At 31.3% G+C, this 70,815-nt stretch overlaps 2 protein-coding genes and 2 pseudogenes across 2 annotated transcripts; 2 read left to right on the top strand and 2 right to left on the bottom strand.

Annotated features, from left to right (window-relative positions):
- Positions 1–29,953: 29,953 nt before the first annotated feature.
- LOC124823184 (trypsin inhibitor A-like) lies at positions 29,954–30,724 on the bottom strand. Its single transcript, XM_047295355.2, has one exon. The coding sequence runs from the start codon at positions 30,699–30,701 to the stop codon at positions 30,081–30,083; it is 621 nt and encodes a 206-aa protein (XP_047151311.1). The 5' UTR covers positions 30,702–30,724; the 3' UTR covers positions 29,954–30,080.
- A 9,002-nt stretch (positions 30,725–39,726) lies between these two features.
- On the top strand, positions 39,727–40,322 carry LOC124823185 (copper transporter 6 pseudogene; annotated as a pseudogene).
- Positions 40,323–45,911: 5,589 nt separating this feature from the next.
- On the top strand, positions 45,912–47,077 carry LOC148197666 (uncharacterized; annotated as a pseudogene).
- Positions 47,078–53,688: 6,611 nt separating this feature from the next.
- On the bottom strand, positions 53,689–55,180 carry LOC124823183 (transcription factor WER-like). Its single transcript, XM_047295354.2, has 3 exons — positions 54,916–55,180; positions 54,580–54,709; positions 53,689–54,302 (listed from the first exon to the last, which is right to left on the bottom strand). Exons 1-3 carry the CDS (start codon positions 55,013–55,015, stop codon positions 53,861–53,863), a joined length of 672 nt encoding a protein of 223 aa, XP_047151310.1. The 5' UTR covers positions 55,016–55,180; the 3' UTR covers positions 53,689–53,860.
- Between the last annotated feature and the right edge of the window lie 15,635 nt (positions 55,181–70,815).

Here is a 70,815-nt window from a genome sequence, read left to right as displayed (position 1 = left end):
ATTATAAATTACACACTACAATAATTATAAAACAGTAACTTTGTGACTCTTCTCTTCCAGTACACTATCGATGATTACTCAATAATTATCAAATAACACATAAATTAAGTTTATTTCCACAAAACTTTCTTATTAACTTAAATTTTGTCTTCTTTCATCTCAATCATCTTTCTATATTCACAAAACATTGTTGCAGGTCATGGTTTCGTAAACATATTACTTATATGCTCTTTGCTCCCTACATGTTCAAGCATAATAATTATCTAAAATTTCTACAAAACTCTCCCATAAACTTAGATTTTGCCTTTCATTCCAATCATCTTTCTATATTCATGAAACATGGCAGTGGTTTCGTGAACATATCAATTATTTGCTCTTTTTTCCCTACATGTTCAAGTTTCGTGCTTCTATCCTTTACCTTTCCCAAATAAAACAAAATTGGACGCTTATATGCATGCTCCTTTTGTGGTTGACCTGGTTTTTTGCCAACTCAATTATAGATTTATTATCTACTCGAATCACAACCTTCTCTTCTTGTTTTATCTTCATCTTATTCAACACGATTTTAAGCCAAACTACATGTCGTACACTCCAAGATGCTACCACATATTGAGCCTCACACGTCTACAATGTCACAATGAACTGCTTATTTGAGAGCCAAGTGAAGGTCCTATTCCCCATAAAGAAGACGTAATTTGTCGTACTCTTTGGGTCATCTATGTCTTCGCACCACTCACTATCTAAGTATCCATTAATCCGTTTCAACACTTTACAATGGGAATATCTTGACTCCTCCATAAAGCGGCTTGTGATTCCCACGCTTAGCATCAGGTCTGACCTTGTGTTTGTTAAGAACCTCAAACTTCCAATTAAGCTACGATATTTTTTGGTGTCGATTCGTCCCCATCTTCGTGCTTAGATAGTAGCTGGATTGTCTCTATTCTTGGCATGGGAGCAAAGACTTCATCATAATCAATACCTTTCTTCTGTTTATAACCTTTTACCACAAGCCAAGCTTTGTAGCGCTCCACCTCTCTTTTTGCATTGTTTGTCTTCTTATACGCCTACTTCACACCAATTGGTCCAACTCCTGTAGGTAAATTTTGTCAGTCCCCACATGTTAATCTCTTCATTTATAGATTTCTTCCATTTGTCATCGAGCACGACTTCCTCAAAGTTTATATCCTCTACACCTATTAAAAGACATATAACATGTACCTCGTCAATAGTATTGTATGTGTCTTGGAAAGTTCGAGTTCTAAGCCGCAAAGGTTCATCCTCATCAATATTTTCATCATCCTGGATTTCTTCCATGCCTCCATTTCCATCTATCGAGCTCTCATTCATGTTGGCCAAGCTCTTATTCATGTTTGTTGAGCTCCTAGTTTCTGTTGTTGGGTTCCTTTCTTCACATGTCGAGCTCCTTTATTCAACCATCGAGCTCTCGTTTCCTTGTTTTGTGTTTGAACCTAGTTTTTCCTTCATCTCATCCCAGTTCCGTTCATTTTCTTCATTAAATTGCATGTCTCGGCATACTAGCACTTTGTTTGTTATTAGGTTGTATAATTTATATGATTTGCTCTTTCCATCATAAACCAATAAACACGTATTCCTGCTCCTGTCTTCTAGTTTAGTTCTCAATTGTGCTAGAATATGACAATAGGCCATGCTGTCAAATACTTTGAGATGCTTCACACTTGGTTTCCTCTTGCTCTGAGCTTCCTAGGACATCTTTTCTTTTAGCTTCGCATACAAGCTCCTATTTTGGACATAAAAAACACATTACATTGTTTATGCCCATAATTTCTCTAACATATTTGTACTTATGAGCATAGCTTGAACCATGTTAAGAATGGTTTGATTCTTCCTTTCTGCTACATTGTTTTATTGCAGGGAGTATGGAGTTGTTAAGAAACGCTTTATTCGATGTTCCTCACAATATTTCATAAATTCTCCTTATATGAACTTACCTCCCCCTATCAAACTGAACAACTTATATTGGCTTTTCGGTTTCCTTCTCAACCATCGCTTTGAACTTGAACATCTCAAACACCTTGGATTTCTCTATAAGAAATAAACCCACATGAAAACTCGTCCACGAATGAGATAAAATATTTACAAAACTTTTTAAATTAAACCAAGTTGTGTCCCCGCTTGGTACTCAATAGTCTTCAAAAAAATTTCCCTCGGATGTTTTTCGAGTACACACTCTTTACAAAACTTCTTTTCAAACTCTATATTTGGTAGCCCCTGCATCAACTATGTCTTCGACAGCTCGGTTAATCCTCCAAAATTCAAGTGGCCAAAGCAAAAATGTCACATCACAACTTTATCTTTCATATCCATCTTCAAACATTTCTTATGTACTATTATGTTTAGCTCCATCTTGTACATTCTATTTTTCTTTTATTTCGACTTAGGCTATCAAGCAATTGAGTTTATCCTTCAAGTATAGTACTCAGTTCTTCATCAGAACTGAGTAACCCTTTTCCATCAACTAACCCATGCTTAGAATGTTATTTTTTAGATCGGGTACATAGTAAACATCTCTCATTTCACTAAACCAACCGTCTTCTTGTCGGTATCAGATTATACATTTTCCTTTCCCAACTATCTCTGAATTATCTCCAAAAGAAACATACTCGACATCTACTTTGACAAGCTCTCTAAACATGTTTTTGTCACATGTGGTTATTAGACCTAGTATCTAAATACCAGATTGAGGTGTTTGAACAACTTGGCTTGAACTTGGCATCTATTGTTTTGTTTGAATTCACCCGAGCTTTCACACTCCTCGATATCAAACAACTCGGATTAAGCTCGACACCCCAACTCGAACCAGACCATATAGCTTGGCAACTTAGCTTTGTAGCTTTGCAACCTGGCTTTACAACTTGGCAACCTGGCTTTGTAGCTTGGCAACCTGGCTTTGAAGCTTGGCAACCTAGCTTTACGACTTAGCAACACGGCCTTGCATCTGGGCAACCTGACCTTGGAGCTCAACAACTCATCATTGGGCTCTTCTAGGTTAGTAACACAGCATCTGGGCTCTTACTTGACATCCGAGATTGATAGCTCGACCTCCAAGCTTGGTAGCTCGGTCTTCAAGCTCGATAGTTTGGTCTCTAGGTCCTTGACATCATCAGGATCCCTATCTCTTCATCAGCTTCCTTAGTGAGGAAATTTGTTTCTTGTTTCTTTTTAACTCGATAGTATTTTTCTATATGGCTGGCCTTACCACAATTATAACACTTGGCCAATCGGCAGTCATTGGCATAATGGTCATGCTTGCCACATTTATTGCATTCCACTCTAGAATTATTAGACCGACCTCCATAGCCTCTTGCTCTTCCACGACCTCTCTAGTTTTGTTGTCCAATTTTCTTATATTAATCTTCATGATCACCTTGCCCACAAACTCCTCGTTCATGACCTCTTCCTCAAGGACCACCTTAACCTCGATTATTCCGAGCACCTTCCTTCATGTCAAGCTTGGCTTGAAGTACTTGATCGAGTGTCTCAAACATTGTCATCCTCCACTACTCATGTGCCTCCAAGGATCCAGCAAGTTATTCAACCGAGAGCGTGGTCAAGTCATTGGACTCCTCGATGGCACATACAATTTTTTGAAGTCCTTAGTCAACGACCTTAGGATTTTCTCCATGATCCAGCTGGTAGGAAACTCCTCTCCATTTCTTCTGAGTTGATTCATTAATTCTCCACCCGAGATATAAACTCTGTCACTCATTCTTTACTTTTCATTCTCAAACTTTCGAACTCAGCCTTGAGACTTTGAAGTCTGACTTGTTGTACACGGTTAGTGCCTTTGTATACTTTTTCCAGAATTTGTCACGCTTTTGTTGAAGATTTAGCATTCATTATCTTCTCAAAGCCAGATTCATTAGCAACTCAGTATAGTATGTACAGGGTTGATTGATCCTTCACACTTGATCTTCTCAACACAACAACTTAGGCCACTCTACTCTTTATCTTTTACTGGCTCTTTGTACTCATTTGCAATAACATCCCACACGTCTTAGGATCCCAAAAGAGCTCTCATGTGAATGCTTCAATTGTCATAATTAACTTTCTTTATCAAGTAAGGCAGGGACACACTGTTAGCTCAACCTTAGATCCAGACTTACTTAGCTCAACCTTTGGCCAAGCCGACTCATCTTGACCTTCGCCTAATATCAACTCATCTTAACCTTCGATCCATATGAACTCGTTCTGACCTTTGACCCTTCTCGACATTCAGTTGAACCTTGAACTTGAACCAAGTCAATCATGAGTAGAGTGAGAACAAAGTGAAAAAGAAAATTTTCAAATTACTTATTTAAAATTCTTCTATTATATTAATTTGAAATATCTTTGAAAATTTCTTAATTTTTAATTTATTTCTAAATACTTTATATTACAAAGAATTTTAAATTTTCCAAATAAAACAAATACCTTTCTAACTTATTCCATCCAAACGCAAGTTAAAAAAAATACTTAAATAAATATCATATTATACTCAATATTTTTAAAATGTTAAATACGTATGATTATTACATTTTTAATAAAATAATAATCATGCCACCTCTAATTTTTCTAACTTTTAATAGAATGATATTTGTCATCTTATATTTTAAATATAATGATTACTCATGCTTAATAAAGTGTCATTACTTTCTTTTATTTAAAAATAACATACATTAAATTTAATTAAAAATATATAAATTAAAAGTTATATTTTAAAAATGAATATTTGTACAAATCAAAGCCTTTCATGTTTTTATTTAAATTTTAACTAATATATATTTTATAAAATAAAACAAGAGAGGTAAGTGTTACTTTTTAGAAAATATTACAAAAATACGTATAGTTTTATTGGAAGTATAGAGATTAACATTGGTGCTTTTTAATAATTTGAAAAGATGTGGGTTTCTATTTAATAAAATTTGAAAAAAACAAATATTTAATTTAAAACTACTGTAACTATAACTCAATATGATTTGAGAAAGACATGTTTAATTTTTCTCATGAAATCTAAGGTACAAATAAAACTGAATTTATGAAATTAAATTAGTAGGATATTAAGAAGAAAAAAACACCGTAACACGAACACTTGCAAGCAAATAGACCAGCATGTACATCGAACATTCAAAGTCAACATAGACGACTGGGTTTTAGGGAAAGGGATAGTGCAGTTGGAATCAATTATCTGTGGTGCAAATTATAGTGACATTATATGATGGAAGAGTCCATACCATTTTTCTGCAAAATGTCAAAAACACAGCCATGGCAATTTCTCTGAAGTGAGCCATGCAGTTGATTTTGAGGGAATATGAAAACGATGCCTCTATCAATTTTCATCGTCTGGTCGTGGACGAAACAAAGGGTAGGTAAGCTATTTTCAAGGTGAATCAAAAATCAAACTTACTGATGTAATGGGTGGTTAGATTAAATCATCTTGGTTCCCACCTCTAAAAAGGATCAAGTACGTTCTTAATTTATTGTAAATGTATCTCAAACATATTTGTTAGCTTTAATTTTATTTTTAATATTTTTTAGTGTTAATATTAATTATACCTAGTTTAACATTAAAATAAAATATATCAATTAATATAATTCAGATCTATAAAAGATTTTAAATAACATAAATAAGCCATCAATATCGTTTATTTCATATAAATTTCTTTTAACTAAAAAAAATATCGTTCTAAACATTGTATTAATCTCTTTAACTAACAACATTATAAAACATCTTTTAATATATTATATATCTTTTAATATGTTAGTCCATATTTTCAATTAGAAATTAATTTAATATTTAACCATAACAAGTATTTCAAATCTGGATAACTAATATTAGAGAGCAATTTAATGCCTAATTTATATATTAATTATAAGTTTTTATTAAAAATAGAGATTATTTTAGACACAATAATTTCTAATGTGTAAAATAATGTCTAACTTAATCAATATAATAGAAATAGAAAGGCGTGAGAGTCTGAATTTAACTCCTCCTCTAACATAATATTAACTACCATTGTTAATAAAAAAATATATAATTATTTTAACTTTTAGTAGTTTATATTACTTTAATTATATTAATCATTTATTTTTACTTATATATAGCTAAACTAATCATAATTACTAATAAGGACTAAAATAGAATTATTAGAAAATACATATATTAGTTAAATGTCATTAGAGTCCTAATGCTAGGATAAAAATAAATTTAAATTATTTTATTACTTCCAATTTTATATATTCTATTATTTGGTTGTTATACTAACTATTTAAGAATTTTATACCACATTACATTTAATATATATAATTTAGTTTATGATTGATTTAGTTTTTCTAAAGATATTAAAATTCATTCTTCATATCTTCTTATAAAAATAGTGATAAAACTAATAAAATAATATATTTTATAATAATATTCAAATTTGGTAATTCACAGTATAGAGAATTGGTAATATAATTATTTCAAAGTGTAATCATAGTAACATGAAATACATAAATATAGTTTCAAGGAAATTATGTTACAATAGGAAAATTTAGAGTCTTTCTTAAGATTCTAGGGACAAAGAAAAATAACCTAACAACGACACAACAGTAACACATATCCCACTTGAGATATATTAATTCATGCTTTCTCATTTGATTACACCAAAGTGATTATTGTAAAAGAAGAAAATAAAAAAGACAGAAACACAGAAAAAGGGTAAGTTAATTTGCAAAAGACTTATCCTAAAACCAATAAATCATATTATATATACAAACTAAGAATGAATATAAATACAATGAATAAATATACACATGAAAAAAATAACTTTGAACTTTGAACTCAAGTATCCGAATATACATGCCCTTGATATCATAATTCACCGGAGGTGTACACTTATGGTGTACAAACAATGCTCATGTCCACTAACAAGCTCATCATTATTCACATGCATATTTATCCATAAATTTATCAAGCATTCACTACACAACACTTACACATCAATTATAATCACTATTAAAGTCATGAACACGAATATACCAATTAACAAAAACACCAATAACTAATTAAAAAGAAAACATAACTAACTATTAAATAAGTGCTTAGAGACACTTCTGGTGCTTATCATTAAACCTCTCGACAAAAGCAACATTTAGTAAAACTTCTGAAGCCCAACGCTATGGAGCTAAAATGCTCTAAACTTGCAGTACAAAACTGCCGCTTAATGGTACCATGTTGCCGCTTAGTGGTACCCTACTGCTGCTTAGCACTAAAGATTCACAAAAAGCTAGCGCTTAACGACACAGTTTGGAACTCAATAGCATAGTCTAGTTCAGCGTCTTGGAGCTAAAATGCTCTCAAAATTGTAGCATGAAGTTGGCGCTCAACAACAATTTACTATTGCTCAGTGATGTATCAACAAACCAAAAATTTCATGTTGCGATCAAGAAATTGGGACCTTTTCAATTGATCAAATTGGTAATCCTCTTTAGTCCCTTTGTTCAAAATCAGTTTTACATATAATAGAATTTGTATCAAATTGTTCAATTGCTCATATTTCACTCACATTCATAACCAAAAACAATCACAACACTCAAAACATATAGTTGTCATTCAAACCATACAAGACCATATAGCAAATACACCAAACCAAATTTATAATGAAAAATCAATTTCATCCTCAAATTCAATAAAGCAACAACTTGCAATTCATTCAATTTGACAAAAATCACACAACAGAGATCAAGACTAGACTAGCTTCCTTTACATTTGAGACATCTCAACTTTCTCTAAGATTATCAAACCCTCTTCAGACTCATAATATACTTTATATATACTTAGGAACAACACAAATACGATTAGAGCACATTCTTGGAATCATTGATAAATAGAGAATCATATTAATCACTTAAACAACACATGCAACCAAAAGAAGGACAAAATAGATTGGACCGAGAGAAAAGGGTAAAAAGTTAACTTAAATGAAAAGAGAAACTGGTTGATCCAAATTAAAAAGCTTGTCATGATGATCAATCATACAATTTCATTTATCAATCAAACAAGCAAAGAGGAAAAACTCTTAGGAAGTTAAAAAACTTTATAAAAGGAGGTTATAGAGAAATGATATATTTTAAAACAATAAGCTCATTTATAATAAACTATTTATACTAAAACCTTTTAATATTAAAATACTTAAGTATTACTATTTTTAAATAATTATTAATTTTAAAATATATTTTTTTGTTTTCTTTAAATAATATGTATAGTAACATAACTTCATTTGCACACTTTATAGAAATTCCACTTAATGATATTAAAGTATCTAATTCTACACTGATAATATTTTCTTTTAACGAAACATTCACACTCATTAAAGAAAATGTTGAGTCTTTAATAGAAAATAGATCATTTTTCAACTACTTTATTTTTCACGTTGCTACTTCCTTAAAACTTGTACAACAAAACAATATCTTGAATATCTTCTAATGTTAGACGAAGTTTCCGAGCAATTAAAGTTTGGAGAGACAAAATTGATAATAAAATAAAATTAAAATATAAACGTTTGTAACATGTTTATAACTTTTCAACAGTTTATTTATTCAAAATTTATTTTTCAATGTCCTACGACTAGAATTTTATTTTTAGTATAAAAGAAAATATACTATTAAAAGGCAATATATATATAAATGCAGTAAATGTTATTTGTAATATATAAAATCATCGTATAAGGAAACAAATGTTTACATATAAATTATATTTTAGATTAATGACACAATTTATATTACCATTTCAAGTTTTTCACTAGTAATAAATTAAAAATATAAAACTTCATAGATAAATAAAAAATAAAATGATGGATTAAAAAAAATATAAGATGTCAATTTTAAAATTCTTAATATTCTAGTTGAAGAATAGTTTCAACACGCACTTTCATTCAAAATAGTTATTCTAATTTGTGGATAAAAATAATCTACCCTGTGAATGTTGAATTATTTAAAATAATTGTTTGGAAACTTTGAAATTTTGTCATGCAATTACACTAGAAGTTTCTGCTTTCTAGTAACAACACTAACACCGTTTTATCATGTAAACGCGTTCAAGGCACCAAACTCTACTTGTGTTTAGTGTATATTCAATGTTTCCTATCCAATTTGCATTCATATTGTGAATTTACGACTTCTCTCATCCTAATTGATTTCAGATGTTAAATCATTTTAAATATTTAGCATAATCAATTTTAATATAATAAAACTTTAAACCCTTTTGCATAAGGGAATGCAAAGAACTATAATAATTTTTTTCTTCGAAAATTATATAGTGTGTTCTTGTGAAACTTTTTGTTCTCCTTTGATTTGTTTTAAGAGCAATATGAAGAAAATGCATAAAGATGATTTGCGAAATATGAAGTTTAAGGTATTTCATATTTATCATCAAAATGATTTTTATGTCTATAAATTTTTTGATGATTTGAAAATTGATAAGCGGTTTTTAGTTTCTCTTGTTTTTATTATAAGTTTATATTTTCTTTTTTCATAATAAATATCAAATTGTGTAGTTACTCTATAAAAAGTTTGTTTTGTATTTTTTAATGGATTAATTGTATTTTTTTATGGATTAATTATATTTTTAATAATTGAACTTTGATGTAAAGTTGGAATTCGTTCTTTAATATATTTTCATTTTTAAACTTTAAAATTGAATGAAAGTAATCATTTTAACCTAATTACTTTAAAACTTTTTTTAACATACAAAACACATTTTCCAATAGATATTGAATTCGGAAGGTGTCAAATGATATAAAAATTCAGATGCTAGTGTATTAAACACATCAACTTTTTTAATTTAGTTAAGTTAAAAGGATTATAATCATGTAATTTTTAAAATTAAGAACCAAAATAAATCAAAATTTTAGAGAAAGACCAATTTCAATTTTACATTCAAGTCTGGAGACTAATATAACTATTTTTCTATTATAAGTTTGATACCGTATTTTCATGATTTTATTTTAGTTTTATTTAATATAGTTCAGAATGACATATTAAAGATGAATTATTGAAGTTATCCTAATTGCTTAAGTTCATACATAATTTTATTTTAAAAAATTATAAACTTATTACAATATTTATGTTATTGAATGATAGCCATAATTATTTTTATAGATATTATGATAAAAAATTGTTATAACTAATATCACATAATTACAAAAAATAGTAGTTATAGCGAGTATTTAAAAATAAAAATAATAAATAGTTTGTTTAATGCTTTTCGAGGATAATTTGACATTATTTTTTATAGGTACGAAATCTTTGGAGCGTCAATTTTATTACTTTGATGTTTGGTAGTATTTGTGAAAGCTTTGACATTTTTAGGCAGGCTTTTAGGATTATATTCAAAATATAGAAGTCTTCTTAACCACACTTGTCTTCATTCGCAAACAGAATGTCCTAGCCAAACGTCATATTGAAAATAGAATTTAATTCTCTAAATAATAAAATTTATGAGGATAAAAAATATGCCGGTGTACAAAAACGTATGGATATTGAACTTGTGACACAAACCTCACCATCTCACTATGGATAGAATGAGGAAAAGGAAACATTCATGAACCAATTTTAGTGCTGATGAAGAACTCGCCGTTTTAGACTGGTTGAGTTGAGAGACATTAACCAATTAAAGGTGTGCCAAAATTAAAATAGAATCAAACATTAAAGGTTTGCCAAAATTTTCAAAAATCGCGTTTTTATTTATCTGTATATCTGGAAAGTATATATGGCTTCGGTTGAAAAAAAAAAAACTCGAAGCTATACACCAATTTTGACATCGGTTCATCAAAAGGTGTGTCAAAATTTTTAAGATTTTTCAAAAGTTTTACTCTTCTTTTTTCTGAACAAGAGATATGATTTCGGGTTTCACAAAATTGAAGCCATACATTTTCTACCTTGGTTATTAGTATAACCGAAACCAAAAACTCATTTTTTATTTTATTTTTGGTTTAGTGCTTATTTTTTTTACTGAAATAAAATATGAACTTTTTTTCTTCAGTTGGCAACTGATGTCAAAAACCCTCTCCTTTTAATCTTGTCTTAATATATTTTGGTTGTAGAATAGATATCCATTGTAAAAATCACTGTTGTATCTCTTCCTTGCACTAGTGATATGCAATTTCATATTAATGTTTAGCTAACTTACTGTGTTAATTGTTATCTCATTTCAAACTCTTTACATAATCTTTCATTCATTTCATACGTTACATCAAAACCAATTAATACACATTACACCACATAAATTCTATGAAATCTCTAAAAAAACAAGCTAGAATTAAGACAAGAAGCATATTACATCCATAACTCTAAGTCACATAATGAACAAACTATTATGATACCATTAAATATAACAACCCAAATCAGTTCACAGTTAAATAATAATATTCAGTACAAAAATATGAACCTATATATAATGTATTCACAGTCCTTCAAAATTTCAAGTAATTTTTTTTAAAATAAAAATATTTCTTATTAATAAGGAGCACTGTCGAATACACGATATACACGTGTTAGTTACTATTCACAACATCATAAGCTTGTTTTTTTATCTTTAAATATACTTGTGAAATATCTATTCTCGCATATATAAACATACATATACAATTATCGCAGGTAAAAATCGCAATCATAAAAATACAAGAATAAGTTCTTGACATTAAATCATAATACATATAATATTATTATTATCAACTTAATTTAAACAATTCATGTCAAACCAATATAACAAAAATTCTTTATAATTTACTAATTATTTTTTCTCTTAATAAATGTTGTAGTGGCTATTAAAGAAAAAAAGTTAATACTACTCTTTTAAATCTTTTACACCTCCAACTATAATAAACAAAATTGAGTATTGTATTTTATAATGGCTAATCAAGATAAATTAATTAATACTACACATTTAAATTTCAAAATTTACACCTTTAACTATAATTATTCAATCTTTATTTATAATATATGTATATATATATATATATATATATATATATTAATAATTATTTAAATTAAAATAAAATAATATAGATAAATAGTTAAAATCATATATTCAAAAATTGGGAATAGAATTATTCAAATAATAATTGATTAAATTAAATAATAGATAAAAATCATTTTACATAAATGAATTAAAAAAATTAAAATAATAAATAAATATGAGGTTATAAATATCTTACTAACTAAATAAATAGAATTATTTCATGAACATCTTATTAAATAAAAAATAATAAATATCTATTTTTCTTTATTTCAAAATAATTTGTCTAAGTAAACTTTACTTTTTTTTAGTTAATTGAATAATTTCTCTAAATTACTTTAAAATATTGTGAAATAACTTTTATTTTAGAAAACAAAATAAAAATGGAAAGAACAAGGAAGAAAGATATATGGATGCAAGTATCAATATTCTCTTTGTTTTACTTTTCCTCTTACCATTATATAAAAAAATTATATTATTATTATAATATTACATTAATATTATTTTTTCCTATAGATTCACAATCATGTAAAAATAAAGCAATCATTCACTATTTGAATACTTTAATATGTAAAAGTAAAGTCATAATTCACTATTTAAATATTTTAAAAATGTAATGATTAAGCCATCATTCGCTATTTAAATATTTTAATATTTATTTATGACATTTCACATTTTATCTCAAATGCGAAAATTATATTTCTTCCTACATATCTCTATATGTGAATATAAAAAGTAAGAGTGAAGAATATTATCTTAGCAACATCCTATAAAATTTTGAGCTTGACCCAACGTTTAACGAAGCAGAAATCAAATTATTAGTAAAATAACTTTAGATGATACTAGTTCAAACTACAAAAATTTTTCTTTAACCAGAGACTTCTAAAATAAAGTATTATGTCTTATTTACTCAAGATAAAAATTTCATCGCACTATTGGTTAACATAATAAAATTTTTACCAAGACAGCTCAAAACTAGATCGTATGTGGAGATCTAGTTTTTAAACTAAAATACACAAATTATTTTTCTTAGCATAAACCTCCAATTATAAATCCAACTAGTCATATAGTCTGAGAACAATATATCAATAGTACTCTATAAAAATTTGAGTCTAATCTAATGGTTTATGAGGTTGTGATCACAATTTTACTGAAATAACTCAGGAATACAAATTAGTTGGAACTTCAAAATCATCCTTTAAGTTTTTACAAAACCCTTTTACGTAATTTTTCAATTTACTTATAAAAACATATTTAAATACAAAACTGAAAAATAGTTAACACAAAAGAAAGAGGGTTACAATTATACATAGGTTATTATTTATATTGAAAAGATCTAAATGTTACAATTATAAATTATTTCCTTTATAAGATAGTAAACTATTTATATAATATAAGTTCATTAATTAAAAAAAATTAAAAAAAATTAATAAAATTATACTTTTATTCAAGTATTCCTTAAAAATTAAATTTATTTTATATTAAATTTTTAATTATGAAATTTAAATAGAATTAATAACTAATATCCTAGTTTAGAATTATGAAACACATGCAAAATCATTTGAATTAACTCCAGCAAGATACTTCTTCCTTTCCAAATCAGAACCTCCGACGTTAAACTATAATCTCCATTCTTCCCATCATTGTTAAGACGGTCTTAATAGAATTTCATCAAGGACTCATCCTTTTTTTAGGAGCAACTACTCTTTGCAGTCATGTATTAAGCAATGCTTCTGGATAAGGTATCAGCTAAAATATTCTCCTTTCCTAGCATATACTGAATTATCAAAGCCAATAAATTTGGGCAACCATAGCTGCTATTTTGGGGTTTGCAACTTTTGCTCAAACAGTTGTTTCAAACTCTTTTGATTTGCCTTAATAATAAACTTATGGCACAACAAATAACGTACGAATTTAGATAGTACGTCGATAATGACATAAAACTATCTCACATAAAGTTGATTGTTTTCGCATCCTTGATGACAACTTCTTTGAAAAATACACAATGGGATGCTTTCCTTGGCTCAATATCGCCACAATGCTTATCCTTGAGGCATTTGTTTCTAAAACAAAAGATTCTTGAAAGTTATGAATGACTAATACAGGAGCGATTGTAAGAGCTATTCTAAATCATCAAAAGCTTTTACTACTATTGAGAACCATTTAAAAGAGTGCTTCTTTAAAAGATTTGTTAGTGCTTCAATTTGTGCATACTGCTTTACAAAATGCCTATAGTACCCTGTTGAGCCTAAAAAGGCTCATAACTATTTTAGAGTTGTATAAGCTATCTCCACTTGGTCATGGCTTCCAATTTTTTTGTATCCATAGCCATTCCATCACAAGATAATGTGTGGCCTAAGTAACTAATTTGCTGCACTCCAAATGTACACTTAGAGAACTTCGCAAACAAATGATTATGCTATAAAATTGTTAACACAGTTTCAAGATGTTGCAAAATGAGCCTTTCCATATGTTGTAAACTAATTTGTCATAAAAAAAAACTAACACAAACATCCTTCACAATCCACTGAATCTTTGGTTCATTAAACATTGGAAGATTGTTGATGGCATACAACCCAGTCATGACCAAGCACATTCAAGAAGAGTTGGAGTCATCTGTGGAAGATAGACCTAGACTCTCTCTCTCTTAGGTCATCTTGAGTCATCATGAAGCTTCGAGTAGAGTAAGAATAATTTTGGATCTTGTATTTTGGACCAAGTAGTCTAATATTTATTTAGGCTTTGTATTATAGGCTTAGTCTAGGATTTATTTTGGGCCTTGTATTTTGGCCAAGTAGAATGAGATTTTGATCACTTAAGTCAACAAAGGATCAAGGCCCAATGTTGACTAAAATGGGACATGATTTTGGACTTATTGACTAAGGGGTCAAAGTTTCATCTAACTTGGTGGACAATGAGGGGTGAATCGTCCATGCCATGTGTCACCATCCCTTTGGAGAGTTTTTCCTCCTAGTTAGTGACCACATGTCACTCTAGGAATGGTGTGAATTCTCCATAGGTAGTAGCCACATGCCTCCCTCTCATTGGAGAGGATTTTTGACACTCGTCCTTCTCCTAATGGAGAGGACTTTCTCCTTGCTCTTCACATTAGCCAAGTTAGGGTTTTAAGATCTAGCTTCTACAAATTAGGAGACACTCTTAGCCTACAAATAAAGGTGTCACCCACTTTTGTATTCACCTTTGATTTAGATTATTATTATATTGCAAATCTTGTGTCATACTACTTTTATTAGGTCACTTTAGGCTAGAACAACCTAAGTAGCCTCCTTTAGCCATCTTTTTCCAAGAATTGGGCCAACCCCTCTTAAAGCATCACAAAAAGCACCTTCATCACCCACAAACAGTATCAAAACCGAGGCACTTAGTCTTTTCCTCCACCAACTTCCACAAACACTTCCATCAATGACCACCTCCTTGGCTTTCCTTCTAGTTTTGGCCCAATCAAGCTAGAAAATTGTCATCAGTTGCATGTGCATTAGGTAAACCAAATGGCGTCACTAGCCACTCTTATAACCCTTTATGGATTTTAAAAGTTGTTTTGTGGCGAAAACTTGCAAAATTTGGTGATAACCAGACCCTAAATCTAACTTCAAAACATAACAAGCTCCATACAATTGACCAATTAACTAATCAACAGTAGAAATTGGAAAACTATCTTTAATAGTAATCACATTTACTACTCTATAATTATTGCATACCCTCCATGTCCTATCTTTCTTTTTGTCCAAAATAATTGAGGTTGAGAATGGACTCTTGCTTGCCTAAATTAAGTCCTACATCAAAATTCCACATTTTCAATTTCTTCTTTCTAACTCTGAGGAGAGTGGTATGACCTTACTTTCATAGGATTTGATCCCTCCAACAAAGGAATTGAGTGACCCATAGATTTGGGTGGAGGTAGTTCATTACGAGTGCTGAAAATTGTACTGTAAGTACATGAGAGAAATGTTAATTTTGGCTCCATGGTATTTGGCAAATTCAGTAATGTAAAGGATTGAAGGTCACCCTAGATGATTTCCTTACTATAAATTCCAATAATAACATTAGTATGCACCATTCGTCTGATCTAGTGTAATTGAACCATATGAGGTAGTTTTTCCTTATCCCCTTGTAGTGTAGTTAATTATTTCTCGTATAAGAACTTGAGTTATAAAGACTCGTAATCGGTTAGATGAAAGCCAATTGTCTTAAGCCAACTTGCTCTTAATATTAAGTATGCACTTAATATAGGTGTCAACACCCAATTTTGTCCGAGATGAATAAATTTTTTTTCCAAAAATAGATGTTTAAGCAATTTTCTTCTTTTCTTTTTAAATTTTAATTAAGTTAATTAAAAAGTATTTTGGTGAAAACCTTGGAGAATCTCTTTTTAAAGAAAAAACAGAAAAAAAAGAAAAGAAAAGGAATAAAAAAAAGCCAATAAAAGAATGAGACTAGGTGTTTGGCCCAACTCTCTGAAAAAATAAATATAAATATTTGCTGTCTGCAACCCCTTTTTCTTACTATTTTGAAACCTTCATTCTTCAGTTTTCCATTCTTACCTTCTCTCACCACATCAAGCAACCAATCACCTACCTTTTTTTCCTTTTCCATTTCTCTACTGAACAATGGCAGAACCCATCATTTTATTTGAACCATTTCCCACAACATCATAATGACAATGATTTATGATCATTCTCAATACGCTTTGGTTCTTCCTATTTGTTAGCATTATCGTCCATAGAGTAAGAATATCATCCTCCTCCAATTGCAAAACAAATACCTGTTAGGGCACTTGTGATTAAACAAAAACTTCTCATCACAAAAATAGCACAAGCCTTTTTCTCTGCACAGTTGCATTTCTGTTGGGCTTATTTACTTGATGTTAGGATTCTTCAACTGTGGTCCTGGAGGATTAGGTAATAATATTGGTGGTAACGTAGCCTTTCATTTGTTGCTGTGATTTTTAGACTGTTTTTGAATGCCGCCGTACTGGGGGAACCGATTAGAGAAGAATGACTGAATTTAATATACTTTTCTTCATACATAGCTAACCACTACTCGTAACAAACTCGGGAGAGATTATGCAACCACATCTCAGTTAATATCCCCATTCAAACCACTGATAAAGCAGTTTAGCATAGCTTCTTCATTCAATCCTTCAGTTCAATTTGCTAGGGACACGAACTTGAGGTAATAATCTAATACTGATTCCTTCTGCTGTAATTTGAACAATTTGGTCAAAGGCAATCGAAAGGAGAAGGCCCAATGTTAGATTCCAATGCTCGGGTGAGAGTTGTCAAAGGAAATCCTTCAATTTAATCTTCACTCTCTTTGCATGAGAGTTCTGACACACCCCTTTTGTTTTCTCTTTGCTAGCCATGTGGTCAATTTGCTACAATTTCATTTGCTGATCACTTGTTGCTTGCAAGTGCCTTGAGTAACACATTATCTTTGATTTTTTCAAAATCACTCCTTCAAGGTTTCTTTAGAGGATCTCCCATATTATATTTTGACTTCAAATAATTAATGAAAAGGTTGCTTCATTAAATTATACCAATCCTTACAAATTACAATCATTAAATAAAAATAAATAAATAAAAGTAAATAAGCAAGTCTTTATACTATTGGTGAATTTTATTACCAATGAATACAAAGACAAAAGCTATTATAGTATTGGTGGCTTAGAAACCACTCATTATTTTGAGAAAGCTTTTATAGTTTGATAGGAATTTCTTTTTACGGCCTTACCGTAAATTTTTTTAACTTCAATGGAAATAAGGTGATAGTCAAACCTTTATCTCCTATGCAACTAATCACAAAAAATAAATAAAAGGATGCCGAAAGAAAAAAAAAAGAATTTTTTTTTAAAACTTTCACATTTTCTAAATTATGTTATTAAGTCATCTTGTTAATAATTTAAATCCTCTCTTTTCTTTAAAAGAATAATCGTCATGAAAATAAAAAGATTGGATGTTTTAACAAATAAATTCAAAATGTCTTTTAAAATCATGAAAGTTTTCAATTATTATAACTCTTGCAAAGATTAAGAAGTTAATGATAAAAAAAATAATTGTTCAAAAAATACTTGTTAATAAAAATATGAATTTTAATAAAAATATCAATATAACATTTATTTAAAAATTAAGTATAGTTGAAGAGGTCAAAATTTTTCAATAAAAAAAATAGACTAAATTTAATTAAAATAACAAAACAACTCAATTGAATATAAAGTATGACACATAACACAATACTTGTAACATCCCCAAAATATAGCATAATACTATATCATAGATTAATCACATATAATAATATGATAGATCAATTCACCAAGAGTTAATAAAGTATTTAACAATTACAGTTATCCAAAATAACCATAAAACTAAAATCTTTACAGAATATCATAAGTTTGATACAAAATATAGGAATAAACTGAACGGTGATACAACACACTGTATAAACCGATCGGTTTGTAAAAAGTAAACTAATCCTATTGACCGAACGATCCAACTCAAAACTATACACAACCAATGACCGAGCGGTCATAACTTAAGCAACATGATCCTCGCCTTCCAATACTTGCTCCACCGAACACTCGTCACCTTCTGCTCACATCTACAGGATAATCATCGTAATGGAAAAGAAAACCGAACGGACAAGACAAGACAGAACAAGAAAGTAGGGTAAGCTATTGTAATTTAATTATAACCACATATATGCATTTCATGCAAGTTCAATAAATACGAAACCGAACGGTACATCATACAACAATGAATACAATTCATCACATACAAACAAAACATCATAATTCATATAAGTATATATAGACCGAGCACTATGACTTGACCATCCAGATTGTATGAATATGTAGCTACAGTCGTCCTTGCACTTGTAGTAGTGTAACAGCTAACACCAATCAAGCTACTACCCAAGGTTAATCCCATAATACCTACATCGGCACCCTGAGGTGGTAGGACCTCCTGCTATTCTCAAAAATGAAATACCTCTCTCTATGTGAGAATGATACTCATAGAATTTTAGGATGAACGCCAGCTTAGCATATCCATATTTATACTTACAATTCCATAACCATACACGAGACATTTCGCCTTGGAATTCTCTCCCACAGTATACATAAGTCCAAAATTCTCATATTAAACATAATCTGTCATTCATCACTTATATTTTCATTCACAAAATAAAGAGAACATGTGAACGTTGGAGACTGAACACCTTCACACTACCCAACCGAGAGTAACGAACGGTTCATAAGGGAATAAACCGAAACAATTGACCGAACGCTATTATAGACCAACCACTATAGAAACTTATCACAAACCGAAGAGCTTAAACTGTACCCTCATGACTCAAACCAAAACTCTTAAAAACTTATATCGAACACTATACTAGACCGAGCACTTAGAGATTGTTGTATCCTTTATCCAGACTGAACATTAGTTTAATATTATAACACTGTGATTAGACCGAACAGTCATACATATATAATACCTTAATAGATCGAACTCAGTAAATGACTGAGTACATGACACAACAAAGCAAAACCCTGAATAACACTTCTTAAACCAAAACAAGATATTTTTCTTAATTTCTAAACTTCCAAACTTGATTTCTAAGTTATTTTAAACCTATTCCACTGAACCTATTACTCACTGCTCACCACTCACATTTTCACATACTCTCAATCCCAAACCAGAAATGATCGAACATTCTACAACAGGAAACTCTAACCCAGTTCACATGTCTTGGCCAAACACATAAATTGAATACAATTCAATCAAACATACCATTATTAATACATGCAATCGTTCAAACATCAATTCCAAACACATAAAAATATAATTAAATCACTAGCTTCCCTTACCTTGAATAAACTAGGCACTTCCTAAGCTTCCACCACTTTGACTAACTAGCAACCACTTCTAAAGCAACTTACTACAATTCCGATCGGTAAAAAGGGACCAACCAGAGGATCAAAAACAGAAACAGGTTCAGAGAGAGATAGATGAAGAACATATGCAAGCGGAACAGCGCTTGCATGTTCCAGAAAATACCGAAACTTAAAAAGGAAGAATGATTTTACTTACCAACTTCACATAGCAACTAGATTGATGAAAAAGAACTTCTTGCCACCAAGGAAGAACTCAAACACGGCCTAGATGATGATCAGCAGAAGAAGAAAGTGAGGATTTTTAGAGAAAAGAAGGAGGATTGTAGAGAGAAGGAGGAGAAACTCAGAATTTTAGAGAGAAGAGGTGCATGCAAAAGTGGCTCAACATTTGAAAATTTTACTTATATATCACTGTCAAAAACCGATTGGCCAACCAGCTACATACACTTTTAATTGTCTTTCACTTTCTGAATTTTCTAAACCCTCACACTAACACCTGGATTCCACTCAGCATGGATTTAATGGTTCTGACAATACTCACTTAACATATATAGACAATTTTATTAATTAAAAATTTTAAAAATAAAAAAATTAGATTAAAAAATAGGAAAAAAATCATGAAACATGTTACTTATCCTATTTACATATCATTAATTATTTAAATGAATTTATAAAAAAAATTTAATGGAATAAAATTGACTTCAAAGTTAAATATTTAAATGAAGTTATAAAAAGGACTTAATCATTAATTACTAAAATGATGTTATAAAAAAATTTGAATAAAATTGATAAAAATTAAAATTTGATTAAAAGAAAAAATTTAAAACCACATAGTGAAAAGAAAAAGTAATATTTAAGCCTAAATCGGCCATGATATAATTCATGATATAGTAACTAAATGTTTCATAACTTACATAGAAAAAAAATGTAGAAGCCACATTTTCATGTGTTTTTCTTTTATCAAAGAAAAGGACTGAGCTACAAGATGTTGGAAGTCTCACATCTACTAGAGATAAGGTTAATTTAAAGTATACGAGTGAGTGCAAACCTCACCTTACAAGCCGGTTTTAAGTCCACTTCTTAACATGGTATCAAAGTCAGGTTAGAGCCTATCCTAGATATATTTGTTGTTTGTTGAGCATATTGTTTCACCCGCAATCGGGCCATTATCGGACCATCCATTAATGTCTAGTCTCACGCTCGACGTGAAGGGGATGTGTTGGAATTCTCACATCGAGTAGAGATAAAACTAATTTAAAATATATAAGTGGGTGCAAACCTCACCTTACAAGCCGTTTTTGTGGAATTGAGTTAGACTTAAAATCCATTTCTTAACACATAAATTCACATTTTGTGCTAGTTTCTTCATCCCAATTCTTATCAATGGAAACAATATTAAACAACACAATCTATTTATGGCTAACTAATAATTAACAAATACCCATTATACAATACCATCAAGAAACCACACACTTGAAGAGAATACTTACACAGTAGAAGTATCATTCAGAAGCGATTGGATAACACTATATTGTCATTCAAGACATTGCTATTTATCAAGAACTTTCTAGATTACCCAAAATATCTCTGCTAAAGAAGCTAACAACTCATGATTAAAAACAAATATTCTAAGAAATAGACCAAAAATAAATATAAAAAAAAAGATGAAAAAAATTTTTTAAAAATGCCAAAATTCAAGTGCTCAAGAAAATGGAGGTGAAGTTTTTACATCTTCATCTGCATGATTGAAAGGCAATCAGTTACATAAACAAGTTCCTCTCACTCACAAGGTTGAGTCATTGTCATCTAATAAACTTGCGTGCTCTTAATAACTAATAATTTTCTGCTGATATCACTAAGATATTAACGGTACCGTTATTTATTTTACTATTAATAAAGTGATGTATTATTATCTATTTATAGATACATTATTTTTTAAGGATAAAAATGTAATGATTTTTTTAAAGAAACTTAATTATGTATTAAGGATTTTCTTCTTTTTTTTTTTAATGGAGAAGTTTTACCTTGTAATTACAAAAATGGATAGTTGACTGTAAACTTACAAGGTAGGAAGTAAGTTGTTATGACCTAGAACGAATTCTAAAGTGAAATTGTATGGAATGAAGACAACTTTTTTAACAGAATTAGAAAAAAGGTAAGTCGGCATGTATGATAATGACTTTGTTGCAAAATTTTTTTAATTGGAGTCATTATGTATAATAAGCGAAGATGAAGTCGATAGATGTAATAACGTTTCTTATGATGATGAAACTAGTTGTGCACTGTTTTTATTTTTTGTTCTTTAATAAACAAGCAACGTGTGTTTAAGAGTACAAGATGTGTTGAAGCACTAAAGTCCCAAAATTTTGACCTTATTGGTATGCGTGATTTGAGAAGAAGATGAAAATTGGATTAAGATAATGAAAATGACTGGATTTCATATATAACAATGAAAAGTACAAAATATGAAAACATAATCATGACATGGAGAAGTTCCCTGTAATAACCTTCATTTCTACAATATGAACATTTTATTGTGGGTACAAGTAGTTATAGGTAGTCCGATGCCTTACTGTACATGTGTGGGTTTGGAATGAAATTTTACTCAATATAGGTGGACCAATAATCTTTATTCATAATCACATGAAACTTGAGTTTTTATGCCTTATTGATGCCATAAAGGTTGTATACAAAATAGATATACGTGGTCAGGTTTAAATTGGAAAAAGAGCATACAATTATTACATGATGACAAGGAAATTGAAGAACTTGAAAATGATTACAATCACACTCACAGTCATTCAATTTAACTGTAAAAGACAGTGGATGACAGTGATCACGTGGAGAAAATATCTCTTGAACCTCAAATTCAGAATTTTGTCAGTTGTATCTATGCACATGGCACAAGTCCACTTGTTATTGATTTTTTGTAAGAATACCATTTATATCATCTAGATATTGATGGACAACTCTTAACATGAAATCTACCTGAAGCATATATCAACAAAGCATGTTGCAATCCTTTCAAATGTTACCCTAATTAAAGCATAAATAGATAATGACCGAACTCCTTTGGAAGGTTCACATATTTAATCAAGTTAATTTTCATATAGTCAAACCTACAATCCCATCATAGTCTTGAGTCCACTTTTCTAATGGTATTTTGTTGATCCAAGAGGCCTCTAGGAAAGAGTGAGATCTCATTGCCAATAACTTTTCATCCAATTTAGGTTATTTGACCTCGTAAGTTGTGACAGTGTAATAAATATAATAACTTTAATTTCTCATATATTTTTTTAATGAATTTGGAATTTTGAACAAAAGAGGAAGAATATGGATGTAATTTTATTACCCAAGTTAATTAAATGCATCTTCAAGTTAGGGATTTTGAACTTGTTGAAGCTAGAAGCCAAATGACGTATACAATATAATGATTGGAGCTCATCTGTTTCCCATCCCACGTCTTTAGATTATATGGCTGACAATATGTCGTTCCCTCTATCTGTTATCAAGCAAAGATTTTGTTGTGGTGTAATATGCTTTCGCAACAGTTGAAAGAACCAGATTAAAGTTTCCTTTGCCTCACCTTCCACTATTGCGAAGGCCAAAGGAAATATGTTATGATTCCCATCTTAAGCATTGTCGTCAACAATGTCCCATGATAATTTCTTGTCATAAATGTGCTTTCTACTTGTACAATTGACTTGCAATTATTAAAGCCTTTGATGCATGGTTTCAATGACCAAAATACTTGTTCCAAAACATAACAGGAAGAGTCAAGTACATTGTCAACTATTATAGGAGAACTAGTGCATTGAACAATTATATCTGGGTTAGTTTCTTTAACAGCGTCAAACCACCTTGGTAGCTCATTGTACAGTCTTCCCAGTCACCAAATTCCTTAGCTAACGCCTTTTTTTAAGAAATCACTAGTGCAAAAACAACGTATAACGTCACACATTCAACGTCTAACCACTAAATAGTCAACGTTAAAAATGATCAGTGACATTTTTTTTAAATAAATGCAATTATTAGACGTCGTTTAGAATTGTAATTCGACATCAATTTGTTATATTAGGTAAATTTTGCGAAAATGTTTGGCGTAAAGGTGAAAATGTATTTTCATATGACATCTAATTCTCTAGAATTAGACGTCAAAAAGATATAAAATGTCGAATGCCCCATCACTAGACGTTAAAAGATTAGTAAATTCAATAAAAATTTGAGCGTGAGATTGAAAATTTATTCACTTTATCTTAACGCGCGATACCTCTTCTCTACTCAAACTTTTCTGGAACAAAGTTTGACGACCATCACATGTAATATTTTTTTCATTTGTTACAAATGGATGTTAATTAACTACTTTAGGTATGATTTTCGTTTGTTTTGACAGATTATTTTCATGTTCTTGTCCTTCATAAGCGCATGGTAGCCACACTTTATTTCGACGAACCCACCTTTTGAAGGTTAGTTTTCGTTTTCGCTTTGAAGAACTTATTTGTTGAACTTGTTTGTTGTTTTTTTTGTTGAACTTATTTGTTGTTGTTTGGTTGAATTTGTTTGTTGTTGTTGTTTGATTGAACTTGTTTGTTGTTTGTTATTGTTGTTTGTTGTTGATATTATACTACACGTTCATAATTCATGCTTTACAAAATACCAAAAACTTAAATTTGTTGTTTTTCTGCTTTTCAGATCTCCGTATAGTTCTAAAAAAGGATCACAATTAATTAAAAAAACAAAAACAATTTATTAACGTCAAATATTGACAAAATTCCACGTTAATTTGCTTTACTATGAACGTCAAATTGTTCTATGTTCGACGTCAATTTAAAGTCTCCCGATATGACGTCGACCTCGAATTTGACGTAAAAGGCCGAAAAACACCGACACTATACGGTGTTTTTGTACTAGTGAATACAAGCTTTCTGGTAAACTTGAATATCCTAAACGATTTTTTATTTTAACTATCAAGCACTTTATTGGAATTAAAGGGTTTGTCTTGAAAGAATTCAACATTATTGATGCAATTTGATTTGAATAAAGATTGATGTGATTTAGAGATAAAATAATGGAGAAGCATGTATGTTGTGTATTCCTTATTTCCCAATACATAATTTGTTTGCTATAAGTTGCCCTTACACATCGAGAAACATATCTATCTGTTTTTTATTCAATGACCACAAATTTGTAATCGTGATCAATATTGTACTGTTTGATAAATGAGAGTGTTGATTCCTTTAAGTCAAACGACATGCCTTAGATTAGTTGTTGGTGAGATGCATGACCTCACTGAGCACTTGAAGCGAAATTTTGGAATGATGGATGATAAAATTCACTACTGAATTGTGGATATTTGAATGACAAAGTGTCCCATTGAGTTGTTGGTTGTGAATATTGATTGACTTCATAAGGCCATGATGTTGGTATTGTACTCAATTATGAATACGAAAATGAGGAATCGTCCCGTTGGTGAGCCCATGTTGTTGGTTCTAAATATGTGTTGGATTGACGATGCCATGTACTTGGTTCAGAGTATTGGTAAAATGGCTAAGCCCATTGACTGGATGAGGAGTTTCAATGTCACTTTGGATTTAACTAGATGTGGACAAATGAATATGTCCTCATCATGAAAAGCTTTTCCCAATCATCATCTTCGTTGAAGTCATCTAAAATATCAAAGATAACAACTTTTTCATGTAAAGAAAATAAGAGTTTAAAAGCAATTGGAGCCAAAAATAATGAAAATTATGGGTGTAGGATAACATGTCATCATTGTCGTTCGTATAGGAAGCCTCAAGAGCTTCCAATAAATTGTTACACTAAAGTCGTCCACATAGCTGACAACTTCAGTTAAAATAGAAAATGTTATGAGTATTAATGACTTTCGTCCAAATGGAAATTGGTTTGAGTGAGGACAACTTCCAATCAATTGGAAACCGAATGCAGTCATGATAATTTCTAATAAAGAAAAATGATGGAGTCCTAATGACTTCACTATATGCTTTAACATAAATTGAATCACACACATTTGATTCCTCTACAAATATTGTCAAAAGTTTGGCTTGGGATATGTTCACAAGCACAATGATAGTAATGGTGCAAAAATGTTTTGCAAAGATTCTCTTCCACAATAATTCTAGCTTCAATCTGTGGACCCCTTATAACCATGATGAAGTAAGTCAACTGATTGTTGATGACATTCCTTCCGTCTTGAAGGCAACAGTTCCTATAATTTGCTTTACCACCGTGGAATTCTAATAGGCGAATCCAGTGATACGATAGTTTAGGTTCAAACAAAATATCCCTTCTGACTCAATTAACCACAATCGATCTTAAAGGGATGATTTGACTGGAAGAAATGATAAAGCTTAACTAACATAACATGAGCGATGGACTGCAATCTAGAATGACCGACATAATCATGTCATTAGAGGAACACCATCCATTGGAAATGGTCATTTATGTGATACTACACCGTACATTCAATGGAACATGAACCTCATTATCCATTACATATCTTTATCTCAACAATCTTCTTATGACGAGGTAAGCTTAGTTTCAATACAACATTTACTTATCATTTGTTTTTATTGATGTCAATTACCCTACTATTTATTTTACAATATCATATGACATAGGAACCTCCTCAGCATCCTACACAAGCTTACCTTCACCATGTTGAGTCTTCTACTTCATTTCTAAACCATCCACATCAATCTCTTGGTCAATCATCTATGGATCATGGTCACATGTTCGAATATGCCCACTCTCTCTTTCAAAAGTTCCTTCCTCATACACCTTATAATTTCCCTCTCACTCAGGTACAGGATCATCACACATGTTTTGTCACATCAAGCATGACACCACTGTCTGCACATAATCCAAGATCTTCTTCAATATCTTTTTATCTAACACCAATGTCTTTTAAACGATAAGAAACAATTGTTCACCTTCCTCATTTTCCTCAAACTCAACAAATTGGTTAAGACAACGAACTATAACAACAACCACAAAGAAGACCTAGGCAATTGAGAACAAGGTGATAGATAAATTTATGTCGAGTTTAATGTAATATTAAATTGATAAGTGCCAAATATGAGTTAACTTTTATGATAATTTGGATCTTCTCTTGTTTTAATTCTGTTAAATATCTAAGTTAATCACTTTAATTTTACTTATTTTGCAGGTTTTGATGAAATTCGAAAGTCAAAGTTGAATTATGAAGAAAATTGAGAATTTCTTAGCAAAATACAGCAAACAGACTTTAGTGCGACTATAGCATGAAATCTGGGTCTTGAGCCACATGAAGAAAATCTACCTTGAAAGGAAACCTCAAGCCTTGGCTTGAGGCTTAAGCCATGGAGAATACTTTACCTAAAAGTACTCTTAGAAGGCTCCAACCCAGAAACACAACTTACGCCACATAGGACACTCACCTTGGAAGGAAACCTCATGGTTGAAGCCATGCAGACCATCGCTAAAGCCGCACTGTCAAAGTCTATAAAAACAGGATTTCACCTTTGTTTTAAGGGAGTTTTTTTTGGTGAACTTTTGAGAGACTCTTGTAAAGATATTAAAGTGAGACTTTAGAGAGTCTTCTCACACACTTCTTCTGTATTTCAAAGAACATCATTAGAGGATTAGGAGATAGATTTTCTTCCATGTATTAACGTCTTTCAATCCATTATGAAGTGTTAAATCTCCTAGGTGTTGAAGTGAGATGTAAACCACTTTGAATGTTTACTTTTGTATTTGGTACTATTTTTATTTACGAATGTTTGTTTTTGATCAAATGTTTATGAATTTATTTATGCTTGTTATCGGATGAATGATCACTTATCTTATTTCACTAACTTGGATTTGAGTGGAAACTAGTTTCAGGTTTTGATCCAATCATCTCTCATGTATGCTTTTAGATGCTAGGAATAAATTTAAGGTTACAACTAGATATATAGTCCTAATCTTAATGTAGGTGGTCTATTCAAGCAATCATTGAGAAATCATACTGAAGTTTTGTGATCCTAGGTTCTAAGTGTCAAGAAAGGACCTAGAGTTAATTTAAAGAGAACTCTCAATACTTGGTCATTTGCAACGTGATATTTAACAAAGATAGGGTACAAAAGAGGGAGAAAGTGGTGGAATCAGAACTTCAACATGGTTTAATCATCTGAAAGTCACTTGTTTTGAAATCTAAACTATTTTCCAACATCTTTTACTCTATTTTCACGAAACAAATGTGTTTTCTACATCTCACTATCATTGTTACTATTTTATCAATGATCAAGCTAGTTAGAATATTTTGTTTTCTGTCAAATCTTTGTAGATACGATACTTGATATACTACAAATTACTTAGTATACATTCTAGTATATTTGGTTGCCACGTGGGCATCATCATAAATTTAATCTTCATGTTTAATAAAAACCCTTTTTATTTCAATATTTGTTCTCATTTCTACTTGTATACTTATTGACTCTTAGACACATTATTATTTTTTATCCACACAATTATATTGCTAAAGAAATCAAGCAAACTACCTAAAGTTCAAAAATGATCCACATTGCTACTCAAGTTGATTATTTAAACAAACATGAAATCTTTATTATACATAATGACTTCAATTCAAAAAACTTTGTAGAAAAGTCATTATCAAACATGACAACTTTTGTTTTTCTAATTTCTTGAAAAAGTCGTCTTTATTCCATACGACTTCACTTTAGAAGTCCTCCTAGATCATAATAGCTTACCCTATCTCTAGTAAATTCTCAGTCAACTACCCATTTTCATAATTACATAGTAAAACTATCCTATTAACATAAAAAAAACATATCAAAGAACTAAGGAAAATCTTAGAACGAATTAAAACACCATTTATTTTAAAACCATAAGAGACTAGGAAAGAAAACAATGGTGAAAAATCTTATGTTCTATCAAACCTTGTTGAACCAACAAAAATATTCAACTTCACTCTAGGACAACAAAAAATAACATTCTAATGAATAACATTCCTTAAATTATTAACCAAAAGCCATTATTGAAATTGATATCAAATCTTCATTCTTTTAATTAAATATATGTTAATGATAATTCTACCATCATTATTGAAAAACATCTTTAATTACTCAAAATACTTGTTTGCACTAAATTATATCACTCTTCCTCATGTTTCGAAATTCTTAATTAAAAAATAGCATGATTTCATTTATTTACGGAATTTCCGATACAAAGAATTGAGAAAAAAAAACATGTGAGTGCAAGATAAGTATTTTCCGTTGAGAAAATGACCGTACCTACACATTCAAGAATTTTTGAATGCCAACAAAGGCACGTCATTTGCTATTTTTAACTCTTTACACACAAATGTAAACAATAATGATAAACCTTTTTTTAGAAAACTCATGGTAAAAATCAATATGTTATTTATTTAAGATAAACTCTGTGTATAAATAAATCTAACTAATTTTACTTTCAATATTATTACCATAACACTTTTTATTGAATAATGACTATATCTTTTGTAACTCATTTTTATCTATGATAACAGGTCTTAGTGAATAATACTTTCGAAAATATTATTCTTTTAATTGATCAGTGAAAATAGATAACATTAGTTAACTTTTTCAATTAATGATATTATTTATTTGCATTCATATTTGAGTGTAAAGAAAATATAAATTTTGCATCACATAATAGATATTCATGAATGGATGCATATGTAATATTATAATGGATTATAATATTTTAATAATTTTTTACAAGAAATTATATATTATTATTTTATTAGTTCATATATTTAAAACAAAATAATGACGTAATATCTAGATCTACGTTGTTATAAAAAATAAAAATACATTTTCCAATTAATATATATATATATATATATATATATATATATATATATATATATATATATATATATATATATATATATATATATATATATATATATATATATATATATATATATATATATATATATATATATATATATATATATATATATATATATATATAACCAGTTTCTCTGATTCAGCAGAATCTATTGCCTATATTAGCAAGCTGAAGCTCAATGATGCAATTTTTTGTTTATAATTTATTTATCACATATATTCTCTTTCACTGAGAAAACACACACGATTTTCCATTGCATGTGTTTCAAACACCAAGTGAACTAGCCTTCATAAACTCAACAATGATGCCATCATCCTCTTCCTCAGTAAGAACCAAACGACTCATACCCTCATCATCAACACTAATCCCAACTTCCCCACACGTGCCACCGCTACGTGCGCAGAAGACAACCTTGTACAAGTATTCAAGGGAAGATTTTTCAATCTTAAACCACCCATTCACGGTGCTGCGGTACCCAGGTAGTTTCACGGCTTGTCCTTCGGATAGGTCCTTAACAACGGTCCACTTCGGAGGAGTGGGGGCACACGAGGGCGGAGAAGCGAAAGCCAAGTTCAGAATGAGACCTTCGTTGATGTAAGCAATTCGATATGGGGATGAGATTATCACTGGAAGTCCCCTGAAGATTTTAGATGTGCGAGATTGAACCACCGTGAGAGGACACGTTTCGTTTCCGGTGGCCGCCAGTTCTACGCCGCCGTCCCTTACTCCGAACAGGGGGAGGATGTGGTAAGTGCCTCCGTTCATAAGTGCATCGCCGTCTCTGTCGGTAACGACGTCGGCTGCGGCGGAAGGGAGGTTTGAGGTGAATATAGAGAGAAGGAAGAGAGAAAAGAAAAAGAAGGTGGAAGCAATTAAACTCTTCATTTCTTGGGATAGTTGGAGTTGAATTGTTGATGAGAATGGCGTGATTAAACAAGGCTGAGAGAGTCCATTTATAGATGCGATGACCAATGGAAAAGTTAGTGTAAAATCTGAACAAGGTCTAGTGGAAGGAATAGTTCTTCGAAATTTGACAGCTTAGAGTTTTTACTTGCAGTTTTTTCTTTTTCTAATTTTTATTTTATTTTATTTTTCCAAATGTTTTTTAAAAAATAAAAATTTATCACATGTAAAGGTGGTCAGGTCATATCACCTGGTAATGATAACATAATGCGGTAGTGAAAATATCAAATGTATTACTATCACACTGGATATTATTGCCTTCGTCTTAATTTATTTTTTTTGTATTTTTTAACTTTAATTTTTTTTAAAATTAATAATTTTTTTCTTTTTAAATTAAAATGAAATTTAATTTTTATATTATACAAATATTTTTATAAAATTGATATTTTTATTAAATATTTTTAACGATATTAAATTTATTTAAGTTTATATTTTATATTAAATTTTATTTAAAACTATTTTAAAGTTATTAATAAAAAGTAATGTTGATAGAAAAAATAGTCAAAATTAATTTCAACTAATAAATATGCTAAACTTTCATTTTATAAAATAAATTAAATATATCAACTTTTTTTATTTTTTTAAATAATTGTATATTTTTAAAATTACTAAAATTCAATCATTTTTATACAAATATTTGAGTTAGTTTAAAAATAATAATTTATAAAATCAAATGTAAAATTTTAAAATAATTTTAAAAAATTTTATACCAATTTAAAGAAAAATAAATTTAAAATTTGAAAATAATTTTAAATAAAATTTAATGTAATATATATATATATATATATATATATATATATAAAGTTAATTTTATTAAAAGAATGTAATAAAATAATAATTTTAATAAAATTATTAATATAAAAATTAAATTTGATTTCAATTTAAAGAGGACCAAAATTGTTTAATTAAAAAAAATGGACTAAATTGAAATAAATCAAAAATATAAAAATTAAATTGAGATTAAAACAATGACACATAATATAATATTGTCACCATCACATCGCATTCTCAATACCATGTGATACGATGTTAGTTTTACACATGACAAATTTTTATTTTTTAAAAATTAAAAAGAAACCACGAACTGACACTTATTATAACATTGCATTTAATTGTATTAAATTTTTCAAAATATAAACTAAATTGAGAGATATAAAAAAATCAATTTGAGATTTTTTTATAAAAATGAGAATGGATTATTTTATTTAACCTAAATTAATGGAAAAAATATCAATATAAATTAATACGATGAAAATAACCATTTATAGATATGGTGAGACGTTGATATAAAGTGTGATAAATATGGTGGAGATCACAAGTTGAAATAGTTTTGTTTTATAATTTGATAAAGGTTTGAATTTTTGCAATAAGGGGTATTTATATAAAAGTGTGGTAATGTCTCATACAATAATAAGATTGTCTCTTAAAAGGAGGAGGATTTTGGAAAAAGATGCTACCAAATGAAAAATGATATTAATATTAATTAATCAACATCTCAATGATTATAGTTATGAATTTGGATTATTTAAGCACAATTTTAATTTATTGTTGGTAAAAAAATCTTATTGGTAAGAAAAAATGTTGAGTTGTTGAATTCCATCATGATTTCCATTCCTTTCTATAGACATGGTATTGTGTAATTAGTAAATTGAAAAGCACTTGAGTAGATGTAAACCAAAAATTGGTTGAGGTAATTTTTATATGTTAAGATGTGAGATCCCAATAAAAAGTAATCAGTTAGATAGTTTAACATATTTCAATTATTGATAAAGTTGGTCTACGCATGTAAAATTTAAAATATTTTTTTTAAAAAAATGAAAACTAAATATTTAGGTGTGGATTTTACTTTTAATTTCTAACAATGTAAGATATTTTAAGGAACTACGTGGGTTTATTTGTCTTTAATGCTTGCTTTTTTTCATGCAGAAGGCTAGGAATACTTAAAACTTGAGGATAAATACATTGATAGATAGATATTTATGATCAATTTATGGATATTTGACATTTTTAAAAAATACATTAAGACAGATTAATATTGTAATTAAATATTGTTAAATTAATTTTCTGATTTTTAATACAAAATCAGATATCGGGTTTTTATATAATTACACTTAGAAATCAAATTTTATATTATTGATATAATTACCAAAAACATATTTGAAACTGAATCTAAACTATTAAAAAACATGGGAGAAAGATTTATAATTGTTTCTAATTAACTAAACATTTTACAGATAAAAAAAATGCAACTTTGCACGTATAATTACGTTTAAGTAAAGTTTGCTGTTAAAACTTAATTAATAAGAAATAGAGTTTTAATTTAATATTACAACTTGTTAAGTCGTAATGATAAAACTGCATTTAAATAGAGTAAAACATAATTACTCTTAAACGTAAAGTAAAAGTAATAATAATAATGACAATAATAAATGTTTCTTTCTTTACTTTCCTAAAGTATAACCTTAGATTAAATTATGAAAATAGGTTTAATGTGACACCCGGGCACTGACGAGGGCGGGGAGTGACGCCGGTGCGGGGAGCATGGTGCAGGGGGCACAGACAATGAGCGGCTCCTGGCAAGGCTTCCGGTGGAAGGGGTACATGAATGAATCGAACATACACCGGAATGAGAGGGATCTGGAGACTGTGTAGGTATGGGACTATACGGTTGAAGGATAGCTTAAAGGAATTGATTTGACTACTCATATCACCAAATGCATTTGCTTTTTCGGTAGCCTGACTCATAAGAACTTCATGGTTAAGCCTATTAATTGGTCTTATTCTGAAATGTCCACAAAAGAAATAGTTTAAAATAAATAATTTATGACTTAAATTAAATTAAGTCATTTTGGTCCAACTTTTTTAACATATGCCTTAACTTATATTTATAAAATAATTATTATATTTTAAAAATTAAAAAATATCATGCATCAAATAATTATATTTAAAATTAATTAATTTTATTAATATAAATTAAATTTTAAAATTTCATACTTTATTTCAAAAACAATACATTTTTTATTTTTACTTTTTAAAGCGTATAATTTCATTTCCTTGAGCTAACGTTTTGAACATTTTATCTTAAATATTATTGTTTAGAGTGTTATTATTTTGATAAACGTTCCATTGAAAATTTGAAACTTAATATAATTGTCCAGGATGAATGATTAAAATTTATTCTTCATATATTTACATCTAATTCTATATGATAATAATAATAATATGGTTTAAATTTCTAATATATTTTAATTTTAAAAAAAAATATTTTATACACAAATTAAATTTCTACCAAAGTAACAAATACACATTTAATAGTTATAATATGTTTTAAATTTTAATATATTTTATTAAAATTTAAAATAGTTATAACATCTCATTTTAAAAATATTAAAACATTATAGAAATCATTACATATTGTAAATATATATATATATATATATATATATATATATATATATATATATATATATATATATATATATATATATATATAAACTATCATTTTACTCTATGTTTTGTGTTATATCAACACTTTGTATCTAATTTACATAAATATTTTTATATGCTCACAATATTTAGGTAATCAAAACAAATAACAAAAACAAACAAATATATAAGCAAATACAAAAGGATAACCTAATTTACCAAAAGAACATACTTACGATTAAAATTATTGATTTTTAACTCAAACACAAGTGTATCAAACAATCCTGAACCATACAATTATTCATTCTAGACTTGATTATCCGGATGTATGTAATGATATTAGTCTTTGGGACTTATGCACTTCCAAGGGTGAAACAGCTTGTCCACTTAAGCTACCACACAGAAGGTTGGTTTGTCAACTATCTTTGGCGAAGATAAAACTTGGCCAAGATAAAGCCCCTGGACTAGAATCTTTTATTCCTTTCATCATATATTTTACCCTTCTTTACTTGAAATTTGAAGATTATTAGAGCATTAGGATAAATCGCAATACGAAACCCTTTTAGCAATATATACACTACTTGAAACCATTACAAGAACTTCTCCTTGAAATTTCTTTCACACCATACTTAATTCATGCATACAATCATAATATAATCCACGAGGCATCACAAATTTCACATTAAACATGAATAGCAGCATCTAGAGAAACACTTCAAATAATCAAGGATAAAAAAATCACAGAAAAACACACTAGTACCCAAATTTACGCTAACAACACAAAAGCTCTTGCAAAAGAGATCGCTCAATGTAGAGCTCTTGCACTTTTTCTCGCTCAGCAAGACCCACTCATTGCTAAAAAAAATAAGAAAGCAAGTTGGTACTAGTCCTACATTGGTCACTGATGCTTAGTGGTATGCTGTCATTGTCAGACCATTCTTATATTGGTCGGTCAATGGTGAAAACTGGTGTTGAGCACCTATAAGAAATCTTCAACATTATAAATTGTGATCTGATAACTAAAGACCTATTCAGATGACCAAATTAGTATTTGTGACTTATTGCCTAGTTTAAAAACATGTTTGAATGTCACAATGAACAACAATTTGCTCAACTAGCTGGATTAATCCATCAACTCAACATCAATTCCAACCAATTTTAAGCAATTTAAACAACACACAATCATATTATTCCAAACACATTTCAACAGAAGATCAATCAACTAAACAACAATTTCAATCAATCACAAACCATCAAACATGCACACATAATTCTCATAACATTAAAACTTGAAACAAATGTATTTAGCTTCTCTTACCTGTTAGAAGACTAAACTACTCTAAGGAACCTAAAACAAATCTCACTACTCGAGAAACTCTATAGATTCCTACAAACACAAGAATCATGATCAAGAAATATTGATAGTATCATTGATCAACAAAGAGTCTTATGAAAGACTCAGATGACACAAACAAGGAACAACTACTCATATGCATATGGAGAAACGAACAAACTAAAGAAAAGATCATAAACTAACTTACTCTTCTACAAAAATTGATATAACAGACTTGAAGATCTTACCTCAATGATCATTCAAGCACTCTCTAATCTTTAAACATATGAATTATAAGTTAGAGGACTTAGAGGGAGGGTATAAAACTCTTAAAGAATATGTTTTAGAGAAATAATATGTTTTTAGATAATGAAATTCGTTAACTGAAATTCTATTTATACAGTAGAACTTTTAATATTAAATTAAGTAGATCTTATTATATAAAGGCTTAGTAATAATTGCAATTTGTTTGCCATCTTATATTTAGTTTGCAAAAACAAGTCAGATTAACCTACATAATTATTTATCTATGGATTTATAAGTTGTTGTAATTAACAATATTAAAGTTAAACTTTTAATAAATAAATAAAAGTATAAAATAAATTATTGACTAAACTAAAAAAATATATATAATAATTAACTAATTATACCCGCATAAAATACAACCAACTTATAAGATTTAAAAAGTGAATAACAAAATATCAAAAATAAATAAAAGATTTATTTCTAACTTACAGGTTGTAATATAATGTGTACTGTACAGATCGATCGATAAATAATACATCATTAGCCGAACGGTCCATGCGTTATAGATCAATCTCCTGATTAGAAAGATGAAGACATAATTAAGAAATATTGGACCATGATTAAATATTGATTGGGCCTACACTAATCAAAGATCCACATAGAAATCTATAAATATAGAGGTAAGGTAAAGAGGTAAGTAGTAAGTGATTGTATTTATTATATATTTAAGATTGAATTGTGATAACCGGTAACCTAAAACTTGAGATGGGAATATCTTTGGAGGTACCCTAGCTCGTATTTGGACTCTACCGGATTAAAGATAGATAGTTTATGAGACATTTAGAGGACTCAAAAACATTCTGTACAAAGGAGTTAAGGTAATTTATGAAAGTGTACACTTCGGCATCAAACATAATGCATGTTTTATACAAACTGTTACCTCTTATTATTGGCCTGATCGAGTTACAAGTGCAGAATTTAAACAAACAAACGGATTAAAATACTTAAATTTGCTCCACGTTTTTTATATGGACTAGTGAACCAGCCTGCACTCATCTCATATTTTCATCCTAGTTCAAATAAAGATCCTTTCATATATCAACAACTAATATTATATTAATTTTAATAATACAATATGGAATAAAATTTGTAATATATTCAAAGCATTTTTAAAATAACTTTCTAGATTTTTATTATTTATTATACCATTTATTGTCAATTTTAAATCGCTTCTAAAATTAGCTTACTATCACAACATATTAACAATCCATTACAATTCAATACCCAATTTATAAAAAAAGAAAAAAACATTTATCTTCACTATATATAATTGTATAAACACGATGAGGATAAGTGCCTAAGAAATGATGAACTACAAATCTAGAGTTCATTAAACCCTAGTCCTTAACTTGACAAGCACTACCGTTTAAAATAATCTTTATAGTGTTAAGATCAAGAAAGACACGTCGATGTATACTAAAAGTAGGTTTATTTTTTAATTTATAGAAATTTCTTTAATTTTGGGTTTTTTTTTTCTTAACAAGGTGAGTATTAAACTCTAAAATGTTTTGAGTACGATTTTGATCGTTCACAAAACCATACATAATTCATTCCCATAAATGATAATGTAGAATAACACAATTTGTTTTAGGAATAACAAGAACATTTTTATGAAGAGTCAATAATTTTATAAAGTATTCCAAAATTAAAATAGAGTAAATTTTCGTAATAATGTCTATGAGAAAGAAAAAAAACATAAAATACTTAACGTACGCAATAAGAAAAAAAAAGTGCATATTCTACACATCCATGTATTAAGAAGTGATTACTAAATTTATTATATTAAATTTATATTAAATAAATTAAATTTAAAATATAAATTATAATGATGAATCAGTGAACCAGCAACTTTGAAAAGAAAGGAAGTATTAAAACGATAAAGTAAGTGCAGGGAATGATTGGGGTTGAGTTCGACCATGTAAACGGAATACAAATTGGGTTGGGCTGCTGAAAGGCCTGTGTAGAGAAAAAAAGAAGCATTTATCAGCTCAGGTTATTCATACTCATTTTTTTATCTTCTCACTCCCCACTTTTTTTTTTTGTTAATCAATGAAACTGTAAAAAACAGCACAGCACATCCACAGCAAAGCACATACACTTAATTATACCTCACATATTATTGATAATCACAGAAGTTTATATACATGAAAGGAGAAAGCATTTGAGAAATACAGCAGAATTAACAAACTTTTGACTTGACTAATTCACATTTTTTGATAAATTTATTATAAACACGTTTTAGGATGGAAAATTTTAAGAGGCCATTCATTTTTTTAGATTATTTTAATTTTTTAATGACAAAATAATTTTTTTAGGTAATTTCGAAATATTTTAAAATTTTAGTATTTTATAAGACTAATTGGGATACTTAAAATTAAAAAAATAAATAAATTATAGTCAAAGGGATAACAATTTAAATTTTTTTCATATTTTTCAAATTCACGTTATTTGTATTCTTTCATCAATTTGATCTTAGTTGAGTTGTTATCGACTTGAAAAAGATCGATAGGTTATTGATTTAGGTAATATTGGAATGTTATAAATCTCAGTATTGTTTTTATTCAATAACTCTTTTAAACTAAAGCTAATCGTGTTTATTTTTTAATTAACATCATTAGATATTTATTGTATGCTAAGTGAGAATTTGTTTTTAACCAACATTAATCATAAATTTCTTAATCAATATTAATTATGTTTTTCAAATAAGTTCAAGATTCTTTTTAGTTAATATCAGCTGAAATTATTTTCAAATTACATCAATTAATTGTTTTAAACAATATTATTTAGATTTTTTTTCCAGACAAGTTGAAATTATTTATTGAAGTTAAGACAACCCACGTTCATTCAGAACTAAAGTGATTATGAAATTACATTTTAGGTTTAATAGCCAATTTAGTCCCCACTTTGGTTGAAAAATCTCAATTTAGTCCTTCGTTATAAAAATGTTTTAAATTAGTCCTAACTTTTAAAATAGTGGGTCAGATTGGTCCCTTTCGTTAAATATAAGTTAACGAAATTAATGGATGATGATGTGACACAGCTTAAAGCTGATGTGTTAGATTGGTCCCTCGTTAGCTTTAAGTTGTGTCACATCATCATCCATTAATTTTGTTAACTTATATTTAACAGAAAGGACCAATCTGACCCACTATTTTAAAAGTTAGGACTAATTCAAAACACTTTTATAAGGAGGGACTAAATTGAGATTTTTCAACCAAAGTGAGGACTAAATTGACTATTAAACCTACATTTTACTCTTAGCACAAACAATATCATATTTGTTACTCAATCTTCCGGGAGACTTTCGACTTTTTCCTCGTCTCCGATGTAACCAAGATTTCACTATCTACAGCCAACTTATTTACTTTTTTATATTTAATTTATTGTTTGAGGTTACAGTAATACAATAATACGACGAAGAAAAAGAAAATTATTATATTTATATTTTTTTAGTATATCCCTCGTCTCATGTTTTCTGTTTTTTTTTTACATTCATATATATTTTTATCTCATCCTCTTCTTTCTGTAAAGATATAATTAGTAAAATTCTAGTAATTTTGATTAAAAATTTTAAAATAAAAGACATCTTCTTGTGACAGACAGAAAGAAAGAAGCAGGACAGAGAACTTATGCTATTAAATTAATCGTTACAAATGAGAACATATTTTAATTTTTGTGTTAAAACTGGTTTCTATGGAGGGTTGAAGAAACCGACTAACGTGACACCCCTCACAGAAGACGATGAGAAAAGAACAAAATAGTAGGCAACGAAAGAACCTAAAATACAAGAAAAACATTTCCGTGACTCTCAGGTTTCATCACAGCGTTAACTTTCATTGGCCACTCTTTTCTATAATAGCAGGGTCAATCCACCAAGAAATCCTTGCATCTCTCTCTCTCTCTTCTTTATCAGTATGAGTAAGATGGATATGTCTCCAGGGGGAGACATGCCTCTAATGCCTAATGGCACAAGCAATATGCAGCATTACATGATGCAGATGAGTTTCTACTGGGGCAAAGATGCCACAGTGCTTTTCCATGGTTGGCCTGGTAACAGTGTTGGCATGTACATCTTGGCCATCATATTTGTGCTTTTGTTAGCCATGGCTATTGAGGTTTTATCAAACCAACCACTCATTAAACCAGGGACAAGTCCCCTTGTGGGAGCACTCATGCAAGGTTTTGTTCAGTTTTTTCGCATCAGCTTCGTTTACATGGTGATGCTTGCTGTCATGTCATTCAATGGGGGAATATTCATAGCTGCTGTGATCGGCCACACCTCGGGGTTCTTCATAGCCAAATCTCGTGCTCTTGCTCTCGTCAATAAGGAAGAAGACAAAGGGTCTTCCTCGGTTAGGAACAATGTTTGATCTTTTCTGTAATATGTGTTTATCAACTGACATGGTTTTGTCAAACCTTATTTTTCCTATTATATGCTTCCTTTGTTAAACTTCTTCTACTGTATGTGTTTTCATCACTTTCTAGCCTGTGGATATATAATTCTCTCAATTAAGCCACTTTTGAGTCTCATTGTATTCCACTTTTATGATTTGAGAGTATATGTCAAAGTTTGATAATTTGTGAATCGGTTAAGATAAGTAAGCAATAATTAGGCTAAAATGTTTAAAAAATATAAAATCGAAAGGAAATTATGTAATTTTTAAATTTGTTAGTAGAATTTTTAGAATGTTTATTTCATTCGACCAAAAGACTTTGTTACATGAACCGTAAATATCATATTTATATATTATTTTTTGCTAAAAATAAAATAAGCTATTATATAAGCTTTCTAGGTTTTATGTTACGAGGGTAGTGGTATATTCTGCCGATCAGCTTCGTCAACTATACGGAGGACTTACATCTTCAAAGCTCGATCTTTGAAGGATTGCGGTTGATTTTTTTTACGAAAGTAGTGTAATTTCTTTTATCAAACTCATTAATATAGGTAGATTTTAAAAAAAAATTATTTAATGGGTAAAGTCTTGTTTTTCAAGCATAACTGATGAATTCGTATTTCAAAAATACGATTATTACTTTTACATAAAAGTCGTCTTTCTTACTAATGACTTCCATTTTATTGTCACGATTATAATTTTCTTCTTTCTTTTAATTTATGGATATCCTGCTGTTACCACACGATTTTTTGTTATTTCTTATAATCTTTTCCTCTTTTAAAGTTTATACTTTTCATATTTTTAAAATTTTTATATAAACTTATTTTTTTAATTTAAACTATTTTTAATTATGTGATGAATGAATTTTTAAAATTTTTTCACGTTTTCTTAAATTTTTATACAATCATATATTTTATATATTATTTATTTTCAGGTATTTTTTAATAATTTACTTAATGAATTAAAACTAGTATTTTAATTTCTTTTACTCTTTAAAATTTGTTATTTTTCAATTTCATTGTAACATCCTATTATAAAAGTTATTAAATAAAATATTATAAAATTAATAAAACAAAATAAATAGTTAGAAATATATAAAATATTAATACAATTATCTATCATAATAATTATAATAATATAATATATACACCTTCATTGAAAATTACATTAGTTTTTCAAAAAGAAAGAAATACAAAATAATAAAAGAAAATTATAAAAACTATTTTGTTGCTTTCACGTCTTCCATCATAAATGTATCATCACCTACTTCAATATTTGCTCACACCATGAAATGATCATCACAAAAACACAACAAAACACAAAAGAGTAAAAAGATAAGCTAATGTGCAAATGATTTGGCTTAATTTAATCATAATATACCAATTTATAAACTAAACATGTATAACGTACAACAAGTCATATATTCACACAAACAGTTAACTCTACACTCAATTATCCGGATACATGTCTTTGACATATAAGACTTCAAAATCGGAGTACACTTGTAGTGATATTTAAGCTCTATAGTCATAAAAAAAAAGGTTGCTACCCTACCACATTACAAATATTATTGGAATTACCGATGAAATTTTATCAAAAAAATAAACCTTTTAGTAAATTTAAAATATCGACGGATTTTACTAATGAGTTTATCTCGTCGGTAAAATCTATCGATAAAAATTTGTCGATAAATCTATTGGTAATATACATTTTATTTTATCGCTGAATTTTTTTGTTGGTAATACATATTTCATTATCAACAAATTTTTTTGTTGATAAATGAAATTTGTTTTACTGACAAATTTTTTATCGATAAAATTCGTCGATAAAGAGGACATCAAATTTCCTGCCCATTATTTCTTTCTCCACGAGCCACCACATTATCTCTCTCTCCCGTGGGTAACTTTATTTTGTGAACCAGAAGTGCTCCCGTTGCTAACCACTAACGAGATGCAATAGAAACCATACTGAATCTTAAAATCATTGATGTCATAGAGATACACTATGAGCCAGACCAACTTAAACTTCAAAAGAGGCAACCCATTACGACAAAGATTCATCTCACCTTCACTACAAACGATGAACTAGATCGAGTGATAGAGAGACCACCACGAGCTCTAGATTGGCCAACCACTACGACAAGGGCACCACTATCGCAAGAACTTCGCTGCCTAGGAAGAAGAAGCCTCCACTACCATCGATGCATTCTAATTAAAATCCTCAATTTGGTTTTCATCTTTGTCGTTGGTTTTCTCTTTTGTGTTGGATTAAAATCCCATTACCTGCTTTTTTTTTTTAAATACCAAAAAATATAAAGTCTTCAAAAACTAAAAACATATACATTTACAAACAAACAATCTCTCAGCCAGAACTACGTGATCCTTGATTCTCCATCAAACATGGAGATACGTAGGAGCAAGGCTAGTCCTTGTCAGGTTCACTTCCCAAAAATCCAAAATTATTCATAGTCATTTCCAAACAAATTTTCCAAACAAATTCCCAAACAAATTTCTTAAGTAATTTCCCAAACAAATATTCTCAAACAGATCTTCAAAAGAACTACGTAACCCTGATTTCTCATTTTAATGAGAATACGTAGGAGCAAGGTCAATCCTTGACGGACCCAAAAAATTAAAAAATATATTTTGTTTATTTAGATTGTTGTTTTTCGGGGATAGTTAAACATTTTGTAAACCACATCATTTTTGCGCATCTAATTAAAGGTACTACCTTCGGGCAGGCGCGATAGGGTGCTAATACCTTCCCTATGCGTAACCGACTTCCGAACCTAGAATTTGGTTTTTGCGGACCAAGCCTTTCTTTATGGTTTTCCCGTAGTTTTTCAAAATAAACTATGGTGACGACTCCAAATCTCTTTTTCTAACGCTTTTTTTTTTTGGATCGTTGTCCCATCGCGATTCTGGTTGCGACATAGAAAAAATGTGTGGTTTTAAATAATGAAACTCTTTTATAAATACTATGTTTATAATTTAGACTTTTGAATATTAAAATAATCGAATCTCATTATTTTAACATACTAATTCTAAAACACGATAAATTTATTATTAAAATTCTATTTATAAAATTTCTTTATTAAAAAAATGAAATGTATATTTTAATTTAACAGGATAAAAAAATTATTAAAAATATCTAAAAATATAAAATAATATTATATTTATTTTAAGTAATATATATATATATATATATATATATATATAGGTTTGCTAACTCATGTAATCTTTAAAATGTATCAAATTTTAATTGACAAATGAATAATTTTTAATTTTTTTTTAATTTTTTAATTTTAAATTAAAAATAAAAATTATTGAAATATTCCTATTTTTAAAGTATGTTTGTTTTATGAATAAGAATTTTTTTGTCAACAAAAATTTGGAAAAAATTTTGGTACATTTTAAATATTACATAAGTTAGCAAACATATATATATATATATATATATATATATATATATATATATATAAACTAAAAATTTAAAAATAAAAAGTATTTTTATTTCAAATTAAAAAAACAAAAGAATTTTAAAAAAGTAAAAGAAATTAAAAAAATGTATTTAATTCACCAATTAAATTATTAAAAAATATCTCAAAATTAAAAATATGTGATTAAGTTTACGAAAACATAAAAAGTTAAAAAAAATCATTTACTACATTAATAAATTTGATTAAAAAAATTACACTACTTTTATTAAAAAAATCATTGCGGTTTGTAAGGACCTAGAAAGTAGAATATTATAATAGATAGGAGTATTAAAATAATGAGACCAAATATTTTATTATAAATTGGATGATATTTGGACTGTTTTAGATGCTTGAGAAGTGTTAAATCTGTGTTAGTAGTGAATGGTTATGAATCAAAATAAGTGGTCTTAGTTTAAAGCTAATTAGAGGAAGTGAGGTAGTGAAAATGAGAAATTGGAGTTGAGAGCTCAATTGGTTTGTTGGGACAATTTGCGTAAGTCAAATGTGACTTGTTTGAGTCATCAAAATGGTCAAAAACATGTTCAAAGTGGTAGATTGTGATTTCGGTCCCTAAGTTGGTAAATTTGATATTCTAGAGTAGGAATTAATCCTTAAACACTTTATATTGATGTTAGGAAGGTTTACAATCACTTAGTCCAGTATAATTAGGTATATAACACAATATAGGACTCTTAGAAGTTGGGAAAAATATATAAAATTGGTAATTGGGGTATGAGTTGCATAATTCTGCAGATTTTTGTTCTGTAAATTATGCAGACTCGCTGATCGAATAGATTCGCACAACGAGTTTCCCTGGCGAGATGCTCTCTGCTAGGGCATTCGCACAGCGAATTGGTGTGTTGTGCGAATGGTTTGAGATGTTTGCTCTCTGTCTGATGATTCGCATGGCGAATCAGGGCGCTATGCGCCTAGTTGGGGTTTGGGACTACTGCCATTTTTATTTGAATAACAAATTGGGGCACTATGCGAGGGGTCAGGGTCCGATACAATTAAGACTTTATTCGCACAGCAAATTTAATCGATGTGCGAATGGTTATGAGAGGTGGGTCTCTATCTGAGGATTCGCACAATGAGTTGGGTCGCTTTTCGAGAAACCTTTGGATTCGATCTGCAAATGTGTGCGTTGTGTGAATGGTCCAGGTTATTGTTCACCTTTTTCTTTCTTGTATTCACTGAACCTGAATGAATTGTAATACATTGTAAAGCTTGTCTGATGTATGAAATATGGTATATGATTTAATATGATTATGAGTCATGTTCCAAGTAAAAGTATGTGAATCAAAGTGAGGAATGTAAGCTTCAGTGTAGAATCTCTTGGTGAGATTCCATGGTGTTTAGAATGAATGCAGAAGCTCAGTCTTAGAGGTTATCCTGAAACTCCAATGGTCTTTCATTCTCAAGTAGAGAGGATTGAACCATGTCATGAGGAGTAGCAGAAGGTCTTAGTCTTGGGGGCTTCCAGTATGCCTCAAGGCCCGGAACAGACTAACCTCGTGAGTATGATAGGGTGAAACTCATTGACAATGGCTTTGCAAAGCAATAGAGGCCACCACGAGTGCATGACCCGCCATAGCTCGGCAATTATTCTAAGTCCAGACAAGTCAAGTCTAGAACATAACATGCTAGGATGTTTTATTTAGTTACTTTGCTTGATTTAACTTGTGTATGTTATGTGCTATTAAACTGTATGTTTTATCGTATATTTAGTTTACCCTTCTGCTTGTGTTTGTATTTTGTATGTGTGGTGTTTTTCTTTTGCAATGATCATCTGATGGATGTGAGCAGAGGGAGATGAGGTTCCTCTGGAGCAGGCTTTGGAGGGCGAGGATGCTGCTGTTTAGTCTATTTAGGTTGTTTATTTTGGTGTATAGTTTTGGAATACTTTTTTGTATCTAAAGTTTTAAATTCTACGGTTATTTTGGATGACTGTAAAGTTTATACTTTATATCCCAGTCTATAACTGTTCTATTTTATTATTTTTGTGACTAGTATGATATGGCTTATTACTATATTTTGGAATGTTACATTAATGCTATCAGAGCAGTTCTTTCCTTAATAATCCTGTAGGTTTTGAGTGTGCCTTGGTTGTGCTTGTGTACTCTTAGCTATGTATAGTGATTATTCTTGTCTCTTAGACTTAGACTAATGGCTTTTTCTCTCTGTGTAAGTAGAAGATGACACATGGGTCTCCTCCTTCCCCACCCAATAATACTGATACATCCAACATGATGAGAATGATGGATTTTGTGTTGGAAGCAATGCATCAACACAACACTACATTAGTACAACAACATACTGTGGTCTTGCAACAGTTAGAGGCTGTTAGGGTGTCAGCTGAGACATCCTAGAGGCAGTATTTAGATTTGATGATTAGAGGCAGAACTTCAACAGGTCCTTCTTCATCTAGTCATTCTTAGGAGTGGAGCTTGGAGAGCTTCTTACAACACCATCCCGCAAAGTTCAATGGGAACTGTAGCCCTGATGATGTTGATCAGTGGTTTCGGGATATGGAAAGGATCTACAACGCTAAGAGATGTCCTGATAAGAACAGATTGGCTTTCTCAGAATACTTGTTGTCTTGGGAAGCTAGCCATTGGTGGAGTAGCACCAGATCCTTATTCGAGAACAGTGGAGTTTAGATTTCATGGGAAGTCTTTAAGAAGAAGTTCTACACTGAGTATTTCCCTGACAGTGTGAGGTTTGCCAAGGAGGTAGAGTTTCTACAGTTGGTGCAAGGGATTATGTATGTATCAGAGTATGCCGATAAGTTCAAGCATTTGGTCCGCTTCCATACTTTAGCTATGAATGAAGAATGACAGTGCAAAAAATTTGAAAATGGATTGAGAGGTGATGTGAAGTTGTTGGTTGTTGGTTTGTGCATCAAGGAGTTTCCTGTGTTAGTGGAGAGGGATAAAGGGTTGGAAAAGACCAAGAGAGAAGTAGAGAGCCAGCAGAGCCAACCACTAAGGGTTGGAGGTCCAGTAGTGTCGAGAGGCAACTTCAGTTCTAGGGGAACTCCTTATTCTAGACTATCCTCTTCTGGGTCTAGGGGGTTCTTCCTCTCAGCCTTCAGTTCATCTGGGGCAGTCTAGCTTTTCATGTGTTGTGAGGTGTTATTCTTGTGGAGGGCGTCATCTTCAGTCAGCTTGCCTTGAAATGGTGGGATTCAAGAGGTGCAACATCTGTAGGATAGAGGGTCACTATGCTAGGGATTGTTCTACAATCAGGAGGGCAAGTCCATAGTCACATTAGACAGGGAGAGTAGTTTAGAGGAGTAGTGGCAGACCACAGGCAGCCGACAGGGTTTATGCTTTATTTGGGTCAAAGGCAGCTAGCTTAGGTAATCTTATCATTCGAAGTTGTTTGTTGTTGGGTAGAGGTTGTTGTGTATTGTTTGATTCTGGAGCGACACACTCTTTTGTGTTAGAGGCATGTGTAGAAGAGTTGGGGTTATCAGTGAGGGAGCTACAATACGATTTGATTGTATATACTCCCACTTCGGGGTTAGTCAAGACATCTACAGTGTGTGCTAGATGTTTAGTAGTTGTGGAAAGGCGTCAGTTCAAGGTGAACTTGATTTGTTTACCTCTTTGGGGTTTGGATGTGATCTTGGGGATGGATTGACTATCTGTCAATCGCATTCTCATAGACTGTGGTGAGAAGAAGTTGGTGTTTCCTGAGGTATAAGATGTTGTGTTGATGTCTTATGGGCAGTTGAAGCAAGAGATGACTGAAGAAGCTTGTTGTTTTCTAGTACTGTCTCATGTGGTAATTGAGTAGAGTGGGTGGAGTGTAGATCACTCAGTGGTGAGTGAATTATTGGATGTGTTTCCTAAGGAATTGTCAGGGTTTCCTCCTTAGAGAAAGGTTGAGTTCTCTATTGATTTGGTGCCAGGTGCAGGGCCAATATCAATAGCTCCTTATCGGATGACTCTAGTAGAGTTAGCTGAGCTGAAGAAGCAGATTGAAGATTTGCTTGAGAAGTAGTTTATCCGTCCTAGTGTCTCGCCTGGGGTGCGTATGTGTTGCTTGTGAAGAAGAAAGATGGTAGCCCTAAGTTGTGTGTGGACTACATGCAATTGAATAAGTTAACTATCAAGAACAAGTACCCGTTCCCAAGGATTGACGACTTGATGGATCAGTTGAATAGAGCTACTGTGTTCTTCAAGATAGACTTGAGGTCAAGTTATCATCAGATTCTAGTCAAGGCAGGCGATGTGCAAAAGACTACCTTTAGGTCCAGATATGGTCACTATGAGTATGTAGTTATGCCTTTTGGTGTGACTAATGCTCCACCCATATTCATGGACTACATGAATAGAATCTTCAGGCCGTTCTTAGATAAATTTGTTGTTGTCTTCATTGATGACATACTTATTTATTCTAAGACTCGAGAGGAGCATGAAGATCACCTTAGGACAGTGCTGGGAGTGTTGAGAGAGAAGAAGTTGTATGCTAAGCTATCTAAGTGTGATTTTTGGTTGGAAGAGGTGCAGTTTCTCGGGCATGTGATCTCAGCTGGTGGCATTTATATGGATCCAACCAAGGTACAGGTAGTGCTTCAGTGGGATAGACCCAAGTCTGCCACTGAGATCAAGAGCTTTGTGGGTTTAGCGGGCTACTATCGTCGCTTCATTAAGGGATTTTCTAAGATTGTGGTGTCGTTGACTCAGTTGACTACGAAGGATCAGTCATTTGCTTGGACAGATAGGTGTGAGTCTAGCTTTCAAGAGCTAAAGCAGAGGTTGACTAATGCTCCAATTTTGGCGATCCTTGACACAGGTAAACCTTTTGAGGTTTTCTATGATGCCTCATATTAGGGATTGGGTTATGTGTTGATGCAAGAAAGGAAAGTGGTTGCTTATGCTTCAAAAGAAACTCAAGGCTCATGAGAAGAATTATGCCACTCATGACTTGGAATTGGTAGCTGTGGTTTTTGCTTTGAAGATATGGAGGCACTATCTTTATGGTGCACAATTTCATGTATTCAATGATCACAAGAGCTTGAAGTATCTTTTTGATCAGAAGGAACTAAAATAAGGCAGAGGAGATGGATGAAGTTCCATAAAGATTACGAGTTTGATCTACTTTAGCATCCTAAGAAGGAAAATGTTGTAGCCGATGCGTTAAGCAGGAAGTCAATGCACGTGTTTGCTTTGATGGTCAGAGAGTTGGAGTTGGTGGAGAGTTTCAGAGATTTGCGGCTGTAGGTGGAATTAGACTCAGATAGTATTAGGTGCAACAACCTTGTGGTGTCGAGTGATCTGTTAGGCTGTATCAGAGACAAATAGTTGTCGGACGCTGAATTACAGAGATCAACAAGGTTGATTGGTATAGATCAGGGCAAAGACTTCATTTTGGGGGCTGATGGTATACTGCGGTTCAGAGGCAGAGTATGTGTTCCTAGTGATTCGGAGTTGAGGAGAATGATCCTTGAGGAGGGTCATCAGAGTCGTTTTAGCATGCATCCTAGCATGACTAAAATGTATCAAGACCTCAAGGAATCTTTCTGGTGGTCTAGGATCAAAGGAGATGTAGCACGGTTTGTTTCATCTTGCTTGACCTGTCAGAGGCTAAGGTGGAGCATCAGAGACCTGGTGGTTTATTGCAGCAGTTGGAGATTCCTGAGTGGAAATGGGATAGCATAGCCATGAATTTTGTTACTCATTTACCACGGACGGTCAGAGGTCATGATGCTATCTGGGTGGTTGTAGACAGGTTAACCAAGAGTGCTCATTTCTTAGCAGTTAATTTGAGGATGTCTATGGTGAAACTTGCACAATTGTACATCAGAGAGGTTGTGAGACTTCATAAGGTGCCTTCTAGCATTGTATCTGATAGAGATCTGCGATTCACTTCTAGATTCTGGGAGACGCTTCAGAGTGAGATGTGCAGTAGACTTCAGATGAGTTTAGCGTATCATCCCCAGACTGATGGCCAGTCAGAGAGAACGATCCAGTCACTTGAGGATTTGCTGAGAATGTGTGTCTTGGATCACTTAGGAGTCTGGGATGAGGTGTTGTCGTTGGTGGAGTTCACCTACAACAACAATTATCAGGTCAGCATTGGTATGACACCGTTTGAGGCATTGTATGGGAGAAAATGTAGAACGTCTCTTTGCTTTAACTGGGCCAGAGTTGATTCAACAGACAACTGAGAAGGTGAAGTTGATTCAGGAGAGGATGAGAGCATCCTAGAGTAGGCAGAAGTCCTATGCTGATCAGAGGCGGAGACCATTGGAGTTTGCAGTTGGGGATCATGTATTCCTTAGAGTGACTCCAACTACTGGTGTAAGAAGAGTCATTCGTGCTAGGAAACTATCTCCTAGGTATATTGGTCCTTATCATATCTTGATGCGTATAGGACCAGTTGCTTATGAGATAGTCATGCCACCCTAGCTAGCGAATCTTCATTCAGTGTTCCATGTCTCACAACTTAAGAAGTATGTGCCTAATCCTTCTCATGTGGTATAAGTTGAAGATGTGCAAGTTAGAGAAGATCTTTCAGTGGAGGTGCAACCTGTTAGGATTGTGAAGAGTCAGAACAAGCAACTTAGAGGAAATACCATCAGTCTAGTCAAAGTTGTCTGGGATAGTAGGACAAGTGACTCTACTTGGGAGTTAGAGGGAGTGATGAGAGAGTCCTATCCTCACCTCTTCTCTAAAAAGTCAAATTTTCGAGGTCGAAAATTTTTGTAGTTTTGGAGCATGTAAGGACCTAGAAAATAGAGTATTGGAGTAGATAGGTGTATTAAAATAATGAGTCTGAGTACTTTATTATAAAATAATCTTATAATATAATAGAAATTTCTAAAGCTCGGTTCATTATCTAAATACGTATTATCTCTCTAAAACATTGTTTCCTTTCCTTTCTTTGCCTTCTCTCTAACTTTTCTCTATATGGAGTCTCTGATTGACGATCAGGAAGTGCCTAGAAAATCCTGGTGTCAAGGGCAACAATCTAGACCGATCAATTTCTTATTCTGCGTCGGTAAGTTGTTTTTCCCATTTTCCCAAACATTCTTGAACCTTGATCATGCGATTGTTTCTACTGCATGTGCATAGCAGTTTCTCTCTTTAATTCTCAGCTCAATTTAGGTTCTAAGAGTTGTTTTCTATCACTAATCGGTGAATTGTAGGTTTTTGTTGAGTTTCCTTGCGGTGCAAGTTTCAATTAGGGTTTTGTGAGCTGTGTAGAGCTTGAGTGAGGTAAGGGAAGCTGAATTTTCTCTATAATTATTAAATGATTTTTGTCATGTGTATAGGTTATGTTAGTATTAGAGTTGCTGGACTGAAACTTGGATGATTTTGTTAGAATTCATGTATGCAATGTGGTTGTTTTGAATGTGCATGTTTGAACTGTGAAAATGTACTAAATTGGATGATATTTGGATTGTTTTAGATGCATGAGAAGTGTTAAATCTGTGTTAGTAGTGAATGGTTATGAATCAAAACAAGTGGTCTTAGTTTAAAGCTAATTAGAGGAAGTGAGGTAGTGAAAATGAGAAATTGGAGTTGAGGGCTCAATTGGTCTGTTGGGACAATTTGGGTAAGTCAAATGTGACTTGTTTGAGTCATCAAAATGGTCAAAAACATGTTCAAAGTGGCAGATTATGATTTGGGTCCCTAAGTTGATAAATTTGATATTCTAGAGTAGGAATTGATCCTTAAACACTTTATATTGATGTTAGGAAGGTTTACAATCACTTAGTCCAGTATAATTAGGTATATAACACAATCTAGGAGTGTTAGAAGTTGGGAAAAATAGATAAAATTGGTAATTGGGGTCTGAGTTGCATAATTTTGCAGATTATGCAAACTCGCTGAGCGAATAGATTCACACAGCGAGTCGCCCTGGCGAGATGCTCTCTGCCAGGGAATTCGCATAGCGAATTGGTGCGTTGTGCGAATGGTTTGAGAGGTTTGCTCTCTATTTGATGATCCGCATGGTGAATCAGGGCGATATGCGCCTGGGTGCACTCTGCGAGGGTTTGGGGAGTCTAAGCCATTGTCTGGGCTCTAGCATAGCGAATTGGAGCGTTATGCGAGGGGTTAGGATCTGATACAATTAAAAGTTTATTCGCACAACGAATTTAATCGTTGTGCGAATGGTTATGAGGGATGAGTCTTTGTCTGAGGATTTGCACAACGAGTTGGGTCGCTGTACGAGAAGTCTCTGGTTTCGCTCTGCGAATGTGTGCGTTGTGCGAATGATCCAAGTTATTGTTCACCTTTTTCTTTCTTGTATTCACTGAACCTGAATGAATTGTAATACATTGTGAAGCTTGTCTGATGTATGAAATATGGTATATGACTTAGTATGATTATAATAGTGTTATTTTTACATTTAAAAATAATAATTTTGGTTTATTAAGATGTAATTTATTTTTATATATTAGATTTTAAATAAAATTATTGCAACTTAGGTTTGCTAAACTAAGCTTTCTTTATGTAAATAAAAAGAGGGAAAACAAAAATTGAGAATAAGTGTGTTAACAATTTTAAATTAAGAAGAAATGTTAGTGAATACAAAATAACGAGAGTTTCAGTAAAATGGTCTAGTTAAAGTATTCACGAGTTTGTTTCGTAATTCGAATTTTTTGGTTTTCACTCTAGTTTTCATTAGGTTGGTCTTTGACTTGCTGGTTGAAATTTTTATTACAGACCATGTCCATAATTGTCATTGTAACTATTATTACCGTTTTCATTCAATTATAAAAATTATTAAGATAAAATTATTAAAATCTCTTTATTTTGAAGTATAATACAATTCTAAATCACTGTATGATTAAACACTATCTTAAACGGTATAATTAACAAACTATTTTAAATATTATAATAAACAAACTATTTTAAATATTATAATAAACAGACTATTTTAAATACTATAATAAACGGACTATCCTAAACACATAGTACATTAACTATTATAAATATTGTAGTAAAGAGTCTATTGGTTAGATTTGATATACTTATCATTACGTAGTGTCTTTGTTTCTTCAAATAAAATATAAAATAAAGTAACTAATAGGTTGATATATATATATATATATATATATATATATATATATATATATATATATATATATATATATATATATATATATATATATATATTCAAATAAAATATGAAATTAAAAAGTAACCAGTAGGTTGACTCGTCCTTTGGGACCGACCAAAACTTTTAATCCATCTAAGCACGGTGGGTCACCCCACTTCATTTTTAACAAATTAATGGAAGTCGAATTAAAATTAAAATTACCTATTTTGTCACTTTAATAATAAAAGATCGAATAGAATATTGAATTTAGAATAATATTACAAAATTTATAAATAAAATTAATAACTTTTCTTTAATAAATTAAATTTGTATATGAAATAGACAGTGTGTGAAAATGAAAGTTTTAAAACATATAATAAGTTATTTTATTATCACTGAATTATAAAAGTAAAATTAATCCAACATTAGTTGAATAGATTTTATTCATATTAATTGAAAAAGTTAAGAATCCATAAAAAATAAGTGGTTTGGATTTTATTTTATCCTCATCATGAATCAATATAATAAGTGAACATACCTACTTTTATGAAATATAATGGTGTTGTTTTACTTTTATCTATGTATATTTGTTACATGGTATTCTATATGAAAAATCAGTGATGGGTCTCTATCGTGATTTGGTTGACTATAAAAATTGGTGTCCTTATAAACAAAATTAGAATATGTATACAATCAATGTTTTGTCTTGTCAAAGAGATGTAGTGGGTTCACAAAGCTTGTATGTAATGAAAATGTTTTCATAAAACTAAGATTATAATTTTGAATAAGAAAAAAATGATTGCATTTTTAATTAATATGTTTAATGTAGTAGTTGATATAACATAGTTTTGTTTTAAGTTGAGAGTAGGGTAGGGCAGAATAAAGAAAAGTGTGAAAAAAGGGCATAGGCCATTAAATAAATAGTGGTGTTTGATAGTTATGGCTTGTCTAAAGCCATATGCATAGTTGGAATGGGTAATAGTGGCATAACTTTAACCTTGTTAGGGTGAATATGATTATATGAATGGTAGATAGTAGTGAGATGGACCATCTACAGAGGTCAAATAAGATGAAAGAAGAAAACTCACTTATACAAATCCATGTCAAGGAGCAAATCACCCCAATCCCATTGGCTGCTACTCCCCTCCCCTTTCATCACATCTTCAAATCCTTCTAATTGAAAGTCCATTGAATATTCATTAACAATTCCTTGTTGGTCCAAGCATGCATATATGTTTTCTTCCTGTGATTCAACCACTTGGTTCTGTCCATCAGCATCAAATGTCAGTGAGGACATGCTGCTCTCTTGTTCAACTGCTTTCTCTCTTGGAGGGACTCCTTCACTCCTTCTTTTCACTGAGCTTGAACCAATATTCCTAGCCTGAGGCCTCATCACTTCAACATCTCTGCTTCCACCTTTATCTTCTGCTTCTTGAGCATTTAGTCTTTTGCTCAGATGACAGTTCCAATAGTTCTTCACATCATTAGCAGTCCTTCCTGGTAGCCTTCCTGCTATCAGTGACCACCTGAAACCACGGATGCAACCAACTTACCCTTCTTTCTTTACTCTATTCTAAACTTCTCTTTTATGTTTTAAATTTTGTTTCTCCTTTCCCATATTTTCAAACAAGCCTTTAATCTCCTTTCTATGATGATGATGATGAATATGGTACATGTTATACCTCTATGCTTGCTTACAAAACAGAAACAGCAGCATATATTAAGATATCTTTGCAAAAGAATTAGTGCATGGTATTACATAATGAAAAATACTGAAAGAAAGAGCACAACTTGTAAGGTAACCTGTTGCCTAATAATTTGTGGAGTTTGATTATCATCTCCACTTCTTCGTCCGCAAAATTTCCCCTCTTGATGTTGGGACGGAGATAGTTGAGCCATCTTAGCCTGCAACTCTTTCGACACCTGTTTAAACCTTCAAAAAGCAACAGATTTTATGAGATGAAAAGGAATTGTAAATGGGACTAAACATGTTTCTATGTCAAAAGGAAGTAACCATAGTCACACAGTCTTTAATTTCTGCATTGGTTTGATACATAAATTTCATAAAACATGACCGATTGCTAAAATTGACCAAACCATTTCACTGTTAACAAATTATTGGAATTGAATTGAGTTTACCAGCTAGCAAAGGAACACGATGCCACTTTCCTTCTCCATATTGTTGTATGCATTTCTTGAGCAAGTGATCTTCTTCTTCTGTCCACGCAACACCACCCATCTCTTCTCAGCTCCACACTCTGGGACCTTTTACTTCTCTCACTGTCTTAAAGCCACTAGTACTGCTTTTATATATATGTATGTATGGCATATATGCACCTTTTGTTACTTATTGTACGATGTACCAAACAGCCAGCAAGGCAGTAGCAATATGCCATTTCGTGCCTCAAAATCATAGTAAATGGTCCAGTGCTCTTTCTGAAACTCTGAGGCTATGCTCTATGTTTTTAAATAAACATCATAAGTATATGATGGTGGTCCTGAAATTTGAAAAATCAAGACCTTTGCTCATACCAGAAGCTTGTCTAATTCCTATTAAAAGCCAAACCACCCCATATGTGTTCCTAGTTCATTTGTCATCTCATTTGGATTAGGACACTCTTATAATTAACGACATGGATAATTAGGCTCTATCATAAACCAAATTTTAAATTAATAGGGCAAGCTCCATCTTAATGATTTCTACTAAAAGTTTTTCCTTCTGATTCCATCTACCTTTTAGGAAGAAACTTAAGTTGAAAACTATGATTGAAGACCAGGCCCGTAACGTTGTACCACATAGCATTGCACCAGACAAGAGTGAACTAACTATCCATCAACAAGTTTTGGATAGCCTTTATTATTGGCTTGGCAACCTCTAGTAGGTTGCTTGGGCATATCTATGCTTGCGGTCCATGGATGCATAGATTCCAAGATAAAGACAAAGCCTTATTAGAGAAAGGACTAGTTCAAATCAAACTGGTCCTTGAATCTTGGTTTTTGTTGTTTGGTGATCTTGACGCTGATATGGCTTTTATTATTGGGACCTATCTCTTCCTTTGCCTTCTGATAATGCACATGGTTGTCCTGATTCTTGCAGATTATGCACTTCCATTAAAATTTAAAATTCCATGCTTAAATTGTGATACAAATCCCTAAGAGTAGCATTTATTGATCAGTAATCTCAATCTCATGAATATTTTTATACTGTCAACTTATCAGAAACAACTGATAAATATATAGCAGTTTGTGATTGAATCAAAACGGACTGTGTAGTCTATTTCCTTTAGTTTACTACCATGTTCTCTTCTTTCTTCCCTCAGGAAATTACTATCTATACTTAGAAAGTGAAAAAAAAAGGGGGGGATCTATGAGGATGGAACAATTTTATGGTTTCCAAACTTGTTTTCTTAGAAGATAATGAACTTCATCATATCATTTTAGTTTGGCACGTTGATTTCCAATATTTAAGTAGATTTTCCAAAAGGTCTGTGATAGTGACTGCATCAAACAAAAAATAACAATATACGACTAGTCGTACTTCCACAGTCTTACGTTAGCCAACTAACAAAAGTTTAAAGTCAATTTAGGAAATAAGATCGAAAGCAACACAAGTACAAGTGTACAATGCATGGAGAATAGGTAATAGAACATTACATTTACTTTCTGAAAGTATAATTTTAAAACCATTCAAATGTGTCAAACGTCACATCTTATGTGCCGTCCAATTACTTTACAGTAACCCAAGAAACATATCAGATCTTATACAACTATAATGTGCATTAATTTAGAGAGTAAAATCCCATATGAATATGGAGCAGATTTGTTGTTTTGCATTGGCCCTCTCAGGAAACAGCAAGAAAATTGACAATGACCATTAACAGGAGGCTTGTCAATGATAAATGAACGTTGATATATTTTTCACATATATAATTTCCTGGCTGAACAAGTGTTTCCAAATTCATCAATGAATTCTAATTCTGTTTAAAGAAAGCATTTTAAGTGGAGAAACGAAACCACGACTAGTTAACTTGTTTGAGAGCAGAGGAGATTTAAATGACATGAAATATGAATACTTTATTATTTAATTTAAAATTTTATAAACAATAAAATTAACTATTTAAACTTAATTTCACAAGAGTTGTTATCTCTTTAAAATATTTTTTCTCTATATTCTTTCAAGATCTTTAAATAGTTTATCGTTTATTTTATAAATTCGAACTCATTTAAAAATCATTGGAATACTTCAGCCAGATCAAAAGTGCTTTGAGTAAGTTTATCTTCTTCACCTTTTTGTTTTCTTGAGTTGGTGTTACGGAGAGAGATGCATGTGAATAAGTCCTTGCATGTGTGTTTTTGGAACAAAGATTAATCTCTATCAATCTATGAGCATGATGATGAGTATGGATTGTTGAGCCAAGTACTTTATATGCAAATTTAATCTTTTTGAGAGAGTAGTGAATTTGGGAGCTTACACTTGGTTAAGCAAGTTAAAAAAGTAAGGAAAGTTTAGTTATATATTTTATAGCATCTTAGGTAGATTATTTGGATTGTGGATATGATTTAGTTATAATATTGACTTTTGTGTTGGGATTATTTTAGGTTTGAAAATATTCTAAGTTTTTTTAATTTTGATATAGATATAGTATATGTAATAATAAATTTTGAAATAATCGTGATAATATTTTTATGTTTGTAATATAGTTAATTTTTTTTTATGGACATTACTAGTAATGTTATGAATGAAATGTTGAATTATTAAAAGGAATATGATAAATGACATAGTTTGTGTGGATGGATTTCTAAGTCGGATATATTATATGTATAGTAGTTACAAATATAAAATTTTGCAAGTGGATGAAATTGGTTAAGAAATCTCATTTGTGCATAAGAAATAAATTACTCAACTTTATGAACAAGAAATGGAGTTGAACAATTTTTTGGACATAAATTTAATTTTTTGTATATTCGTTGGCATGAGAAATTTCTTGGAGACCAATTCTTTTGGAGTTTAGGCCAAGAAGGGGAGGGGGTTGAATTGACCTATTTTAAGAAAATTGTTCAGTTTGAAATCACTAAAACCCTTTTCTTGAACTAGATTAACCATAAGACTTAATCATGCAACGTTGCTAGACCAAGCATTTTAACTAACTAAAATACTAAATCAACATATTAAAACTCTAAAAGTAAATCCTAATAGTTTTTACTCAACCACTATATGCCATATATGGTTTATTTGATATTAGAGAGTCCTAAATTTAACCACTGTACAAATTTTTTAATTGACTATACAATTGTACCAAATATGCTATGTAAGATACAACAAATTGATTTCTTCATGAAATCAACTTAGAATAATAAACTGCAGAAAGATAAAATCAATGCATGCAAATTTTATACTTCCAATGATGCTAAACTAGTTAGTCAAGACAACCTTAGCTTGACTTTCCACTAATTCAAGATATTACAATATTCTCATATTTGAATTCTTAAAGAAAATTAAATACAACCAACACTAGTTTCTTGAATTGCACAAGAAACAATTACAACACACCAAGAACATCTTTGGCAAACTTGGACTCACACTAGAAACACCACACAAACACAGTGGAGTTACAAGCAAGATGAAACCTCAAGATTGATTATTCCTAGTTAATCAAGAAGCTTCTTCAACTAGCCAACTAGGAGATAATTAAAGCTCCACCACCTTATATAAGGATTCATGAACACAACAACACTGACTTTCACCGAGAGAATGAGATTTCAATTTTCCAAAGTGTTTTCATGCATTCACAAAATCTCCTATCTTGCATAGAAAGAAAGGCTTATATGGTAATTAAACTGACATATTATATGATTGAAAGTAATTGTCAATCAATTCATTTTACTTACTTAAGTGAAACTAACTGATTGATTGTTTCAACCAATTTGATATGTTATTCATATAACTATATGCACATGTTATTTAATTTGTTAAACACTTTTTTAACTAATTAAAGAATTCCAAGACACATTCTAACTTACAAGACTTCTATAATAAGTCAAATTTAAACATAAGTCTTCAAGCTTCATCAAATCTTCATATCTCAAGATTCTTTATACCAACACCAATTTCTTATTAGAAAAAAATTATTTAAAGACTAATTCTTTTGGTAGCCAAAACCTTGGTAGATAATGTTAGTGACCAATTCACAAATCAATTATAACTTTTTATTCATAGTAGAAACTATTTTAGTTACGAATAATTTTTAGTTTATAAATTAGTATCTAAATTAGTCACTATAGTGATTAATTATTTGTGGTTTCTGAAATTGATCATTATTTAGACATTTTCTTATAGTGTGCAGCTTAGTTATGGGATAAAACCTACTAAAAGTACTGCGACAAGTGCAAATATCTAAGTCTAATTCAACCCAAATGTCTTTAAAAGGTACAATTTAGTTTCTATGATGTTGATGCTAGTGATTGATCACATGAGTAACTAGTGGGTTGAGAGTTAGACAGTTTGATATATTCATATTGAATGTGTAATCTTGAAAATATATGGATAAGATATGAATGGAATGTATAAATTGTGAAAATATGTGCATGTGGGTTTGTGAAATTTTAAAACACTAGTTCACTTTTTTTTGTGCTTGTGTGATATTTTTTTATTTAACTTTGATGGTCATGTGCTACATGGAAGCATATATATATATATATATATATATATATATATATATATATATATATATATATATATATATATATATATATATATAATTTAGTGTGTATATATATTAACAGCAAGGTAACTCTCAAAAGCTGTTATAACAAGATGAAAAAAAAAAAGTTTGATATATCCAAAATTATGACTTCGTCCAATGTGATAATAAGTAAAAAAAAATTCTTTTAACATGTCAATATATCTTTTAAAAGCAAGATTGATATAAAACGATAATATATCAATCAAATAAAATATATTGTAAGTTTATTAAAGAATTTGGTGTAAAAATCCATTTTACCTAAATAGAAACACTAGAAGTAGAAGAAACACTTGAAGAAAATAATTATATACCAATATTTTTTGCGATAAAAAATAATTAGTTTTTATATTGACTTAGACATTATTTTATAAACTAAAAATCATTGGTATATATATAAAATAGTATGTATTATGAATAAAAAATTATAATTAGTTTATGAACTAAAGTATAAATTAGTCTCTATATAACATTAGCTACCGAGATTTTAGTTGCTTATTATTATTAATTCTAAATTAGTTCAAGATCATAGGGATGTATCTTCAAATCATTTATCAAGGTATTACAGCAAACGTAATATTGTAATTGACCCTTGTTATTTTTTTATTTTCTAAAAATAGTATTGTTACCAATGAGGAGCATTGATGTATTGAAGATATTATGATTTTGATGATGCTACAATGTGAAGAACTTGAAGACTTTTGTTGTATTAAGTTTAAAAGCATTCTTGTAGAATAAACTGTAATAGGAATAATCTTGTTAAATGTAAACTCTTAGAAGTTTTTCCTATCTAAGAAGAGTCTGCGCAGATAATCGATTATTTGGTGTAATAATCAATTGTCACGAGTTTTAGAAGAAAAGTAATGCTCGCGCAAATAATTAATTATTGCTCAGAATAATCGATTATCACAGTCTGAGTTAATTTTGCCCAAGATTGTCAAACTCGAGAGTTTACGTAAACTCGTGAGAGTCTAGTAAACTCTACTCGTAAGCTCGACTCGTAAACTCGTAAGAGTTTACTTTGCATGAAAAAAAATATAAATAAAATTTTAATTCAAATAAAATAACAAAATTATATAAATTAAATAAGCTTCTTCGCTACAAACATAAAAATAAATAAAATGCCCAGGAGCTTAAAATATTGTGGCAGCAAAGTTTTTTCAACCGTGCAGTGTATTTTAATTTTTAAAAATAAAATGAATGGTGCAATGACATAAGATTATTAAAATATATGCTACTATAAAACATAAATTATTAAAATATATGCTGCAGTGCTGTAAAGTTTACTCGTTAAAGTACTTGCTCTTAAAACATAAAACCAAGTTAACCATTGAGGGTTTACACGCAACCCGCAAGTTCAAAGACGATACAGCAAGGTTGACGGCGAGGTCGACAGTGAGATCGACAGCGAAGTTGATGGCGAGATCGACGACGAGGTCGATGGCAAGATCGACAGCAAGATCGATAGACGACGCGAATGGTGGGAACGAAGGCGAGATCGAACAACCAGAACGAAGGCGAGCCTGATGAACGAGGGCGAGCCTGAGAATGAAGATGAACAGTGAGCGAAGATGAATAGTGAAAACAAAGATCCCAAACTCGCAAAATCGGAACCAGACTCGCGATTTCAGGTGAGTTTAGCGAGTCTACCACCGATTCTACACCAAAACGAGTTTGCTTACGAGTTAACTTGAAAGCACCATGTGAACTCGTAAACTCGACCGAGTTAACTCGCGAGTTCGATAACCTTGAAGTTTTCTGAGGAAGTTCTCAAGTGATAGTGTTGCTTAAAGTCAAGTCTTGTGAATAGGAGAAGCTCGTGCCTAGTGTGTCTAAGGTCGAAGCAGTTCTATCTTCAAGTTGGATGAGTAGGTTCTTCCATTCATTTGTCGAAAAGAAGGTTCTTCCGTTCATTTATCGAAGGAAGGTGTTTTCTGTTCGTATTCTTTATTCCATCTTATTGTAATTGTTAAACTGATTTTAGTGAAATAGTTAATCACTCTTTATAGTGATTAACAACTGGACGTATAATCTTTTGATTCGAACCAGGATAAAATCTTTTGTGTGATTTCTCTCTTAGTCTGCACTTGTTATCTACCAACTGTTCGATCAAAGTTCTAAGAGAAAAACACGATTTTTAAAAGAATAATTTTTAACTTGGCTATTGACCGTAACACACTTTTTGCTCTTTAATCGCTTTTTATTTATTCCGCTGCACGATATAGACACTGATACCTACAAGTATTACAATTGAACCTTCTCTCAGTTATATTCTCATTCAACATAAAAAAAATTAAATCTTTTTTTGTTTTGTTTATTTGTTTTTTTTAATTAATTTAATATGAATGTTACTAAATGTGATAAGTGACGAATAAATAAATTGTCTGGCTGATTTACATGTAATTCCACCACCCCCAAGTGTGAATACATAACCACCAATAGATTTTGTCTCATCTGAATAAGAGATCCAGTTAGCATCATTGTATACTTCTAGTACAGTAGGAAATCCACTATATTTAGTGGCATAATTCATTAAATCTCTTAAGTATCTCATAAGTCTAGCAAGTGCATCCCAATGTTCCTGATTTGGATATTGAATGTACCTACTCAGTCTTTTTTTTTTTGTCTCCATTATAGTGTTACACTCAATCACATCAATTTTTAGAACTAGAAACATATAAGCAGCATTATGTTCTGCATAGCCTAAGAACATGCAATCAAAGGTTTAATAGCCTATTTTCCTTTTCTTAGGATCAAGTAACATCACCTTAGCTAGGCAACCCCACACTCTAAGATATTTAAGGTTAGGTTGATCTCCATAGCTCATAGGGAGTATTATCAGTTTTCTTATGAGGTATTCTATTTTAGTAAAAAAAATTGTTGTAAGCAAGGCTTCTCCCCAAAGGTTATCAGATGTACTAGAACTAATAAGCATAATATTTATCATTTCTTTAAGAGTTCTATTATTTCTCTCAGCTACTCTATTAGACTTTGGTGAATATGGAGGGTCACTTCATGGATAATACCTTCTTTAACACAAAATTCACTAAATAATACATATTCATCACCTCTATCTATTTTAATTCTCCTAATTTTCTTATTTAATTCATTTTCTACTTCTGCTTTATAAGTTAAAAACACATCAAAGACTTCATCTTTATGTTTGACTAAGTACACTTTAGTGTTAAGACCTCGACAAGCGTACTGAATCGTTCAAGTAATAAAACCGGTAAGACCGAATATTGTTTCCCAAGAGACTTATGTAACACTAAACAATCGTATAATTACTTAATTAATCAAGACTAAAGAATGCTTCCATTTGGTCAGGTTTAAATGCAATTAAAGTAAAATATATTGCATGAATAGTAAAATGATCTTTTGTAGCCAAAAGCACTTGGGAATGAATGAGATTTGAAATTAGATGAAATGGTAATGTTGGGTTAGATTTCACCTACTTCACTATCATGCATATTAAAAGTCATCTTCTTCATTAAAAGGCTAATGTCAACTTACAAGATTACTCAAAACTCAATCCCTTGGAGTAAAGAGCCTGGACTTGGTTATTAGACCTCAATTTCTTGAAAACCCTAATAATCAATTCTGCATTAAGAATAGAAGTTTATGACAACTAAAGGGCCTAGCTCCATTCCTAGATCCTATTTCCTTTAGGTAATTTACTCAAAGTCATGGTTCATAAGGTATTTTCCAATATCCAACAAACCCAAACATCATGTTATGAATGACCAAAACACAACAAGTAGTAAGCAAAGGAGAAAAACCACTAGCATTCAATCAAAGAAGCTTTTTAATCATTTAAAACATGTTTTTATACATGAAGTTCAGAGGTTACATCTTCCCCCAACAAAAATGAAGTTAGCTCTCCACTATCATGGAGAGCTTGAGCTTACAATGGAAGAAATTGAGGAAATGGAAAGCAATGGAGACCCAAGGAAGAAGGAAGAGCTCCCACACATCCAAACTTGCTCCAAGAGCTCTAAGAGTGTAAGTTTCGTGCTTCAGCCGCCAAAAGATGGCACCCTCATTGCAAGCTAAAAATAAATAGGTCTAGGGTGCCACATCAGCAAGTGTTGCGCTTAGCGCTCAGACAAGAGGGCGCCCAGGCGAGAGAGTTGTGCAGTAGGTGGCGCTCAGTACCCTAAATAGGGTGCCCAGGTGTGGAAACTGCGAGGCTTCTGGCGCTTAGCGCCCTCGAAGGGGCGCGCAGGTGTGAAACTTGCCTTCATGTGCCTTAATTTGATGCTTTTGTTGTTTTTTCGGGGTTCCAGATCCTTAATAGTTTGGATGCTCTTCCAATGCACACAATTTGCCTACAAAATGAGGGAATTAGTGATGAAAACCCTTAAGTGTAACCTAAACTAAACTTATTCACAAAAGTTAGATGAAAGAGAGGATTAAGCAGGTTTCAAGCTCAGAGATAGTTGATTTGGTATAAAAGTTACACCTTAAATAATGGTAAGAATTATCGTTATCATATATCTAGAATAATCATCTATAAAGGTCACAAAATAATTTTTACCTCCTTTAGACATGATTTGTTTCAAATCAGCTAGTGGTACTCATTGATTTGAGTCTTTATGACCTTGTCTTCAATCATTTCCCAACGGTAGTAGTTTCCTATGAAAAATATTTGTCTGACAACATCTTCGGCGGTGTATTTGAGAATCAACGAGTCCAAAATATCTTTTGCTTCTGGAGTGAGGCTTCGGAGATGAAAAAGTAGTAGCTACTCCATACATGTCTAAAAGGGTGGACATGCGTTTTTGTTAGCACTGGAAGTTCTATCGAGAGAAGACCTTGACTTTTGACATATCCAGAACTGGTTTCGCAAATATTGTTTGAGTTCTGGAAACAATTTTTTGACTTTCCGGAATCTGGTTGTTGATGTCAACCAGATTGTAGTAGAAATTGTTAACTAAATTACGAACAATATTTTATGAGACGTGTAGTTTCACTGTCCTTAAGGACTTATCTGTGGTGTATAGCTCAAGCCCTTAGGATACAACAAGAACTTCTCAAAAATTTCTGAAGGACTTACTCGCGGTGTATTGCACAAGCCCCCAAGATACAACATGAACTTCTAAAAAAAATTTAAGATCTTTGAACTAGCAAGAAACTCTTAAGTTTTTGAAGATCTAAGAACTAGGAAGGAACTCTTAAAAGAGTCACTAGTGCAGCGAAGGGCTTTTACCGCGGTTCATTTTCACTATACGTCGCGGTTCTTGAACCGCGGCATATTCAGCCGCGGTAGTAAGTCAGACACTTTATACCGCGGTTCGAACCGCGGTATATAGGCTGCGGAATATGCCGCGGTTGTCTAGGGAACCGCTGCCTAAACCCTAAAAAAAATTTAAAAAAAAAATTAAAAAATGCACTATATGCCGCGGTTGAACCGCGGCATATAGGCCGACGAATATGCCGCGGTTAGTGTCAAAACCGCGGCCATATGTCTCGTTAGTGAAAAAAAACGAAGCACTATATGCCGCGGTTGTGGTTAGAACCGCGGCATATTCCCCTGCAGTTTTTTAAAATTGCAGATCTGTTTTTGTGATATCCATTACCACAAAAACAGACCTGCATATAAAAACATTTACAGAAATTCAATTTCAACATAACAAACACATGTTCAAATGTATTTCAACATCAAATAAAGTAGAGAGTCTAAGAAAATTCTATCTAATCAAATGCATTGTTTAAATCTAAATCTAAGAGCTATTGTATAATCTAACTATATACTTCGCAGCAGCGTTCCTAATGAATAGTAGTGACTTCTCAGGAACTGGTGTAGTAGTCTTGAATCTCTGCAAAAGACAATTCATTTTAATTAGTGTATATGAATTCAACATTTGTTAAAAAATCAAAATTTGTTAAAGTTAAATATTACCGTTTCCCAGCTTCTTGTGATGTGAGAACGAACAATATGGGTCATCCAATACATTACATAGTATCCACACTCATATGACCCATTTTGTCTGTTACACTACAATATATCATCACAGTTGATAATCACCTCATCTGTGTTGTTCAATATATAAAGATGCGCTTGCAACAATTCGTCGCGATCTTTTGTCACCACATTGACACCTCGGATGCTTTTACTTGTAGAAAATTTATTCAACCATGCTGTGCGAGGAACTCCTATTGGATTCGTTGATGTCATGTAATCTGAACAAAACTCGATACTTTCTTCAGCAATATACCTTTCAATCATCGAACCTTCAGGATGATATGGATTTTTAACGTACCCTTTCAAAATCTTCATATAACGCTCAATAGGATACATCCATCTTAAGTATACCGGTCCGCACAACTTGATTTCTCTAACCAAATGAACAAGTAAATGTACCATGATGTCAAAAAAAGATGGAGGGAAAAACATCTCTAGTTGACACAAGATGATAACAATCTCGCCTTGAAGTTCATCTAACTTTGTAGGATGGATGGCTTTACTACATATTGACGAGAAAAATGAACACAACCTGTTTATGGTGTGCCTAACATTTTTGGGCAAAATTCCACGAATAGCCACCGGTAACAACTGTTGCATTAAGACGTGACAATCGTGAGACTTCATGCCAACAAGCTTTAAGTCCTGCATTGACACTAAACTCTTCATATTTGAAGAGTATCCTTGTGGTACTTTGATACTCTTTAAACATACACAAAAACTTATCTTCTCTTGTCTAGACATTGTGTAACATGCAGGGGGCAAATAAGTACGTTTACCAATCTCCTTCGGTGCCAACTCTTCTCGGATATTCATGTCAACCAAATCCAAACGAGCATTCACTCCATCTTTTGTCTTTCCCTGAATGTTGAGTAATGTACCAATCAAGCTATCACACACATTCTTTTCTACATGCATCACATCTATGCAATGTCGAACATCTAACTTTGACCAATATGGAAGATCAAAGAATATTGATTTCTTCTTCCAAGGGGTCGTTACAGATGACTTCTTCGATGTTTTCCCAAATACATGATGTATTTTATTAACTTTTTGAAGAACTTCAAGGCCAGTAAGTGGATTTGGTGCTTCGTCCCTCTCTTGATCTCCATTGAATGCTTTTTTTAACCTTCGATATGGATGATTACGTTTTAGAAATCTCCGATGACGCAGATACACCGTCTTTCTTCCATGTTTCAATTGATGAGCTGCAGTGTTTTCTTCACATATAGGACACGCTTTATGACCCTTGACACTGTATCCTGACAAATTACCATAAGCAGGAAAGTCATTAATGGTGCAAAATAACATTGCACGCATCATAAAAGTCTCTGAAGCGAATGCATCAAATATTTCAACCCCGTCAACCCACAAAACCTTCAAGTCTTCAACTAGTGGGCTTAGATAAACATCTATGTCATTTCCAGGCTGCTTTGGACCAGATATCATCATAGATAACATCATGTACTTCCTCTTCATGCACAATGCAGGAGATAAGTTGTAAATTATCAATATAACTGGCCAACAACTGTGATTGGTACTCAGATTACCAAATGGGTTCATTCCATCAGTGGCTAAACCAAGCCTAAGATTTCTACACTCTTTACCAAATTCGGGGAATTGTCGATCAATATTTTTCCATTGCTTTGAATCAGCTGGATGACGAAGCAGCCCGTCAATTTTTCTCTCATCTGCATGCCATCTAAGATTTTTAGCATCTTTGGGATTCGCAAACAAACGCTTAAGTCTGGGCACTATTGGAAGGTACCAAACTACTTTCAAAGCAGATCCATTTTTTTCTATTTGACCATTATCTTCACTATTGTTTTTTGACTTGTATCGTGATAAGCCACATTTTGGACACTTTGTCAAAAATTCAAACTCTTTCCTATACAAAATGCAGTCATTGGGACAAGCATGTATCCTTTTATACTCCATACCCATTGGACAAAGAATTTTCTTCGCATCATAATTACGAGTGGGCAGTGTATTTCCATCTGGCAACATTTCATTCAACAACGTCAACAGTTCTGTAAAACTCTTATCAGTCCATCCATTGCTCGCCTTCAAATTCATGAGCCTTAACACCGCTGACAAACGTGTGAACTTAGTTGAACCGACATACAAAGGTGTTTCTGCATCAGTCGACATCGTCTCATACACATGAGCTTTGGCAAAATTTTCTGCTCCAACATCGCGGATCATGTCCTCCAATTTGTCTTCATCCGGTCGATCTTCTTCCATGGTGGAATCAGTAACATTTACACTTTGAGAGTCAGTGGGAAAATCCATTTCTTCGCCGTGCCAGATCCATGTTGTATAGCATCTTAGAAAACCATCACATATAAGATGTTCTCTAATTTGAGTTGCGTTCAACTTTCTCCCATTCAAACAGTTCACACAAGGACATCTAAACTTCACTTCATCATCAGTTCTCCCCTCATTACGTTGCGCAAATTGTATAAATTCCTCTACACCTCTCTCGTACTCAGCACTAATACGTGGTAAATTAATCCAATTTCGATCCATATTCCTAAATATTACATAAATAATATTTTAAGGTTTATAAATAATACAAGAACTACAACACACATTACCAAAACTATAGCAAAAACCATACCATACATTACCAAAACTATAACAATTTCATGCATTATCAAAATTAAAGCAAAAATTATACCATACATTACCAAAACTATAGAAACTTCATACATTACCAAAACTAATGAAGAAATAACGTTAAGAATGCAAAAGGACATAAATACCTGGAAGAGGAACGACGGCGGTGAGGGTGAAAAACGCAACGAAATCACGATTTTGATCGGCTAAAACTCGTTTTTATCGTCAAAAATGAATAATGACCGAACAATTCTGAGTTTAAACGGTGAAAAACGCGAAATCTGAGGTGATGGGTGGTTCGGAGGAGAAGAAACGCGAAAGAAAACAGAGAGCTTGCGCGAAGACGACGACACTGTTCCAAGTTTTGTTTTTTAACTCTGAACGGGGGAATCTACCGCGGTTCCCTACTTAACCGCGGTATAATAGGGGTATATGCCGCGGTTTAACCCCCAACCGCGGCATATACTGATTAAAAAAATTATCCTAAATGGCATTTTTGAAATTATTTTCAAACTATATGCCGCGGTTCAGCGGGCAACCGCGGTATATACCTCGAAATATTTCAAATTAATATTAAATTAATTTCAGATGGGAGAATATGCCGCGGTTGCTCGTAGAACCGCGGCATATACCCCTGTAACGTGCTCAACACAACTGTCTCCCCAACTGCCTTCTGGGGAATTTCAGAAGTTACAGGGGTATATGCCGCGGTTCTCCAGAGAACCGCGACATATACCCCCTGTAACTTCTGAAATTCTCTGACTGGCAGAGAAGTTGAGACGTTACAGGGGTATATGCCGCGGTTCCCCAGAGAACCGCGGCATATACCCCCTGTAACTTTTCAAATTCTCTGACCCAGTCAGCACCTGCAATAAATTGGCAGGGTATATGCCGCGGTTGTTCAGAGAACCGCGGCATATACTCTGTTATTTAATTTTTTATTCATACGTGGCGTCAAAGGCAATGGTTGACTGGGGTATATGCCGCGGTTCCCAGTAGAACCGCGGCATATATGTTCGTTTTATTTACAAAACTGCCACCGCGCACCATTATGCTGCGGTTTTCGTTGAACCGTGGCATAATGTGCGCTGTAAAAACCCGATTTTTTACTAGTGAGTAGAAAATAAAACCAAGATATTTTTAGAAAAGAAAAGGAGAAAGTATAAAAATAAGAGGAAAGAGAATGAGAGAAAATGTTGTGTGTTTAGGAATGCAGGAAATGCTTTATTTATAGAGCGTGAGGCAACCCCCTTAGTTGAGAAACTTGGTCAAAAACCATTGCTAACAATAACAAAAAATAAAAAAATAAATAAAAACTTAACGTTGCACAAAAAACCGTTTTCCACTTTTGAACGTTCAAAATCCAACATTTCTTTTGTAATAAATTATTATTTTACAACAAAATAATACAATTATATGTCGATAATATATGTGGATACTAAAGCACTAATATGCTCGCTTGAATAGTGATGAGGTGCTCCATTGAATATTACGAAACTTCTAAAATTTTATAGTAAACAGTATCATCTGAGCATTGAGATAAGACTCAAGTAATTGATGCTGAAATAATAATGTTCAAGTGATGAGTGGGTTTTTTCTACTAAGAAACATATAATGATTCTTTCTCCTCTAGAAAACTTAAATGATACGAGATAATTTAAGTAAAAATAAATAAATCTTTTTTTATGTAAAGAAACAAGTTCACATTAATATCAAGTTGCATAGTTTTGAAAACTTGAAACTTGTCATAGTAGAAGTATGTTATATAGTTAATAGTAGAAGTATGTTATATAGTTATATGTATCCAACAAGTATAACTACTTTTCCAATGTGTAAAAGTGAAGAACGAGTCTATTTGTTTAATTATTGTTAAAGAAAAGTATTTTTAATAAAATAATTACTTCGTTTTATTGTTAGAATAAATTTATTTTAAAACTTAACATAAAATAGTGACAAATTAAAAAAAACATGGAGATAAATACATAGGAATTTATATTTATTTTGAAAAAAAAAAGTACTTAAACATAAATCACTTTTATAACATTTTTTTGCGCACAAGCAAACTCAATAGCATGCCTTATTAATCATTTTCAAGGTAAAGTCAAACATTTATAGATACTTTATTAACTTCATGAAATTATTTTTAACTCTTTATAAAAATATCAACAATAGTGTAAGATTTCGATAAGATAATGTGAAAAATATGTCTTATAGAGATGATAAAGTAGGTGATTTTATAATCTATTTTGACCTACCTTATTACCAATCAACTAATGGTACGACAGGCTAGTTCACCTCTTTTAGTAGATTAAAGGTTTTTCACCCATTTGGTTTAGAGATGCATTAGCAGTTGGACCACCAAAATATAAAAAGAAAAAACAAATTAAATTTCTTATTTCTTAAGATTATCTAAGAATGATAAACTTAATTAAATCAATTAAGGTATTTTATTGAACTAAATCTAAATTTGAATATGACTTTATTATTCAAGGAATTTATTAGAATAAAGTAACAATAATCTTTGAAGAAAATTAAAACTTAAGAAAATGTATAATATATATTAGCTATATTAATTTTTCTTAATATGAACACTTTCTTCCTGGTTAAATAACTTTCAAACGAATTAATCTAATCATATATATTTTAAAATTTAAGTATAGACACAATGAGTTGCATAACACAAGACGAAGTAAACCGATTGGAGACTATATGATT

The sequence above is a fragment of the Vigna umbellata genome, chromosome 5 (assembly GCF_029865625.1).
Source record: "Vigna umbellata cultivar VRB3 chromosome 5, Vumbellata_1.0, whole genome shotgun sequence".
Classification (NCBI taxonomy): Eukaryota; Viridiplantae; Streptophyta; class Magnoliopsida; order Fabales; family Fabaceae; genus Vigna; species Vigna umbellata.
Note: the sequence above shows the minus strand (reverse complement) of the source record. Positions and strands in the feature narration are given on the sequence as shown.

What these genes read in the sequence shown, in the direction of transcription:
- LOC124823184 (XM_047295355.2), bottom strand. Translation starts at nt 30,701, where the DNA reads ATGAAGAGTTTAATTGCTTCCACCTTCTTTTTCTTTTCTCTCTTCCTT.
- LOC124823183 (XM_047295354.2), bottom strand. Translation starts at nt 55,015, where the DNA reads ATGGGTGGTGTTGCGTGGACAGAAGAAGAAGATCACTTGCTCAAGAAA. An exon ending in TCGTGTTCCTTTGCTAGCTG is followed by an intron (nt 54,710 to 54,915) that starts GTAAACTCAATT and finishes TGCTTTTTGAAG; the next exon opens with GTTTAAACAGGTGTCGAAAG. An exon ending in CACAAATTATTAGGCAACAG is followed by an intron (nt 54,303 to 54,579) that starts GTTACCTTACAA and finishes CCGTGGTTTCAG; the next exon opens with GTGGTCACTGATAGCAGGAA.